Source organism: Malus domestica, chromosome 07, assembly GCF_042453785.1.
Source record: "Malus domestica chromosome 07, GDT2T_hap1".
Classification (NCBI taxonomy): Eukaryota; Viridiplantae; Streptophyta; class Magnoliopsida; order Rosales; family Rosaceae; genus Malus; species Malus domestica.
In genome coordinates, this window is record NC_091667.1 from 20,586,853 (window position 1) to 20,657,298 (window position 70,446).

At 37.6% G+C, this 70,446-nt stretch overlaps 5 protein-coding genes and 1 long non-coding RNA gene across 12 annotated transcripts; 3 read left to right on the top strand and 3 right to left on the bottom strand.

Moving 5' to 3' along the window:
* The first annotated feature begins 1,483 nt into the window (after positions 1-1,483).
* LOC114825867 (proliferating cell nuclear antigen-like) lies at positions 1,484-3,013 on the top strand. The gene is made up of 3 exons (XM_029104897.2): positions 1,484-1,845; positions 2,328-2,398; positions 2,652-3,013. The coding sequence occupies exons 1-3, from the start codon at positions 1,680-1,682 to the stop codon at positions 2,847-2,849; spliced, it is 435 nt and encodes a 144-aa protein (XP_028960730.2). The 5' UTR covers positions 1,484-1,679; the 3' UTR covers positions 2,850-3,013.
* Positions 3,014-6,480: 3,467 nt separating this feature from the next.
* On the bottom strand, positions 6,481-7,542 carry LOC139197860 (uncharacterized). The gene is made up of 4 exons (XR_011583234.1): positions 6,997-7,542; positions 6,779-6,909; positions 6,636-6,711; positions 6,481-6,552 (listed from the first exon to the last, which is right to left on the bottom strand). It is a non-coding gene; the product is annotated as an uncharacterized lncRNA (long non-coding RNA).
* Positions 7,543-31,699: 24,157 nt separating this feature from the next.
* Positions 31,700-41,816, top strand: LOC103439264 (K(+) efflux antiporter 2, chloroplastic-like). 3 transcript variants are annotated; one of them, XM_070824770.1, is made up of 22 exons: positions 31,727-31,978; positions 32,128-32,204; positions 32,318-34,077; positions 34,228-34,399; positions 34,482-34,572; positions 35,087-35,223; positions 35,336-35,395; positions 35,501-35,620; positions 36,451-36,519; positions 37,016-37,081; positions 37,188-37,277; positions 37,625-37,729; positions 37,824-37,952; positions 38,655-38,864; positions 39,191-39,340; positions 39,652-39,705; positions 39,812-39,870; positions 40,182-40,248; positions 40,326-40,502; positions 40,668-40,724; positions 41,130-41,204; positions 41,393-41,816. In XM_070824770.1, exons 3-22 carry the CDS (start codon positions 32,414-32,416, stop codon positions 41,513-41,515), a joined length of 3,675 nt encoding a protein of 1,224 aa, XP_070680871.1. In that variant the 5' UTR covers positions 31,727-31,978; positions 32,128-32,204; positions 32,318-32,413; the 3' UTR covers positions 41,516-41,816. The 3 variants fall into 3 exon arrangements, with proteins under 3 accessions (XP_070680870.1, XP_070680871.1, XP_028961545.2); XM_070824769.1 differs by lacking the exon at positions 32,128-32,204 and having other exon boundaries at positions 31,700-31,978; XM_029105712.2 differs by lacking the exon at positions 32,128-32,204 and having other exon boundaries at positions 31,754-31,992.
* A 377-nt stretch (positions 41,817-42,193) lies between these two features.
* Positions 42,194-44,890, top strand: LOC103439266 (bifunctional protein FolD 4, chloroplastic). Its single transcript, XM_008377808.4, has 5 exons — positions 42,194-42,571; positions 42,756-43,081; positions 43,639-43,875; positions 43,951-44,118; positions 44,390-44,890. The coding sequence occupies exons 1-5, from the start codon at positions 42,382-42,384 to the stop codon at positions 44,558-44,560; spliced, it is 1,092 nt and encodes a 363-aa protein (XP_008376030.3). The 5' UTR covers positions 42,194-42,381; the 3' UTR covers positions 44,561-44,890.
* Positions 44,891-45,025: 135 nt separating this feature from the next.
* Positions 45,026-48,592, bottom strand: LOC103439265 (putative threonine aspartase). Of its 3 annotated transcripts, none has more exons than XR_011582778.1 (11): positions 48,349-48,592; positions 48,123-48,173; positions 47,426-47,546; positions 47,226-47,310; positions 46,942-47,023; positions 46,602-46,731; positions 46,330-46,469; positions 46,070-46,233; positions 45,684-45,807; positions 45,480-45,577; positions 45,026-45,338 (listed from the first exon to the last, which is right to left on the bottom strand). XR_011582778.1 is itself a non-coding variant. In XM_029105714.2 (11 exons), the coding sequence occupies exons 1-11, from the start codon at positions 48,502-48,504 to the stop codon at positions 45,246-45,248; spliced, it is 1,251 nt and encodes a 416-aa protein (XP_028961547.2). In that variant the 5' UTR covers positions 48,505-48,592; the 3' UTR covers positions 45,026-45,245. The 3 variants fall into 3 exon arrangements, 2 of the variants coding, with proteins under 2 accessions (XP_028961547.2, XP_028961548.2); XM_029105714.2 differs by having other exon boundaries at positions 45,480-45,584; XM_029105715.2 differs by lacking the exon at positions 48,123-48,173 and having other exon boundaries at positions 45,480-45,584; positions 48,349-48,577.
* A 14,212-nt stretch (positions 48,593-62,804) lies between these two features.
* On the bottom strand, positions 62,805-68,190 carry LOC103439267 (phosphomannomutase-like). 3 transcript variants are annotated; one of them, XM_070824771.1, is made up of 12 exons: positions 68,055-68,190; positions 67,613-67,701; positions 67,396-67,440; positions 67,238-67,304; positions 66,784-66,860; positions 64,254-64,289; positions 64,046-64,101; positions 63,869-63,968; positions 63,665-63,760; positions 63,434-63,523; positions 63,193-63,244; positions 62,805-63,101 (listed from the first exon to the last, which is right to left on the bottom strand). In XM_070824771.1, exons 2-12 carry the CDS (start codon positions 67,679-67,681, stop codon positions 63,046-63,048), a joined length of 744 nt encoding a protein of 247 aa, XP_070680872.1. In that variant the 5' UTR covers positions 67,682-67,701; positions 68,055-68,190; the 3' UTR covers positions 62,805-63,045. The 3 variants fall into 3 exon arrangements, with proteins under 3 accessions (XP_070680872.1, XP_008376032.3, XP_070680873.1); XM_008377810.4 differs by having other exon boundaries at positions 67,808-68,108; XM_070824772.1 differs by lacking the exon at positions 64,254-64,289 and having other exon boundaries at positions 67,808-68,065.
* Between the last annotated feature and the right edge of the window lie 2,256 nt (positions 68,191-70,446).

The window sequence follows — 70,446 nt, forward strand, 5'->3', positions numbered from 1 at the left end:
CAATAGTGCATACAACAGTAAGTCACAAAAGTATGTGTTGTACTATTTATAATCAAAAGCAAAGTCATACAATTAATTATAGTTTAGTAAAGAACAAGCAGAAGTTAAACTGCCCTACATCGTAGGAAGTTTGCACTACTGCAATGCTATCTCTCGCCTTCTCAACATACACCTTGCACTTGCTAGGACCTGAGGGGGTACAAAACAAAGTGTGAGTGGACCAGTTTTATCACATTCAGGTAAAATCATTTTCAACATGCTAACCCTTGTTTTGTAAAAAAAAAAAAAATTATATATATATATATATATATATATATATATATAGTTGGAAAACTAAATAATAATATTTACTACCATAATAATAAATGAAAATCACAACAATTTCCATGATCAAACATCGTCAATCAAAAGTTCAAAAATCATATCTCATCTTAGTCAATCAATCATACTAGTGTCTACTGGCATAAGTATAACATGCAGGGTGTGCTAGCGTCGACTAGCTAGACACACTTACTGATAATCATCAATAATCCTAGCGCCTACTAGGATAACATATCACCTGCAATTAATCTACGGCCGAAGATAGCTATACCTAATATCACCTCAACGCCTCGACATATTAACACTTCTAACACCTCAATGCAACATAATAACACTTCAACACCTCAATACCATGTGGTGAAAATAAATCACCAATACTTGTCAAAATATCAATAAATATTATCATAAGTCTCATTAAAGACCAACAAGTAATATGCACCCGCATATAACACATCCACACATGTATATAGATATATTGTACTCAACATAGAGGGTATTGTTGCATTTAGAATAACTTTAATGGAAACATATGAAGTTATTGAAACTACAGGGGAGCAAAGGTAAATAAAACCCAAAACCATAACAGAAAAGTGGAAATTGGCGCCCAAACAAAAACAGAAAATGGTAGTCTGCTGACTCTCAAACCACTCAACCGTCCAAAGCTCTGTTACTTTCCCTCCAAGAAACCTCTCTCTCCCCCCCCCCCCCCCCACCAAGAAATCACCATGTTTGGATTCAGCCTAGAAGCAGGTGCTGTTCTTCTGAGGAAGGCCGTGGCTGCCTTCATCATGACAGGCTGCTTCAACGGCGAGATGTTCATCTCGAATGACGACGTCACTCTGGCAGCTACCACATTTCCCATCCCAATGTTCCAAATCCCAAGCCTCCTCGTATCCCTTCGATTGCAACCTCTCATCGGGGAGGACTTATACTGCACCGAAGGCCTCCTCTGGCTTGCCCTCAGCTTTCGTGACTTCTATAACAATCTCAGTCTTTATGAGGACGACGATGATTTTTTCGGCATCTATGGCAGTGCAGACCTTCGTCGCATCAGATTTGTGCTCGTCAATAACAGTCAGTGCCTACGTAACAGATTAATTTAATTAACCCGTTTCGATTTCTTCAGTTCTGATTCGTTTTTTTCTTTTTTTCCAAGGTTTCAAGAATTGGGTTTTGATTATTTGACAGTTCTTCTGCAAGTTTTTGAAAGTTTTCGGATTCAACTGTTCAAGAATCAATCATGTTGATGGGTTCATCAGAAATCCTATTTTCTTGAAAATTCTATTTAAATTTGATAAGTTACCCGCAATTTCGCTTTCTGATTTCGGTTTTTTATTTCCCTATGTTCGGTTTCGAAAATGCTAGGAACTGAGAGGTTTTGGGATCAGCAAATGGACTTGTTTACAATCGAACGTGGTCGGATGATCGCACCTGAGTTCCACTATGAATATGATGTGGTCGTTGGAATACCTTCGGGCATATTTGGAAGTCTCATCATGAATCTAAGCCGTTTCGGGATGACAGGTACTATATCATTGTTTAATTGCTTGCTGAATTTTACTGATTGAGATTCAGAACATGCCCTCTTTTTTTTTCCTTAATTCTTACGAGAACATGTTAATCAACTTCATTTAATTTACCGACAAGTATCAAAATCGGCCTTTACAAGTCTTCCAGAAGAGTTTTATTTTCAGACACTTTCAGAATGTTACAGTAAGTTACTAGCCACAGTTTAATCCGGAAATATTGACAAGTTTGCAGTTTTTAACCAGTTGTGCATTATATCGTTCCCTTATTGTGGTTTCTAAAGGCAGAACTTAGTTTGAATGTTATAAACTTTTAATAGAACCGATCTTGTTGAACGTAATGACCAATCCTAGGCATTCTTAGGCATCTAACGGCATTTCGTTGATGTTTTTTGGTAAGTTGACTTGCTGCTCTTAGCAACTATCTCACAAATAACATCTTGCATATGTCACTAACTCGACTTGTATTTGTCATCTCAGTTTCTGCACTTGTAACAGAAACTCAAGTTACGTTCACTGTGGGAAATGTAAAGATTGTTCTCAGGAAAGAGGTGCGTGTAATTCCAAGCTTGTTACTACGGAGTTTGATGCTCTGCATAAGGCTTACCACAATGTTGTTTTGATGTTCTGGTTTTCGTCCGAAAAAAAACCCGTTCTTTTATTCTATAACGTGCCAAACTGTGATTGAAATTCCAACAAATAGTGTCTAAGCTGCAGTTAGGATCGAATAACCACAAAATCACAAGAATCTCAATTTCCTGATCACAAAATATATAAGCATATCTTTGTTTTCATTTCTTGCAGCTGGAGGAGTGTATTATTGGGGGTGTTGTGGGTGAAAATCCAGTTTCCTTGGTGTTCCATATCCATTACAGTAACACAATGCTGCGCTCTTCATTTCTGTCAAAAAGGGTGTGGTTGCTTGGCCAGTCCAATGGTTCATCTGTCATGCTCAATTGCCCTGTTGGATCACTCGGTAACCTCATGTTCTACGTTGGGTGAAGCATGAAGGTGGTGATGGTGAATTGAGGACTGATGAGAACAATTGATTAAACCAACAGTGAGCAGAATTGATTAACCTCATGTCTGTCTTACTCAAATTAGATATAATGATTCAAATTCTTTTACTCTGTTGTCAAGATAATGAGGTCTGATTTGATCTCAACCGTAAATATACTGAGTTGCATGTTGTACTTGTTTTGACAATTGACATGAATGTTGAAAGATGATAAAATGTGAAGTCATTGTGCTCTGATCCTATTCATCATAACCCTTTGTGAAAAAATGCAGCTTCACATGCAGAATCTAATTGTTAAATAGGGGTAAACATTAAGGTTCTTGTCAACAAAAGTGTGGAAAGACCAATTCCACCACATGCTCTCGATGTTACTTCACTGAATCTCATCGCTGTACTTTGATTAATAATTTCTTGTAAATTTCTCAAGGAAATTTATTGAAAACCATAAAGTGATACACTTAGTAAAAGGGGACAAAAAGGACCTAAAGATAATGTAAATAACATCAATGCAAAAGCAAAGTACTGTTTTAGGTCTATTTGACTGAAGAATTTTAGAGATTGAGAGAGAGGTTGCGGCAAAGTGTAGAGAGAATTGGAATAGTCAGGAAGCTTTTCAATTTATGCGGCCTCACAACCTTCAGACATTACTGAGGCTAGTACATAAATGGGGGGAAAAGAAGACAAAAGAAACTTTGGAGCTTCGGCAATTGGACAAAAATCAAGGCACCTCCATCGGCAATCCTCTTCGGTTGGAAACTTAAAGGGGACTACCACCATGTGCCATTATGCATTAGCACTCAGAAGTTTCGTGATCACTTGTTTACTTGGATTTGGCAAGTTCCCGACTGAGGAGTTCTTCCTCACTTAGGAACTTAGAGGAGCATCGTTTGTACCATATTATATCAACTCCAAACCACCGAGTACCGATCAACTATAACCACTAAAAACTCTCCATTCCTCCAACTTGGAGGTCACTTGCTCAAGAACACGTGGCAACACTAAACAATGTTCCTTGAGTTCTACATTGACCCCAGACAAGGATGGGAGACTCTCCTCACCTATAAAAGGAGACTCATCTCATACAATTAAGGCTTTTGGATCTTAGGATGCCTAACCCAGGCTTAATCCTCTACTTATGCTTAAACCGTCATATTATGTAAACATTAAGTTATTAATGAGAACTTCTTTAACCTCATGGACATAACCCAAATTAGGACGAACCACGTTCATCTCGTGCCTACTTCTCTATCCTTATCTCTTTATATTATCAACATAACTTAACGACCTGAGCACCCCCGCATAGGTCACTTCACCAAACATTACGTTGACTTAAGGTCCACTTGATTATGTGCATCAACAAATTTCACTGAATGTGTGGTCCTCAAATGGATGCCATGTTAGCACATTAATGGAAATTTTAATGAAATTTAATGGCATAGGGAATAGTGAGACTTATAGTAGACACTCAAGGAGTTGAATGACTTTTGAATTTCAAGGCAGAGTGAAAGGATAGTTGAGTTTTAGGGGGTGTTAGAGTAAATAAGTCATTAGACAAAGACAGTTCAAGCAGTTAGGTATTGACTTAACTTATTAATTGACTCATTCATAAAGGTCGTGGTAACGGGACTTCCTTAGGTGCTCCGGAGTATCCAATGTTTTTGGTGTTTTAACCGTTACATTTTTGTTCAAAAATGTAAAAATTAAGATCTAATGGTTAAAACTCATGGAGTATCCAGTACTTCGATCCACCCAAATTTTTTGTAGTGGTGATAACTACAGTGCAACAATGTTGAGCTTTTGTTTTTTTTTTTTTTTAACAAATGATATCATCTATACTAATGAAGTGAGGAAGTGTGCTAAGTCTATTATACAGTGCACATTACCACAAGGCAAAAATATTATTCCAAACCATGACATGTTAGGAAAGAATTAAACAAATCCACGCACATACAAAAAAAGTGATTTTTCACATACTTTTTTTAATTAGCTTTTCACATATTTCTTTAAGGATAAATTACATAAAATTACTTTAATTATAGCTTTTCACACACTTATCATACCCTTTTATTTATGATCTTAGATTGAATCAAATGAAATCAATAGTCAAAATTAAATAAATATAAGAGATTAAAAATAGTAAATGAAAATCGCTTAAAAGCAAGGTATTAAATATCGATAATATCGGAAATATCGGTAATCCGAAAACACGGAAATATCGATATCGGGATAATATCGATATCGATAAAAATAATATGGAAACCACGGAAATTGTAAGAAAAACTTGGAAATTTTTATTGAAACTTTGCAGGATGTTTATTTAGTCAATTATCTATTAGTTTATCACAAAAAAATGGAAGGAAATGCATTGCATGATGGATTTAACATTGTCAAGTTGATTATATAGCGAGCTGGCAAACATTGTGAGTGTAGAAAATATGTAGTAATTAATGAAAGAAGTTTAAACACACCATAATAATTTATATATAATGAATTAGTACAATCTTTTACACTTTATACATTGCATGGTAAGATACATGAGTGACTTAGTACCACATAAAGTTCCTATGAGGTTCAAATTTTTCACTATCTTCATCATCTCTATGTGTAGAGTGAGTGTATTGTGAAGAGTAGTTATCAAATGATAAATCCCCAAAATAGTTTTGCATTTAATTGTTAACATGCCACCCATATGGATCAAAGATTGGTTGACCTTGTCCATAAGCAAAATCATTTGAAGATTGAGTCTCGGATTGTTTCCATTAGTCACTCGATTCCATCCCAACAGGAATCGGATATGAAGGGTAGGGAAATGGTTGGTTATGAGTATAACCATAGTTACTACTTCCCAATCCAACAGAGTCCGAAGTTATAGATAACGAGTCATCTTCTTGACTTGACAAAATCCCCTTGCCTCTTTCTCTACGAGTATAGTCCTTCCCTATGGCACCAATTCCTGGTCCTGCCCGCCTACTGCCATGGTCCTCATCCTGTGTTGCATGCGTGAAGTTTGCCTCACCAGTGAAGGGGCTCATAAATCCGGGAGGTGGTTCAACATAGTTTCCATATCCACCACCACTACCTCCAGCTCTACTATATCCTTCATCATTCCCACCTCCGGTGGTAGGTGAGTCTCCTCCTGATCTTGTACTAGAGCTATCATTAGTATCAGCACAATGTTGTGGTTGTGTAGAATTGGAAGAAGGTGGAATTCCAGTGTTTCTTGGTCTTGGGCGCAAAAGTTCTTCCAAAAAGTCAGCGCTGCTAGATCCCACCTCATCCACTAATACTCTTTCTACATTTATCCCTTCATTACGTGCTTCTTCAGCAACTCTGGGAGCTGGGTTGCCTTCATCATCATCTAAATGAAGAGGTCTAATCCATTGATAAAGTTGGTTACCCTCTGTATCATCATCTTCAGCAACAATATCAAACACATCTAATGCGTCACCACGGTCGACATGATCTATTTCTACTTCCTTATCTCGAATTTGAAGCTTCATGTTGTAGTAGCAATAAACTAATTTTTCCAACCTACTATGAGCCAACCTATTTCTTTGCTTTGTGTGTATGAGTGCAAATGTGCTCCAATTCTTTCACAAGCAGATGAGGAAGTTGTTTGTGATAATACTTTGATTGCTAACTTTCTCATAGTTGGTGCATCGGTCCCATACATGATCCACCATTCAGCTACAATGAAAAACAATGTTGATAAGCCTAATAACTCCAACAAATTCTATTATAAACGTATCGTGAAATATGTTTACACTCACTAGGAGACATTTTTGTTCGAGCAGCAACTGATGTTGGTTCTCCAAAAGTTCTTCTTGCATCTTTAAACCATGTTAGCTGAATTCAATAAATCGTGTTAGTTTAATCCAACAAAGTAATTATTATAATTTAAGTAATTGTGTACCTCATTTCCAAATTGGCCAACTGCTGGTGATGCAGGGTCTAATTTAGAGTATACATTATGTACAACACGTATAAGGGTACCATCATCTCCAACACCGGGTCTGTATTGGTATCAAGGATTCAAATAATATGCTGTTCAAAGAAACACATACTCTAATAAGAGAAATAATACTTATGCAACTAAAGAAATGAATTGCAAATTATGACATAATTTAATACCTGCTGCATGCAAATCGTGGTATAATGTTTTATACCATCGGTCTTCAATTATCTTTATGACCCACCTTGCACCATGTTTTCTTTCCAATTCATCCTTCACTACACGCATCAACTCATATATTGCCCCCATAGTAGGATACACTTCTGTGTCAACGATCCGTAAAACTTTGTAAAGAGGTTCAAACACTTGGCACACATGTTCTGATTGAGTCCAAAAAGCATGATCAAGCACTATACTTTCCACAATACGACCTGCATTTGAGCGGCTGAAATTGTGGTTGGCCCAATCGTCACTAGTGAATAGTTGCTTCAACCCTGCTTTCTTCTTAAGTAGGCTGTCTAATGCAATATAGTTGGTGGCGAATCGAGTGGTAGCTGGACGAATAATTTCTCATTTGCAAAATTCACGCATCTTTGCCAACAACCAACCGTGATTGTAAATATAATTTGTGATCGTTCTAGCTCTTTTTACCACAGTAGCAACATTCTCTCTCTTCCCCATTGCCTCAAACATGAGATCAATACAATGTGCTGCACATGATGTCCAAAACACATTATGATGCTTCATTAACTTTTTTCCAACTTTGACAAATGCAGAACCGTTGTCGGTCACGACTTGGACAACATTATGCTCTCCCATCTCCATAATTACATCCCTCAATAATTTGTAAATATACTTGTAGTTCTTTATATGGTCTGAAGCATCAACAGACTTAAAAAAAATTGTCTTTCCCTTAGAGTATACCATGAAGTTTATGATAGACAATCTGGTCGGCCCAGTCCATCCGTCACACATGATTGTGCAACCATTAGTTTCCCACTTTGACCTCAACTTGTTAACATACTCGCCAATGTCTTTATACTCCATATCCAAATATTTGTTTCTTATCTCATAGGGAGTGGGAGGTTGTACTCCAACACCGGCCTGTTGACATCCCACTACCATATTTTTGAAATGATGTGATGATGCTTTCTCAGCAGGGACATTTTCATAGATAAAGAACTTGCTAATTAGACGCCTCATTCCATCCTTCACATTACCTCCAGTGAAATAACTCCAAACACTCTTTTGACGTGTTTTGGATGACTTATATAAACTTGGGGCTATTGGTGGTGTTGGTTGTGATTCTCTAAGACTGCCTCCCCATCTCATTTGTGCACCACCACTTGTCCCGGAACCTTGTGCTCTATTAGGAATTTTATGAAGGTGTTCTCTTTCCCATACTGACTGTTTGGAGGCACGTAATGCTTGTTTCAAACTACGTCGTTCTTCAGGTCCCATGTCATCATCACTTTCGTCCTCATCGTCATCATCATCATTGTCAACAACTTGGCCAATGACTTCTCCTCGTAGCCCAGCTCGAATATTTTCCATTCCATGTGTTATATTTTCCTTCTGCTGTTTTTTATTTTTTAATAATGTGTTGATGAATGCCTTCACTTCTGGGGGGACATTATCGCATCGTTGGACATTTTTTGCTGGATCTAATCCACTAAGATGGTACTTAAGTTGTGTCACTCCGCCACTCTTCATTACCCGACCACAATATTTGCAAATTGTGCCATGTTTGTTTCCGTCTATTGGGTTTCCATGTTCCCAAGCTGGATCACGTTTAGTAACTCCACTGGACATCTTAAATGTTCCTATATTTATTTTTCATGAAAATTAGACAATTATTTTTTGGCCAAAAAATATAGTAGTGATGACGGTTATTTAAGAGAACCTAAATAATAAAGTTATTCTACAGAAGAATTAAATACGAAGTAAAGAAAATGATTGTAAAACTTTAAGTAATTATAAAAATAATATGGAATAATAAAACCTAATATTAATGAATAATAATCCAATTTGATAAAAAAAATAATCCTAATATAAAACATAGTGATGAATAATAATCCAATTTGATAATAATCCAATTTAATAATAATCCAATTTAATGAATAATCCAATTTAATGAATAATAATCCAATTTGATAATAAAAAAAAACCTAATATTAATGAATAATAATCCAATTTGATAATAAAACCTAATATTAATAAAATAATAAATAACATTAAACATATTAAAATTATCCTAGGGAATAATTATACAACATTACTTAATTACTTAAAAAAATTAACATGTAATTGTTAACATTACTTAATTACTTACAAAAACTAACATGCAAGTATTAATTACTTAAAAAAATTAACATACGAGTCCACACAAATTTTTTTGTTGTTGCATAAATTACAATAATATAAATATAAGTTTGTAAACTTACTTTAAATATGGAACCCTTTGTGTTCAAGCTTTGGAATGGATCTGGAATGGCTTTGAAAGGGGTAAGGGAAGAAGAAGAAACGAAAATGCTCTGAATGGCTCTGGTACTCCACATGTTGAAAGAATATCACAGTGGCACACAGTTTTGAATGAAACCACCATCCATGGTATGAAATTGTACAAGTTATAATTGTAAAAGTTGTCTACGTTTTGAATTATTTAGATTCTTTTCAAAGAAATCACCATTATTTTTGTCCATGGTCTGAAATTGTCAAAATAATTGTAAAGGTTGTCGGAAGTTCCTGAGTGTGTCCTGAGTCCTGACAGGAAGAACCCCACACACACACACAATGCACGCAACCACACACGCACACAACAACGCACGCACACAAACATCACACACGCAGACACATAGAGACCTCTGTCTCTCTCTCTCGATCCTTCTCTATTCTCTCCATTCTCCACTCCCACACACACACACACACAGATCTCTCGATCTTTCTTCTCCCTTCTCCCACACACACTGTTGGAAATATGCCCTGAAAGTCAATCTTTGGAAGAAACCTTTCAGGACAATAAATGGATGTATAGATGACTCTTATACATCAAATGGCAAAGATACTATTTAGGACTATCTCTATAAACGATATATGTCCTAAATGGTGAATCCATGGACAATGAATCGATTGAAGAAGTAATCTAATAATGTTAGACTACAGAGACCTTCTTCACATAACCATCATGTCCAAAAGGTTCCTGGTCATAGGATTGTCGGAGGGATACTGACAATGCATAGACCGGTACATACTATGTCCGCTTCAATTAGAAGGATGGAAAGTCTTATCCCATTCGTGTAGTGATACTAAGACAAGTATGTAGGTGCTCATTAAGGGAATGAGTTCACAGAACACAATCGAACGAGAGTACTTGCATGGAGGTCTACTCACATGTTAAGCAAGTAACTCTAATGGTTGGAATAGTGTAAGTAGTCCTTTGACCTGAGGCATCATCGTTGTCTTGTGGTTAAGTACTTGATCTTTGATTATGTCAAAGTCACTCCATCCGCGGGTGTCCACGGCATAGTTGGGGTTAAGCCACTTAGTCATGAAGGCAAGTGAATGTTCAACAAGGAATCTCTAATCCTCGTTATGAGAGGATGAATACTCTAAGATATGATTCGGGAATCTTCGGCCGAAGTATCGAGCGTAATAAAGGAAAGCGTTCCTATACGACTCAATTGAATCATATAAGAAGGAATAATCACATTAGGGGTTTGACATAATATATCCATACCCTAGTGATGTGATTGAGAGTATTGTTTTAGAGAATGATCGAATTACATTGTAATTCCAACTGAATAGGTTCTCTGAACAACTTCTACATTAGCTTGGGTAGCCATGATATATGGTTAGATGTCACTCATGGCTTGTGAGTTCTTCTAGATGATTAAACGTAATTGTCAAAGAAGAAGGTGAATTAAAAGTAAGTTTTAATTTACTAAGTGATTGGATTAACTATAATCAATTGGATTGGTGCCAATCACCTCACTGCCTTGCTAATTAGAACCTAAAACGATTGTTCACCAATACACTCTTGTAGTAAGTAATTAATGGATGATGGAAATAATTAATTGGATTAATTAAGTGTTGTGATTAATTAGAAAGTCTAAAGAAATCATAAAAGCGATATAAGATCGTTTTGGGCTTAAAGAAACGTTCGGGTTTAATTGGGCCCATTGGGCTTTTATTCAAGCATTGGATGACTTGAAATAAATAAAAGCCCAAAGCCCAAACAACACTAAGGGGGCCGGCCATATAGAGTGAAAGAGGGAGAGAAAGGTCAAATGTTGACTTGTTTCTTTTTTACTATAAAAGGAACTTTATAGAGATATTTTTCATTAGGGTTTTTGGGTGTTCAAAACAACTAAAGAGAAAAAGAAAATATCACTCTCTTCAACACCAAAAGCCGGCCACCATTAAGGGTGATTTAACTAATCATCTTTTCACCCTTTTGGTTATTCCTTCATCCTTCTCACTACACTAGTGGGTGAGGATCTTTAGAGGTTTTCAACTTTGGAAACTTGAAGAGAACCTAGGAGCACTCATTCTAACAAAGTGGAGGAGGCAAGGAAGGAGGCTAGGCTCAAGGACTTCAAGGAGAAAAGGTCTTGGAGGTGGTTCATCCTTGGTCTAAGATCTAGATCAAGAGGTATAAAACTACTCCTAAACTTTGTCCTTATATAAATTTGTTTTTGATGCATCTTACATAAACCTATGAACCTTGAAGGGGATTTACATAACTAGAGCTTTGATATTATTTGATAACATGCTTCCGTTGCTTTCGTATATAAATTTTGAATTGTATATGCATGCTAGTCACTAGAAATCCCACATGAAATCTCTTAATTTTCCCTTCACACACACCATGGCCTTCTGCTCCTGCCTCTCCTTTCTCTCTGCACCGAGACCCACATACACCTCTCCTTTCTCTCTACACCGAGACCCACACGCATACCATCGCACCTGCTCTGGCGATTTTCTTCAATTTCTCTCCATCCTCCACTCCCACACACACACACGGATCTTTCGATCTCTCTTCTCCCTTCTCCCACACACACACCACGGCCTTCTGCTCCTCCCTCTCCTTTCTCTCTGCACCGAGACCCACACGCACACCATCGCACCTGCTCCAGCGAGTTTCTTCAATTTCTCCGGTTAGGTAAGCTTCGAGTTTTTCTTTTTCTGTTCTAGATCGAAGCTTAGATGTGAAATTGAAGCTCTATCTAGTGTTTTTGCAAGGTTTTTGGGATGAAATCGGCTCGGGAATAGGCACACCCATCTTCGGCGAGGCCGTGGGTGTCGACGAACTTTCCGAACACCTCCGACCGTTTCACGGCAAACGGACATTATAAAAACGTTCCTCCCGTCTTCTATTTCATTTTCATACCTAGATCAAAGTCTAGGGGGCTCTTTTACAGTCGGCTGGAGCTGTAGAAGCTCCGGCGTTCTTCTCCGATTTGCACAGTTCTGAAATTTTGTGATAATATCAACAATATCGCGATATTATCGATAATATCGCAATATTTTGACGAAAACCAATTGGATAACCATTAAAATATCGGTCTCGCGAAAAATCGATAATATCGGCGAAATATCGCCGATATTATCGGCATTTAAGACACTGCTTAAAAGAAGGTTATAACGGGACATGAGCTTCTACTGCTAGAGATTACATTAGATTAGACAAGGCCAGGCATCAACTTGACTGACTAATATAATTAAACATGGCATTATTTTATTGCTCAAAACTTAGAAGAATAGTGATAACTACAGTGGCACATCATTTATGTAAATTGAAAAGGAGATGCCAAAGGTGGCAGCGTTCACATCAATCATGTAATGCTACGTAAAAAGCCTAAATCAAGTAGCATTGGGGGAAAATGATCATCGTCGGATTCTTTTTTTGAGGATCCAGGAGATTTCGTTATAGTGTCTATTCATTGTACATCGTGCGATTAAAAATCATTTCAAAATTTAAAATTTAAAATTAAATATAAATAGTACTTAACGAAAATTGACCGCACGATGTACGATATACGATGAACAATCACGGTCACAGGATCCTTTTCCAGCATTGTGTTATTCATCAGGGACACCACAATAATATTTGAAGGGGTGTACGTAAGACTCCTAGGGTGTGTTTGTTGCACCGGACTGTCTCAAACTAGATTAGCTTCAGGGACTAAACTGGACTATCGTAGACTAGACTAAGCTGGACTAACTTAGTGAAACGTTTGGTGCAGTGTCGAACTAAGAAACTGGATCGCAATATTATATTATTTTATATTAATTTAATAAATATTAATTAATATTTTATTATTACTCTATCTTGTTTTTTTTTCTACTTCTAGAATCATCATCTTCTCCATCTTCCTTTCCCTTTTTCCCCTTCTCCTATCTCTGCAAACTTATTTGTCCCTACGCCTCTCCATCCCCATTTCCCTTTGACCCCATTTTTGTCCCTCCGCCTCTCCTTCCTATTTCCCTTTTCTCTATCCCTTTTCCCTTTTTCCCCTTCTCCAATCTCTGTAACCTTATTTTGCCCCACTTTTTTTTTTTGCCAGTGTCTCCCTCCCATCCTTTTTTTTCTCTTGTTTCACCTCTGTTTACTGTCTGCTCTCCCATCGCTCTCTTTGTATTTCTTTTTTCTTTTTTTTTCCTTCAGATTTAGGACCTGTATTTTCTGGGAAAATCAAAGTTGGTCAAGAAAAATCACTCAGAGTCACTGCACCCATGCTAAAGTTTTCAATCTTGCTGTCAGCGGAAAAATTTGGATCACCATGAAACCCTTTTTTTTCGTCGTTCGGGTCGACCTAGATGATAAAAAAAAAACCCTAAATCATCAACCTAGATGCTGAAAGCGCGCTAGGTTTACGTACGGCGACAGCCGTTTCTGGTTTGGTCAGTGAAGAAGGGAGGGCTAATGCTACTCAAGCGGGTTCGCGCGATACTACTTGCAGAAGAGGGAGACGAGACTAGCAATCCCGTAGTTTTTTGGGAGCCTCAGTAAGACCTCGTAGTGAAGCCTTTAGCGTAGGCGAGTCCGGGCTAGTCTCATTAAGACTAGTCCCGCATGATAACAAACACCAAACCGGACTAATAGTTAGTCCAGTCTAGTCCAGTGACAACTAATGAGGGCAAACAAACGCCCCCAAGTCCTTCCCCCAGATAAGGGAGTCATTGCGTTGCCAAAATTAGGCTTGGCAATTCCTGACACGACCCGATAACCCGACACGACACGACATGAAATTAACAGGTGTTCGAGTCGACACGATAATGAATCGGTTTGTTATCGGGTAACCTGATAAGTACCTGTTAAGATAACGGGTTGATTCGGGTATATGTACACATGGGTAACACGATACACGATAAGCAGAATATTAATTTTATAATTTTATAACCCAAAAAAATACTATAATAATTATAATAATTATACGGTAACATCCCACATCGCCTAGGGGAGTGATCCTTAAATGTATATTCCCATCCCTACCTAACACGAGGCTTTTTGGGAGTTCACTGGCTTCGGGTTTCGTAGGAACTCCGAAGTTAAGCGAGAAGGAGGCCAGAGCGCTCCCAAGATAGGTGACCCACTGGGAAGTTGCTCGTGAGTTCCCAAAAACAAAAACCGTGAGGGAATGGTAAGCCCAAAGCGGACAATATCATGCTACAGTGGTGGAACGGGCCTGGGATGTGGTGGACCCGGACTGAGATGTGACAAATGGTATTAGAACCAATCCTTGATCGGAAGTGTGCCGACGAGGGTGTCGGATCCTTAAGGGAGGTGGATTGTAACATCCCACATCGCCCAGGGGAGTGATCCTTAAATGTATATTCTTATCCCTACCTCTCACGAGGCCTTTTGGGAGCTCACTGGCTTCGGGTTTCGTAGGGACTCCGAAGTTAAGCGAGACGGAGGCCAAAGCACTCTCAGAATGGGTGACCCACTGGGAAGTTACTCGTGAGTTCACAAAAATAAAAACCGTGAGGGAATGGTAAGCCCAAAGCGGGCAATATCGTGCTACGGTGGTGGAACGGACCTGAGATGTGGTGGACCCGGGGCGGGATGTGACATATACCCCCAAAATATTAACTATAATAATTATATATATATATGTATTAAATTTTATAAAAACTATAATAATTATTAATTAATATGCATCCATTGATTCCATTATTCCATTCCATTCCTGCCGCACCCTTTGAAGAAAAAGGGAGGGAAAATGAAAATTATAAGAAAAGCTGAAAAGGAAACAAAAAAGAGAGGGAAAGATGGGTAGGTTGCCGCCCTTTGAAGAAAAAGAAGGAAGGGAAAATGAAAATTATAAGAAAAGCTAAAAATGAAACAAAAAGAGACGGAAAAATGAAAATTAATAAAAGTGGTGAGAAATTTTTTTTTTTAAGTAATTAACTTTTTATCACACATATCCCACTATTTTTTATAATGATACGTGATGTACTACTCCGTGTACTGGTCAATTACACGTACAAAATAAATAGATTTAAATCTACTTAATAAATAAATAAATAAATATATATATATATATATATATATATATATATATCATTGAACTTGATGAGATACGAATTATATGAAACTAATTTCAACGATCCAACCGTCAAACTTGTTTGTATATGCTTCTAGATCGTATCAGCAAAAAATAAACATTCAGATATCAAGTAACCAAACAAAACTTTTCGATGGTTATAAAACGAAAAATCACGATTTAACGGTTATTTTAACTCCGATTTTGATTATTTTTTATAGCTACACTCCTTAATCCTATATGAATACAATGAATAAATTCGATCTTCAATTTAAAATATTTACACTAGTGGATACCACAAAATCTTATGTTATACGTAATGAAAGTATGAATAAACTCTTAAGTATTAGTAAATCTATTGTTTTGATGGGATACTCATTCTACGAAACTAGTTTCAATGATCCAACCGTCAAACATGTTTGTATATACTTCGAGATCGCATACACTAAAAATTGCAAAAAACAAACATTCAGAGATCAAGTAACGGGACAAAATTTTTCCAACGGTTATAAACAAAAAATCACGATTTAACGGTTATTTTAACTCCGATTTTGATGATTTTTAACAGCTACACTCCTTGACCCTATATGAATACAATGAATGAATTCGATCTTCAATTTAAAATATTTACACCTAGTGGATACCACAAAATCTTATGTTATACTTAATGAAAGTATGAATAAACTCTTAATTATTAGTGAATCTATTGTTTTGATGGGATACTCATTCAACGAAATTAGTTTCAATGATCCAACCGTCAAACATGTTTGTATATACTTCGAGATCGCATACGCCAAAAATTGCAAAAAACAAACATTCAGAGATCAAGTAACGGGACAAAACTTTTCGACGGTTATAAGAAGAAAAATCACTATTTAATGTTCATTTTAACTCCGATTTTGATGATTTTTTGCAGCTACATTCCTTGACCCTACATGAATACAATGATTGAATTTGATCTTCAATTTAAGATATTTACACTAGTGGATATCACAAAATATTATGTTATACTTAATGAAAGTGTGAATAAACTTTTAAGTGATAGTGAATCTATTGTTTTGATGAGATACATGCATTCTACGAAACTAGTTTTAACGATCCAACCGTCAAACATGTTTGTATATACTTCGAGATCGCATATGCCAAAAATTGCAAAAAACAAACATTCAGAGATCAAGTAAAGGGACAAAAAATTTCGACGGTTATAAAACGAAAAATCACGATTTAACGGTTATTTTAACTCCGATTTTGATGATTTTTTACAACTACACTCCTTGACCCTATATGAATACAAAGAATGAATTCGATCTTCAATTTAAGATATTTACACTAGTGGATATCACAAAATTTATGTTATACTTAATAAAAGTATGAATAAACTATAATAATTATATATATTAATTTAACAATTTTATACCCCTAAAAACTATAATAATTATATAATATAATTATATATATATATATATATATTAAATTAAATTTAAAAAATTGATGATCATTGGATCGGCTAAGATTTAATCTCAGTCGTCCATTTCATAATTATATATATATAATTAAATTTAAAAAAAATTGATGACCATTGAATGATCTTTTTGGTGTGTACTTGGAAAAACTTCTGCATCTTGATAATTCAAATACTGCAGTGAATTCAGTGCCTATTCATCAAACATAATCTGTAGATGTTCTCTTTGAGGTAACCTAAGTTTGTTTTTATTTACTTTATATATTTGTAGATTGTAGTATTAGTACTATAAAAAGTGTTGATATTATATTTGAAATTGACATGATGCATGATTTTTTATGTTGTAGGATTTTGATAATAATTACAATGGTTCAAGTTCGATTGAAAAAAATGAATTGCAGAAGTATTTGGAGGATAAAAGAATAGATAGAAAAGTAGACATAGATGTTCTTTCTTGGTGGCAAATGGAGCATTTTCATTATCTGATACTTTCTCAGTTAGCACGAGATGTGTTAACAATCCTCATTTCAACTGTTGCATCAGAATCTGCATTTATTATTAGGGGTAGAGTACTAGATCAGTATAGTAGTTCATTGTTACCAGAAACAGTTCAAGCTTTGTTGTGCACATGAGATTGGCTATTTAGAAAATGAGGTAATATATTTTTATATGATATAGTGCTATAGGTTTATTTCTTTTCATAATTATTTTGGTAAACTTCTCATAATTTGAATGATTTTTAATGTTTGGTTTTTCTATACTTAGTTTATGCAGAAGAGAGTTATGATGTGGAAAACCTTACTGAAAACATCATCAAAATAACTCTTGAAGGCAATAGATCAAGCCAAAGTTCCAATACAATTTCATGATGATCGATGTAAATCGAGGATTTTGTAAATTGAGGTTTAAACTTTTGAGAAAGACTTCACAACCTTGAAAACAAAAACTCTTTCATTTTGTATATCCTTGCACATTTCATATTTGTAATAGATTAGTAGTGTATGTATTATTTTTTTATTAGACTCTTATTTTCGAGTGTAAATGTAGTACTTAAACGACAAATGTGTTTTAATGTTTTGAAGTAATATTTATGTGGCAATGTGTGGTATGTGCAAATTTAAGAAAAAAAATATTTTTCTTAACGGGTCATAATGGGTCGGGTCACTTTACTTATTGGGTAAAGTGACCCGACCTGTTAAGGACCCGTTAAGATAACGGGTGTGACACGACACGACTCGTTAAGATAACAGGTGTTACACGAAAACAACACGAACACGACAGACACGACCCGTTTGCCAGGCCTAGCCAAAATTAGGATCCGGATCTCTCCTGAGCTAAGGGCGAGGATCCTCCTGACCAAGTCCATCAGGCCATTGAAATTTTATCCAATGGTTACAATTATTATAACTTTTAGACGGGCCCTCTATTTGTAACCGTTGGATAAAATTTCATCGGCCCGATGAGTTTAGTCAGGGGCATCCTCACCCTTAGCTCAAGAGAGGATCCCGATCCCCAAAATTAGTGGACCAATTTAGTACTTGGTACCCTAGCTTTCACTCCCAATAACTTTTCTTCTAGCATTCGAATCGTATGCAACTTGCAACAAAGTTAATAATCAAGCTACAGAAAGAAGAAGACACATAATTCAACCATTATCGGATACATTTTGTGAAACCCTGTTAATTGTTCAGGTGTTTGATCTAATTAATGAAATTTGCCTTTGATGTTTTTCGAGATTTTGGAGACAATTCAAGGAACTAAACAGTGAATTGGGATTGGAAAAATCAAATATTTCAGTTTGAAAGGTAAAGTGATGGTGTGTGAAGATTGCATGAGAAAATGAAGGATTAAACTATGAGTTGAGCATACTATAACTCCAAGGCCAAGGTTATATATCACTAAAGGGCGACCCCAAGTTAACAAGGCTCCCTGCTTTGCGAGGGTCAGAAGAGGAATGTTTATTGTACATAGTCTTACTCTTGTTTGTCTTGTTTGCAAAGAGGTTGTTTCCACAACTTGAACCAGTGACCTTTTGGTCACAAAGAAGCAACATTTCCATTGTGCTAAGGCTTGTTGTCCAAGGTTATATATCACTACGAGAAAAAAAGTTCGATAATGAGATTTTAAGGTGGTGACCTAAACCAACTGCTAGAAGAGAAACTTACATACAACTGGACACTAGCTAGGGTGACAGTATCTTAAACGTATCACGATATACTTATTAGGGAAATTGATGCATGAGAAGATTTGTTGAAATTTAGCATTGGAAGAATCAAAGGATCATCACAAATCCATAGCACAAGTTTTTTTTAAGATTCAACTCAGCATAAGATCCTTCAATTACCTTCACAAACATACGTTACACATCTTGAGAAACCCCTAGTAGCAGTCTCGTGATGATATCGGTCATAGTTTACATAATTAGGCAGGGATATGGATCCTCTGAACTAAAACTAAAGAGGAGTTAAATGAACACGAGATGCCGTCCATTTAAAGCATGCAAGAGCTTCAAGTATCACAATTAGCACTACAATTAAAGCATAAAACAGTTTTAACCATCTTCCGTCACCTTGCATCTTAATTAACAAGTACTAGCCTCTGTGAAACCAGCGTAAGGACAGCGAATAAATCGAAGATTGAAGAAGCACAACTATTTAGGGTTTGTTAATGAAATTTAACTTGGAAGAAGATTGGATGACAACATAAGCATGAAATAGTCGTTCACACAAGGCGTAAGAAACAAGGCAAAGGAAGCAGAAAATTCGGCTAAACGCATACCAATCGGACTAGCACCTAGCTTCTCAGTCAATATCATTACCACTAGATGTGTAGAAGAAACAGGTAAAAGCGAACACAATGTTTGTGACTTGACTTCACACAACACAAGTGGCCAGCATCTAAGTTAAGAATTAAGCTTGAAATTCCAAACTTCGAAATAACTAAGGTTATAACAAGGAATGATAAACACATACTCCTGTTTAATTATGTCTGTTGTCTTTGCCTAATTTATTCAATCAAACTGGCTTAGTGTTTGAGAAGCCAAAAAGGGTGTTAAAATCACCACCCTGTAAAAAGGCTTCGGAAGTTGCAATCTCATTCGGAGTTTCTCGTGTTTACTTACCTTTTCAGGCATGAGAATGATACCTAGTTGTTCATGTAAGAGATAAACAACTGCTTCCTTGGTAGAGATACCTCGTTAAAATCAGGTATGACATAGCAAAACGTGAGATTCACATACTTTTTCATACTTTGGGGGTAAATAAATTCATGACAAATTAGGAACGAATGATAACCCATGTCATGTTTTGCATAACCAATTCTGATAACTAAACATGCCATAAAGGATTTGCGCAGGGTGAAACTCTAATCACCAACATACGAGAAGTATGTTGAAAGCATCAAAAGGCGTAACTAGATGAGTCTTTGCTAAGGATAATTGCATCCCCCTCATATGGGGATGCAGATATCCCATTATATATTTAGCTTAATTATATCTCTAAAAATTAAGAGAAAAAAAACTTGTGACATCTTCATCTTCCTCGCTAACAAGCATCTACAAATCGGCACATCTGAAGATCTCCATTATGAAGATCTATGAAGATCTACGTAGTCACATTCTGATGAACAGTGAGTTACATTCCTTCTCAAGTGTATGTGCCATTATTCAATGTGAAGAAACTTGAAGGAAAGTGATGAATCTTGAAACCACAAATAGCTTGCCTGAGTCTAGGGCATATTTTTCAAACCACAAGTTCTCGGATGATAAAAGAGACAAGGGTAGAAGGTTTGACCTAAAGTGCAAACAATGCAACTATGGTAGACACACCATTGACAAATGTTGGATTCTACATCCTGAGCTCAAGCCAAACTTCCAGAAGAATAAGGGGTTCCAGAGAAACTCACAACCACCCTTGTACAAAGCTAATCATGCAGCTTCAGCTGTTCCTCATTCCTCAAGTGAAAGTTTGCTTAACTTCACTTCCAATCCAATGAACTTGATCAACGAGTTTGTTATCTATTTGCAAGGAAGACAAAGAATGAGATTTAGAGAACACAACTGGAACTGAAATTGAAAACCCTACTGCCTTGCTGAGCAAATTTGATGGGTTCCTTGCTGATTCTGATCATGCAGGCACAAGTAAACAGATTCTAGGTATATTGAAAGCTTTCTCCACTACTTTAAATACTAGTCATGTGCATGATTATTAGATAATAGACTCAGGAGCCACATACCATATGACAAACAAATCTTCACATTTATAAGACTTTGAACAAATGAAATTGTCAACAACCTTGTATGTTCCTTCCTTTCCATTTCACCTTTTATCAGTAGGAAAAATCACAAGACAACTAAATTGTCATGTTGTTTTTTCTTCTAATCAGGTCATCTTTCAGGATATAGTCACCAAGAGGAAGATTGGTAAGGGTTTCTTCCTAAATGGATTGTATTATCTTTCAAAGGATTTTCCAAAACCTAAGAGTCTTCAAGTCAGCTCAAGCCCTTCTCAGGAACAACTACTTTGGCATCATCATCTGGCTCATCCTTCAAACCATGTTTTGCCCATTTTGTTTCCCATAATGTGTAACAGTAGTTTAGAGTGTGATACTTGTCACTTCTCCAAATCTACTAGGTTACCTTTCAATTCCTCAGTGTCTAGAGCTAGTAAATTGTTTGAACTTGTTCATTCAGATATCTGGGGACCTACAATTGAATCTTTTGATGGTTATAAATACTTTGTAACATTTGTGGATGACTATTCAAGGATTACTTGGTTATACCTTTTAAAGTGCAAGAGTGAAGTCATGAATGTGTTTAAAGATTTTCATAAACTTGTAACAACTTATTTTGGTTGTCATATTCACACCTTAAGGTCTGACAATGGCACTGAGAACATGTCAAATAACATGTCTCAATACTTTCCCTTGGGATATTTCATCAACAAGTTGTGTTAGCACTCCTCAACAAAATGGAGTGGCCGAGAGGTAAACTAGGGATTTGCTTGAGAAAACTATAGCCTTAATGATACATATGAATGTTCCCAAGAAGTTTTGGTCTCAAATGATGCTTTCTGCTACCTATTTGATCAATAGACTGCCTAGTAGGGTGTTGGATCAAAAATCACCCTACGAAGTCATGAAAGGAAGAAAGATTGACTTGTCTCATTTGAAATTTTTTTTTTGTACTTGTTATGTTCATGTTGCTTTAATACACCGTGACAAGCTTGATCCAAAAGCTAGGAAATGTGTTTTCTTGGGATATTCTTCAACACAAAAAGGTTACAAGTGTTACAATCCTTCTTCAAGGAAAATCATTGTCTTAAGGGAAGTAAAGTTTGATGAAACCACACCTTTCTTTAAACAATCAGTGGAAGGTTCAAGTCAAGGGGAGAATGCCTTCGAAATCTTCCCTTTACCAAGTCCAACAACCAGTGAGGAAAATATATCCATATCCACTGACAGAGAAATTGAGAATTCTCTAAGTCATGAAGAGGAAACATTGCTAGAACCATCAATTCAGTCACCTATATCTCACTCATATCTTGAGAAACCATAACCATCACTTGTCTTGCCTCAAGTAAGAAAAAACCCTTCTCATGATCGTCACCATCCTTCAAGGCTGCTGGACTATGTGACTTACAATGCAAGGTATCCTGTTGCTGAGTACCTTTCATACCAAAGGGTGACACTAAAGCATGCAGCTTTTCTCAATTCCATATCAAATGCTTTTGAACCAAGAAGTTTTCAGGAGGCAATGCAATAAGATGAGTGGAAGAAAGCTATGAAGGAAGAGTTGAAAGCCTTGGATGACAATAAGACTTTGAGTGTTATCAAGCTACCACCGGGAAAAAAGGCAGTGAGAAGTAGATGGGTGTACAAAACCAAGTTCCACTCTGATGGCACCTTGGAAAAAGACAAGGCTAGACTGGTAGCTCATGGTTTTACTCAAACTTTTAGGATATATTACAAGGAGACTTTTGCTCTTGTAGCTAAGAAGGAGACTTTTGCTTCTGTAGCTAAGATGAACACAATTCGAGTGTTGTTATCTGTTGCAATTAACCATGCATGACCTCTATATCAAATGGATGTCAAAAATGACCATGGATGACCTCTACAACCCTTAACTGCAAACACAAAATGACCATGGATAGAGAAACACTCACTTATATCAGTTACTACCAAAGGTTAGTTGGGAGACTTATTTATCTTACAATAACATGGTCGGACATTGCCTTTGTTGTCAGTCTTGTGAGTCAATTTATGCATTCTCCAACAATGGATCATTTGCAAGTTGTTAAGAGAATATTGCGGTACTTGAAAGGTTCTATGGGATGTGGTCTTTTGATGCAAAACAATGCTCACACTCACATCATTGGTTACACTGATGTGGACTGGGCAGGTAACTCCTTGGATAACAAGTCAACTACTGGTTTTTATATTTTTGTTTGAGGTAATTTGGTAAGTTGGAAAAGCAAGAAGCAAAGTGTGATTGCTCAATCCAGTGCTGAGGACGAGTATAGGGCTATGGCAACTACTGTTTGTGACTTAATCTGGCTCAAGAGCCTTCTTTCTGATTTAGGGTTTCTTAGCTCTCAACCAATGACTCTCATGTGTGATAACCAAGCAGCCATGCATATAGCTTCTAATCCTGTTTTCCATGAGAGGACCAAGCATATCGAGGTTGACGCCATTACATCCATGAAAAGGTTCAATCAAAGATCATACAAACTCATTACACCCTGAGTTCTCGTCAATTTACTGATCTTTTCACCAAGCCATTAGCGACTGCCATGTTTCAATGTCTTTTGTCCAAGCTTGGATCAATCAATCTCCTCGATCCAACCTTGAGGTTGAGTGTTGAAATAGATCAAAATCACAAGTATGGGTTGTAATTATCACTATAGCTAAGTTATGGGTTAAAATGATGGCTACAACCTTCCAACTTGTCATCTCACTTCTTGTCCAACCATACTTCTCTTTTTGTCAATGTTTCTCCCTAAAATCTAGGATTTCCTTACTTGTATATTATTATTTGTTTAGCCCTTGTTGTGTCCGGTTTCTTAGGGCAGAAACCATGTGGTAGGTAGTGGTTGATGTCCACTATTTTTGTAATCTATTCTTCGGCTCTTTATAAGAGCTTTGTTCTCTCTCTCTTGTAAACTTTATGATCAATATACAAACCTTGAAATTCAATACTCTATTTAAATTTGACAAGTTATTTGCAATTTCGCTTTCTGATTTCGGTTTTTTGTTTTCCTATGTTTGGTTTCGAATATGCTAGGAATTGAGAAGTTTGAAGTAGAGCAAATGGACTTGTTTACAATCGAACGTGGTCGGATGATCGGACCTGAGTTCCAACATGAATATGATGTGATCGTTGGGATACCTTTAGGCATATTTGGAGGTGTCATCGGGAATATAATCTGTTTCGGGAGGACATGTACTATGTCGTTGTTTAATTGCTTGCTGAATTTTACTGATTGAGATTCAAAACATGCCCTCTTTTTTATTTTCTTAATGCTTATGAGAACGTGTTAATCAACTTCATTTCACTATACCAACAAGTAGCGAAATGGCATTTACAAGTCTCCCAGAAGATGGAGTTATTCTCATTGACTTTGGTTCATACTCACTAGTTTTGAATAGATTGTGATAAACTTTAGGGTGGCGTATGAATGCCGAAACACTTTCAAATGTTATACTAAGTTACTAGCCATAGAATACTTAAATCCTAAAATGTTGACAAGTGTGCAGTTTTTAACCGAGTGTGAAGTATATCGTTCCTTTATTGTGGTTTTGAAAGCCACAACTTGGTTTGAATGTTATAAAATTTTAATATAATCGATCTTGTCAAACATAATGACCGATCCTAGACATTCATAGGTATCTAATGGCATTTCGTTGATTTTTTTATAAGTTGACTTGCTGCTTTTTGTATGTTGTACTTGTTTTGACAATTGACATGAATGTTGAAAGATCATAAAATGTGAAGTCATTTTGCTCTGATCATGTTCATCATAATCCTTTGTGAAAAATGCAGCTTCACATGAAGAATCTAACTATTAAATAGGAGTAAACATTAAGGTTTTTGTCAATAAAAGCATGGGAAGACCGATTCCACCACACGCTCTCGATTTTAACGTTTATGATCTTGGTTGAATTCTGTCTTCATTTCTCTGTACTTTGATTATAACTTCTTTTGAATTTCTCAAGGAAGTTAATTGAAAACCATAAAATGATACACTTAAGGGGATAAAAGGACCTAACAAATCAAAGATAATGTAAATAACTCATTGCAAAAACAAAGTACAAATTGCACTATTCAATTTCTTTCTTCTCCTACTGAAGGGGAGCATCGCATACCAAAGATTGATGCACGAGCTAAAAAGATTTAGAAAAACTAGAACATATATTAGTTAGAAAATTAAAGACAAATGGAGAGACCAAAACACTCAAAACGGTAGATATTACAATATTATTCATATGTGGAATCTTACAATTTACCCATCAATCATTCTCCATCGCCTGATCAATGCCACCCTCACATAAAGCCAATCGGATATACAGTTCAAGAACTTGTAGTGTGTGTATATCCATGACTTGATGTGGCTGTGCCCGTAGCCCACCAATGCGCTTATTACGGCTCGAGTCTCTCAAGCTGCTAACCGAACACTACATAGTGGGCTAAAAGAGACTCATCTGATAGTGTTACTTTAACTTTTTAGACCTGCAGTCATGTGAAGTTTCAAAGTTGTGCTTTGCTCAAGCGATTGAGGTATTCCCTGCATCACTGAAAAAATAAAGAAAACACAGACATTGATCATAAGATAAACAAACTTCAAAATTTCTTTATTGAAAAAGGAAATGGGGTTGTTAACAAGGGGTGTGATTGAATCTGGGAAGGACTGCCTACATATCTTCGGAAAGGAGAATCAAATTACTGGTCTAAGAAAAGATAATATAATATAAATATTACATTAAGGATTATTTTTTATCAATAGCCTATGGTGCTGGGTGTTAAGTAGATGAGTTCTCCCTGGACTTGTTTTGCGTGGACATCGGTGTGGGATTGAGTCCAGAATGAACGACCTACATATCCCGGGGATAGGAATTACATCGTGTGTAGTTCAGATGGTGCTTGCCTAAGTGATTTGAAAGCATCTATATAGAGTCTGCCTCTCACTGGTGGGGGCTCCTTTACTGACGTCAATCCTCCAACTTTCATGCCTTCTTTGACGTTCCACTTTTTGTAAATTTCGATTAGGGCTGGATAACAAATAAGTTGAAGGGATGCTTCCCATATTGTGCAATCAATTCCGGCCGAAATGACATTGTAAAGAGTTGGGTTGTCCATGACATGGAAAGTCACCAGATGGTTATATGGTTTTGATTGAATTGGAAGTTTAATCGTTCCCAAGGTTTGCATTGGGGCCCATTGAGGGTTTGGAAGGTAGCCCTCTTCTTATTGACGTCATTGAGAATGCCCATTTCTTCGGTTGCACACTTGAAGAGAATACTTACTTCTGATCCATTATCTATAAAGACTCGACTAACCATAGCATTTGAGATCTACAGTTTGATAACAAGAACACCTTCGCAGGGGAGGGGTTAACAGGTTCTAGACCACGGACGGAAAACCTAAGGGTGTTAGGGTCGATAGGTGGTGACTTTTTGATTGGAGCCACCATTCGAGGCTTCCTACATGCTGCCTTTTTCTCATTTCACGTCATTCTTAAGTGTTCCTACTTTCCACCTATGCGATTGATAATGAAGAATGGTCATTACCCGAGTATTGGATCGGGAGAAGGTTTTGAGCTTTTTAAGGCTTCTTACGTTGCATTGAGTGGGCGCTGCTTGGACCATGGGACCCTCAAAACGGTAGACAGTGTCATTGATGTTTTTCACTTAAGTCTTAAGTTTAGTGAGTCTTGCCTGCTTTTTGGCTTATGTACTTCTTCGAAGATCCTTTACAAATGCATGTATCTTTAACATGCTTTCCCACACTTGGTCCATAAAGAAAGTATTCTCGTCGAACAAGGTGATGACGCAGTTGCATTGTGATTGTTTGAGAAGAGCTTCCATAGAGGTAGAGTGATCTAGTTGAGAGGAATATGATTTTACTCCTAACAAGAGCACCAATTGTTGGAACCAAATTCAAGTACTACTGTGGATGGTGGAGGCACAAATCCAAATACCCAATAAAACATGAAACAACCATGAGCAAGCCTAAGACCATGCAAGTGGATGTGGTGGGTGTGTGCTGGCCAAATGCTCGCTGATAGTCAAGTTAGTAAGCAAGTATAAGACTCAAGCAATGGGCAAGAAAATTAGAGTGCAATGATTGTGTTACTAGACGCATGCTCTAAAATGATGTATTTATATCGGGGAAGATACCTTTTTAGGATATAATTCTTGTTCTAAGCCGGAAGAATCCTAGAAGATATCTAGAAGTAGATATTGCATCCTCTTTAGGAGTGTGATTACTTACGACGCATGTCAATTCCTAGATTGTAGGAACTCCAAGACATATAGAGGATCTAGCTAGTTCTGCATCGAATCATATCCTCGCATCTTGCGGAACAAGCATGGTCTTTCTCAATGAAGTCCCTCAAATGCTTGGGAATAGAATGATGATGGCACCACTGCTCCGTTAATCCAGCTTTGCTTGGAGTTGTTAAGTCCATGACCAGACTTCTAAGGTAACTGTATTCACATCCAATTACTCCAACCCTAGAAAATCATAGTCCTGCACGAGGAATTGAAATATTCTAGCAAAAAAAGTACTGCAATTAAATCATGAAAGAGCTTTAAGCACCTGATTTTGTCACCTTCCATCTTAATAACAACCAAGAAGAAAAATTGTTTATCCTTCGTTAACGAAAAGTAATTTGGAAGAAGATCAAAGCACAATGAAAGCATAAAACACAGCAAGTATATCCAAATTAAGAATAAAACATTAAAGAGATCTTCCCATTATTTGAGGGTGATTCTCTTCGTTCGTGTGAGTGGTTCCAAATTGCGTTCAATTCCTGTGCCGCCGATCCTAGCTGCGGTTAGGGCCCGTGGGGGTTCTTTCCTTTCTTTCTTTGTCTCCTCTTTTCCTCCCTTCCATTCATTTTTCCCACTGCTCTTCAGTCAGATTTGCCATTTTCTCACCCTATCAGTCTCTCTCCTTTTTATTCATCCAAGATCTGATCTTCAATCAAGCTTCACCACAATTTGTTGTGGTTCATCGAGTTGGTGAATAGAGATTCGGTGCTTCCACTGACTAGGGTGTTCTTAACACCACCAAATTTTCTTTGTTGGCAATATTGCTCGTAGAATCACACATGCTTCTTTCGCTTGGTCGCTGCGATAATTGGGGTTGGATGACGAGATTTGACGAGGTGATGCTTGATTGGGGGTGAGGATTTGTGCGGATCGACGAACACTGTTGTGGCGTTGGTTGTAGTGGAGTTCTCGGTTGGTTTTAGATTTCTTTTTGTTTTAGGCCTCAACTTTTGGTTGGACTTCATTTGGTTTGTTTGGCTGGCCAAATTTTGCTTGTTTGAGCCTTTGTCTTGAAAGTTCTTTTTTTTGGTAATAAATTTCATCTTTGTACCAAAAAATGAAAAAGAATAAAACATTAAATTAGATTAGCCGATACGCAACTTTGAACCAATAAGAAAAATCTAATTTCAGACAAAAAGGAATACATAGACGACGACCATGGTTCTGCTATTTTTGGACCTTGGTTCCAACGATGAAGAAAGAGAAAATGACTCTCACTCCATTTCCCACATGACCAACTCTCCATTTTTCTTTTTCTTTTTTTAATTGTTGTCCAATCAGGTTGTGAGCATTTTAATTAATAAAGAGATGGTATATTACCCAACCAATACTTTTTATACCATGTTTGACACCGTTATTTCTTTTAAAATTCACTATGAATTCATACTTCTGAAAATATTTCGTTAAATACTACTAAAGTGCTATAACTTGAACTTTCATGTCAAACCATCAAATTCACTAAAGTACTATCCAACCAACTCACCATGCCCACTCCTACCTGATTGTTTATTAATCCATAATCAGAATGAAATGAATTGAATTGAAGAAGCCGTTGGGTTAAAATATAAAAATTTTAACCCAAAAAATTTAGGTTTTAATTCAAAACAGTTTTTTTGCTCCAACTTTTTTGATTAAATTTTTAGCCCAAGATTACTAAAGAATTAATTTAGGATAATTTTGTTTCTTAAAGTAACTTTTAAAAAAATTATGTAGACTGTCATAATTTAATTTTATGAACATTTTAATTGAAAATATTTGGATTCAGATAAATATTGAAAAACCAATAAACTGGCACAATGAAACTTGTAGAACACTATAAAAGAATATGAAACAAGTGAAATTTTTTTTTCTTAATTATTTTAGCCGTATGATTTAAATTTGGACCGTTAGATATATATTTTTTTACTTGGATTTAATCATATTAGATTTTAGCCGTTGGATTCAATGAATTTATAAATATAAAACTAAAAAAAACACATATATGGTGGCTAGCCCACTAACAAGAAGGAGAATTTTGGGTTAAATTTGCCCCAAAAAAGAGTTTGGGGTTAAAACTCATACTTTATCCTAGGGATGGTTCGGTATGGGATCCCATACCGAAACCCTTGTCCCGATTCCCAAACCAAAAATTTTGGGAATCCCAATTTCAATACTGATCCCAAACCAAATTTTCGGGAATCCCGAAATAGTTTTGGGATTTCGGGACAAATCGGGAATCCCGAAATGATTTTGGGCTTTTGGGCTTTTGGACTAAAATATTATGTTTTTGGGCTAAAATTGAACCTTTTAACACTTTTGGGTTGCAATATGCTAAGAACCCCGTTGCAATATGTGCCAATTGCAAGACTATGTCAATTTAAATGTAGATGCTACAATTGCAAGACTCTGTCGATTTAAATCATTCGTACAAAAGTATGTGCAACTATTGAAGCCTTCATTTTCTATGGACTCTGTCGATCTAAATATATATTTAAAAATTAAATAATATATATATATTTTTTTTTTGGTTCGGTTTGGGAATACCGAAATCCCAAAAACTTGAGACCGATTCCCGTACCGAAATTTCGGGATCGGTTCGGTATTGGGTACCGAAATTTTCGGGAATTTTGGTATGGGATTTTTTCGGTTTGGTTTCGGGAATTTTTTGGTTTGGTTTGGGATTTTTGGGATTTTTTTCCAGCCCTACTTTATCCCAGGGTTGAAGCAAGTTAAGGTAGATTTAGAACCTAAAATTTGAATTTTCCTTCGGTTGGAATAGGTTTTAGAAAGCCGAATTCTCTATTTTAAGGATTCAATTTCCAAAGTGTAGGGAGTTTGATTCCTATTTTAAGTGGGTCTCACGTATATTTTCATTCTCAAAATATTAATAAACACTTGAATCGGAGGGCAATTTCCATTCCCTATATTCAAATTCAATCATATGTACTCACGCCACGGAAATAGCAAATGACATGCACCAGATTGATTTGTTACACGGGGCCCACCTGATAAGCTCAAATCTGTATCCTCCGTCGTTGAAGGCCCGGAGATTTTGCTGAGTTCGCAAACTTGTGAGTATAAGTGGCTAAAATCCAAATATATTAAGAGAGTTTTAACGAAAAGCTCACGGTACTGTTCACTCATTTATCATTCAATCGTATTTGCATAAGATAATTACTATTAAAGACAAAAGGAAAATTTTACTCGCACTTTTTTAGAGTGAGTTTAACTTTATAATAACTTAGTAATAATACGGTTTAAATTCATTTTTTACGAGAATTGAACCTAAAACTTCTCATTTATAAGTGAAGAAGAATACCACTAAACCGTATTACTAAATGACTTTAGTTCACATTTAAAAAATTAAACTCCTACTTACCCAAATTACTTTATATACACTAGACAGTCGTATAGAAGTACATAGATGTGTATTTGCATCTTACTAATATTGCAAGTTGTTAATTTCGCTCTTTTGCTTCTTTCTTTTCCTTTCTTATAATTCTAAGAGAAAATTTGAATTGGCCCAAATAGAGCTTTGGTTCGTGAAATAATAATCCGTTAGCATACAATCAATGAACTTGTCACAATATAAAGCAATATTCATTTTTGGTCACTCCTTCAAAATTTTCAATTCAATTCAATACCTATTTGATCATTGGGTACCATATTATATAATCTATGTTTGAAATATAGATTTTGAGGCAACTAATATTAATGTTAACTATGATATACCAGTTGGTGGATTTTCAATATAATCTATGTTTGCAAAATTAATTGGAACTTAACGAATGTGACATTTCCATAAATTGGATACTTATTTAGAATGTTGAAAAATGTTGAAACCAATTTAAAATGATACGAAAGAGTTGAAGAGTTTTAAGTACTTAATCCAAAAGATTAACATAGTAACTTTAAAAAGACTATTACTCTCCGTTATTAAAAATTTAACACCGGGCTCAAAGATTTTGAATTCATGAACCAACCGATACAATTACCTCAAATTTAGAAAATTTATTTATTAAAAAAAAAAATTAACGAAACACTTCAATACTGTTCACTTTTAATGAAAATGATATTTTTACTCTAAAAAGTCATTATTATTCACTTACAATACATTTTTGTCATTTTGATTAAACTCAAAGTTTTCTAGCTATTTTCATTAGTTTTCCTAAAAAATACCCCTCTTTGAATGGGTTCGTAAGGGTAAAATTATAATTTAACTTTAAATATCGACAAATTTAAGCATTATTTTTTATTTTTTAGCGAGGATGTGGTAGGTGTACGTGTGTGCATACATGGAGACAAAACGAAGTTGTATTTTCCTCATAGAAAAAAACAAATGTATTTGTTTGATTATTTATAATTATTTGCTTGATTATTTATTTATTTTTTATTTCGTTGCGAGGACGGAGGAGGCATTTTGACATTTCCGACCTTCCAAAGAGAGAAGAGGCAGTTAGACCACTGGACTGGAAGCTGAGTTTCCATTTCCTTCTCCAGTGCAGACTGAGCGAGCCGAACCAGTACCAAAACGACGCCGTCGATTGCTTCTCGCACTTCTCACTTCCACTATTTTCCTCCCGAACTCCGCCTTTGGATTTCCCAGCTGTTTCCTCCATTCCGGCTCTTCCTGATCGGTAAGTCCGCCGCATGCACGCACGCACTTGCATTTACATATACGTATTCGTATACGGTTGGCTGCGTCTGTTTGTAGTTATTGGAACTAAATCGTGTTCCGATTATTCTGTGTGTATGTGTATTTGTGTGATTAGGTACGTGTGGATTTGTTTGGGATTTTGTGAATGTGAATGAACTGGCGTGTGTGTGAATTTATGCATGTTGTGCGAAGGTGCGAGTTTACGGATTTTTGGTGGTTTTAGGGTATAGAGCTATTGATTTTTATGAATTTATGAGTTGATTTGATGTTATTTTATTTATAGTAGATTGGATTTGTTTGGCCAGGTATTTTTTGAAAATCGAGCGAGGAATGAGAGTGTCAATGTGATGCTGATTGCGGTTATTGGCGTTTGACTGGTTTTTTTAGGCTGCTGTTCGAATATGGATCTTGCGTGTAATTTCCGGCAGCCAAATGTGTTATATGGCAGTGAAGGGACTAGTTATAAGAGGTTGAATTGCTTTAGTAGTTCACCGATTATCTTTGGGAGTAAAGATGTTAGTTGTAACTTTCTGGGTAATTCGAGAATTGTTGTGAAAGCATGTTCAGGTAAGAAGTTGAAGAGAACTGTATGTATAAGTGGTTGTAGGATTTCACGTTTGACCTATAGACAAAAAGCTGATGATTGTTTGTGGAATTCGAATCCGAAAGTGCGTTTATCTTGTAACATTGGTAGTGTATTCAAAGGGTCAAGAGCAGTTTGGTGGTCGCCATGTCAAAGTAATGACTCATTAGCGTATGTTAATGGAAATGGTCAGAATGTTGAATACCTAGAAGGTCATAATGAGAGCTCAGGAGTTGGGTCCGTTCATGATGCTGAGTTGAGTGATTCCAGAGAAGAGGATGGACATGAAGAACAAAAAGAAGAACCAGAGGCACCTACATTGGATGAATTGAAAGAATTGCTGCAAAATGCCATGAAAGAACTTGAAGCTGCACGACTTAATAGTACCATGTTTGAAGAAAAGGCTCAAAGAATATCAGAAGCCGCAATATCCCTACAGGATGAAGCAGCAAATGCTTGGAATAATGTTAACTCAACCCTTGATACTGTTCAAGAGATAGTTCATGAAGAGAGTATTGCTAAAGAAGGTGTTCAGAAAGCAAAAATGGCACTTTCATTAGCAGAGGCAAGGATTCATGTGGCAGTAGAATCTTTACAGGGTGCAAAAGGAGAGACCAATTCTTCTGAAATTTCACAAGAGAATGATGGGGAACATGATTGCAAAGAAGAAGAAAAAGCGCTTTTGGTTGCCCAGGAAGATATTAAGGAATGCCAGGCGAATTTGGCCAACTGTGAGGCAGAGCTAATGCACTTGCATGGTAAAAAAGAGGAGTTGCAGAAGGAAGTGGACAGGTTGACTGAGGTTGCAGAGAAAGCACAGCTCAGTGCTTTGAAAGCAGAAGAGGATGTAACCAACATAATGCTTTTAGCAGAGCAAGCTGTTGCCTTCGAACTTGAAGCAGCAAAGTGTGTCAACGATGCAGAAATTGCATTACAAAGAGCAGAGAAATCTATCTCCAACGCAATTGTTGACACCACAGAAAACAACCAAGGACAGGTGTTGAGTGATGATAATGCTGTTCTTGAGGAGGAGGAGACGGTAGTCCTAGGAAGTTCTGCTGATATCAGTGTTGAAAGGGACAGAGACGTGGCAATTGATGGTGATTTGTTGGCTGTCAAGCCTTTGGCAGACAGCCCTTCTGACAAAATCAGCCAGAGTTTGGAAGACGCAAATCAATTTGTTGATTTGAGTGATCATGAGAATGGAAAGTTTTTGGATTCTCTAAAAGATGCTGACATAGAAGCTGAAAAGTCAAAGAATGTGGTTCAAGCTAAAAAGCAGGAAACTCAGAAGGACTTGAGTAGGGAGAGTTCACCGTTAAATTCTCCAAAGACATTATTGAAGAAATCTTCTCGTTTCTTTTCTGCATCTTTCTTCTCTTCTGCAGATGGGACTCCGACATCAGTTTTCCAAGGTCTGATGGAGTATGCAAGGAAGCAATGGCCAAAGCTGGTTGTCGGGATGTTCCTATTTGGAGTAGGGTGTGTAGTGTTTTTTCTACTTGTTATTTTCGTTTATTACTGTGCCTTGTTTTCCCCTCTTCAAAAGGGTTTTCTTTTAAAAATTTCCTGCTCTTATAATGGTTATAGCCTTGTCTTGCTTTGACCTCAAGATGTTGAAATTGATCACAGGCTCACCTTTTATGCTAATCGAGTGGAAAGGGCCACACAACTGTTACAACAGCCAGACGTCATCACCACTAGTATTGAAGAAGTTTCCTCAAGTGCGAAGCCTCTAGTTCGAGAATTACAGAAACTTCCTAGAAGAATTAAAAAACTAATTGATATGATTCCTCATCAAGAGGTCTGTTGCCTAACAAAATTTTTATTTTGGTCTAACGTCTATCATAATTTCAACTTTCTGATCTGTTCTATCTTTTTCTCAGGTGAATGCGGAGGAAGCTTCTCTTTTTGACATGTTATGGTTATTGTTAGCAAGTGTGATATTTGTGCCTGTATTTCAAAGAATTCCTGGAGGTAACTGAATCTCTATAGCTTTAATTTCTATTTCACACTTGTTGGGTTTTTTTTGTCATTTCAAATGTAGGCGAGTAGTATTTCTAGTTGGTTTGGTTACAGAATTGCATTACTTTTTAAGCTTTAGAATATAAATCGTAAAGTTTGGAGTTCCACCAACCAAACACTGGACTTTTAATGTATGGATTAGCCATATGTCTTTCTACTGTTTCTTTTTCATTTCCTTGTCATATGCCTTTCACTTTCTTGTCATATACCTTTTTATAATCTAGACTTACACTTAGCCAACCTCTGTACTGCATCACCCTCCCCTATTACACTTTCTTGAACTTAGCTAAAGTAGGTTTCATTAAGAGGATAATTCTATGGATTTGATCACAAGTTGACAAAATACGTTTTGGTGCTTTTCTACATCACACCATCATATCATAACTGCCTGGGCTTAAATTTTAAGTATCTGAGATTTATAATGCCATTTCACTGATGGGTATCATCTGTCTTTTGCTATCTTTAGGCAGTCCTGTTCTTGGGTACTTAGCTGCTGGCATCTTGATTGGGCCTTATGGCCTCTCTATTATTCGTCATGTACATGGGACAAAGGCAATTGCTGAATTTGGGGTTGTTTTCTTGCTGTTCAACATTGGCCTTGAGGTGGAGTGGACAAATTGGACATATTGCTATTTCAATTTGATCAAAAAGAATATTATGCTTAATTTGAATTACAATGAGGAAAATTAACAAGACTCTGGTTTGCATTTTTTAGCTTTCTGTTGAAAGGTTGAGTTCAATGAAGAAATATGTATTTGGATTAGGCTCTGCTCAGGTGATTCACTCATATTCCTTTTGGCCTGGCCATTAGCAAGATTTTCTATATTGGTAGTGAGAAACAAGTTTTCTATCAGTTTGTTAATATGCATAACCAATGCAGGTTTTGGTGACAGCTGTTGTGATTGGTGTGGTTGCTCATTATGTTTGTGGGCTGCCTGGCCCTGCTGCAATAGTAATTGGCAATGGTCTGGCTTTATCATCCACTGCAGTTGTTCTGCAGGTAATTGTTGGTTTTGTTTATTTGCTCATTCAAAGTGCAATTATATGGGTAGATACATGATGAAATGCAATATTGAGTATCTGGATATGTTCAATACAGATATATTAAGTTACTAAGTGGTTTTTGGACCTTATGATAAATACAAAATTCATGATGACTATGATGAAGTGGGTAACTACTTTGGAAATTTTCCTTCTTTGAGAAAAAAGAAGCCTTGTTCTCTTGGAAAGGGGTCTGGGGTGTGAATGTTCCAGTAAAAGCAGCCTTCTTCGTGTGAGAACTGAGAAGCAGCTCACCATAACAGTTTAATTATTGATAGTTTGTGGGTTAGAGGCAGAATATTGGTGAGTAGGTATTGTTTGTGTCCAAGGCAGCAGGCCAGCACAAAAAATGATTTAATTCTTCTGCATTGTTCAGTGGCTTCAAAATACAGGTTTTTATCCTATATTCGTTTAGTATTTCTCGTAGTTCAGTTTCCGGTTCTCTATTGGGTTGACATGTTCAGTTCGTTAGAAGCACAATAGAGCAGTGTGTATATTGTTCATCATGTGTGAATACATAAGAGCTTTTTAAGAAGAGGAATCCTATGATTGTTGAAGGATGTTTGAATGGATGAAAAAGACATTGAATTCTATTTTTATTTTTTTTTTGTTCTTCCTAGATTTCTTGTTTTAGTCTATCCATGTTATTTATGGTTTCTGTACATGGGTTGCACTTCTCTGCATTTTTTTTCCCAATAATTTATTTTTTTATAAGAAAAGACTGCAAGAACCTTCTAATGAATATTCTTTTGACAGGCAAGTAATTAATATGATTCAACTTATTTTCAGGTCTTGCAAGAGCGGGGTGAGAGCACTTCACGTCATGGCCGTGCTACGTTTTCTGTTCTACTTTTCCAGGTCACTTTGAATTTAAAAAAATATGTCAAGGGTCCATTGGTTTCAAAATAATTCATTAATGACTCAGTACATTTGTTAATATTCTAATGGCATATTTGGTTGAATTGAATGTCAAACTTAAAGTTTGTGGTCTAGTTGAATCAACTAAACATCTTGACTCATGCTGACACATAGATCCATGATTTTAGAGTCCTTATATTTGCATCTTTACAGAGAGCAATTATGGTAGGGTGATCTGATTCAGCAATGCATACAGCATAGTTTGATATTACTGTCCTCCATACAGCAAATACCCGTCAGAGTTTTAAATTTAGTGCATGGTTAAGTGACGTTATGATTACGTACTATGTGTTGATTCTTGGCAGTTAGATTGCAACCCGTTCCATCATTAATTTAGGCTTTTCTTTGCACCTTTGTTACTTCATATCATCTAGGTTTGTTTCACAAATCATTGAACTAAATTAGTTACATTACTCACTTTTTGGTTAATTTTCAGGATTTGGCTGTTGTGGTTTTGCTAATTCTTATACCTCTGATTTCACCAAATTCATCCAAAGGAGGGGTAATACTACTTATCCTCTCCTCTTGCTGTATCATTGTTCAGAACTTCAGAGCCGAACATGCTACTTATTTTAATCCTACTAAGTAACTTCATCTGCTACTTGTAGATTGGTTTTCAAGCCATTGCTGAAGCTCTTGGACTTGCTGCTGTAAAGGCAGCAGTTGCCATCACGGCTATTATTGCTGGTGGGCGCTTGGTAAGTCTTTGTACATCCAAAACTTTTGAGAATTATGTCAATGAAATGGGTGAATTCCTAGGAAAAGTAACTGCACGGTTTGTTTAGGCATTTACAGTTGAAGCTCCAAATGGTTCAACAGACTACTAAGTCTCCATTGTTGCAATCTTGATTGAAAGTAATGCTAAACCATGTTCTCTTAGAGTAAAGGACTGGGAGGAGGGGAAACCTATATTTCATATTGCTTGAGAAAACAAGTTTGGAACGTTTTCCAATTTTTTTACAAGTTCTGTTGTTTTATCTCGTCAAGTTCTTCTAAGAGTTAAGTTTGTGCATTGAACCTAATGTTTCTTTTTGTGGTTTTGCAGCTGCTTCGACCAATTTATAGGCAAATTGCAGAAAATCAAAATGCAGAAATATTTTCTGCCAATACATTGCTTGTTATTCTAGGAACAAGTCTTCTCACTGCCAGGGTAGATAGTGCATTCTATGTCTTTTAGTTAATTTATTTTTGGGTCATTCCTGAGAGTTAGAAAGTTTTGTGCTTTTCTTTTGTCTTTTGAATAGGCTGGACTATCCATGGCACTGGGAGCATTTTTGGCTGGTTTGCTTCTTGCAGAAACTGAATTTTCTTTACAGGTTGAGTCAGATATTGCTCCATATCGTGGTCTTCTACTGGGCCTCTTCTTTATGACGGTATGTGGTTTCTGGTGGCAATTGTTTGAGGTTGAATTGAGAGAATAATTGAGAAATGGAGAGGGAAGACCTGCCCCCAAAACTACTTTTTGTTTAAAAAAAGAAAAGAAACCCCTGACAAATTCAGTCCACTCCGGGGTAGAGCGTACATGTCTTTAATTGGTTGGGATGTCAATCCATGATTTCCTAGCCTTTCTTTCCATACCACCTCAAGAATTTTGAACAAATATTACATACCGTAATCTAAAAATGAGTCTTAAAGTGTCACTCTTTCTGTAATGTTAGATGATACTGCTTGTAAGAAAAGTTCTCTGTGCTTGCTTGAAATGGATTTTCTTCTGGATTATATGATATCAAGGAAACTTAGCGGATTGTTTAAAGGGAACTTTAACGAAAAGCTCCTGGTACTGTTCACTTTAACGAAAAACTACATTTTAACACTAAAAAGTCAATCTTGGTACTATTCACTTTACCCTTTATTTTGTCCTTATCGTTAAAACTCAAAGTTTTCAAGCCCTTTTCATTAGTTTTCTTTTGTTTAAAACGAAATGATGTCAATTTTTAATTTAGAGAAGGATATTACTTGAGTTCTTGACTTTGAAATTGTTTTTAATTTTAGTCAAATGATCCTGTTAGTCTATTGTCAGTACAATGTCGCTCTTATATCTGCAATTTGTAACAACTATTTTTATGGGTTTTCAGGTTGGAATGTCTATTGATCCAAAACTTCTTCTTTCAAACTTCCCGGTTATAGCTGGATCATTAGGACTTCTGATTGGTGGCAAATCCTTATTGGTTGCTTTGATTGGCAAACTGTTTGGCGTTTCAATAATATCTGCAATAAGAGTTGGTCTTCTTCTTGCTCCTGGTGGAGAGTTTGCATTTGTTGCTTTTGGTGAAGCTGTCAATCAGGTTGCTTCCATTAGCCATTGATACTGCTTCTGAGAATTGCTGCTTTGCATTTTAGCAGCTGTACTAATTTACTAAATTTTATACGGTCTTTTTGGTGTTTATTTCCTACAAGTAATGTAGTTGCGGATAGTACCCTTTTGACGCATCAAATGGGTTTTAACCAATATTACGAATCAAGATTGATAATGTTAAGTTGACAGGGTAAAAGAAATACTGAACATTTTTATTAATTTGCTTGAAAATTGATTAACTACTTGCTAGTTGGTGTTATATGCTGCTTAATGTCTTCTAAACCCTAAGTATCGTGCTAACTGTGTCGTCTGCAGGGAATAATGACTCCTCAGTTATCATCTTTGCTCTTCCTTGTCGTGGGAATTTCAATGGCCATTACACCATGGCTAGCTGCTGGAGGGCAGTTAATTGCTTCTCGTTTTGAGGTGCATGACGTTCGAAGTTTACTACCTGTTGAGAGTGAGGTAAAATGCCTGACGAAGATTTACTATTGTCACTTTTGATGCTCTAGCTAGACTAATCGTTAAGAAGCATTGTCTCCCACCCAGAAAATCCTTTTAATTAGAGTTTGCAACAGTATATTTCCCTGTTTATTTTAGGAACTTCATTAGCATATAATAACTGCAACCATCCACATGGTATTTGCTAATACTTATTCTCTTGTTATTTAGGTTGTGTTGGAAATGAGACAAATATATTTCGCATTAATCCTCGATTTTTTTGGTAATTAATATTTACTGATAGTTGGTGTCTCTTGGATTGCTTATATTTTCAGACAGATGATTTACAAGGTCATATAATCCTCTGTGGATTTGGGCGAGTTGGCCAGGTTGTAAAAAATTGCAGCTATCATACAATTAATTCTAAATCTTTCAAGCTTGTATATGTATTTGTTACATTTGTAATTTGTTTTTTCCCTCCCTTTTTCTTTTCAGATAATTGCACAGCTTCTTTCTGAGAGTCTAATTCCATTTGTAGCTCTTGATGTGAGGAGGTAACCTTGAGGATATTTCAGAATTTTCTTTGTAATTGATATTTCTAGAATTACTATTTTGGATGTTTACATGTTAGTTTCATGTGTAATTTAACTTCATGTTAGTCTGGTTTGTATGTACGCCTCAACGGATGGTTTTTGGAGTTTATTTATGTTCTTTGCCAGTACCAAGGACAAGATAACAATAAAAAAAGTATATTTCAAGGCCTGAAAATCTTTGGAATGGTTGTTTTTCCAGAATTGTTTAGGGTTATAATTCTGCAAAACACTGCAACTCATAGTATCTCATTATTTTGTTCTTTGTTGTTCAGTGATAGAGTGGCAGTTGGACGCTCGCTGGACCTTCCAGTCTACTTTGGAGATGCCGGTAGCCGAGAGGTATGTACAATAAGTTGAAATTATAGTTATTTCATATGCAGGTTTATGATATAAAATGCTTTCTACCCAATGTGTAGGTGCTCCACAAAGTTGGTGCTGAAAGAGCATGCGCTGCAGCAATCACTTTAGATTCTCCTGGTGCAAACTATAGAACTGTTTGGGCTCTGAGCAAGTATTTCCCTAACGTGAAAACTTTTGTTCGTGCTCATGATGTTGATCATGGTCTTAATTTGGAGAAGGCTGGGGCTACAGCGGTAATATTTTTATGCCTGTTCTTAATATGCTCTCTGTTGCCTGCACCTGTCCAAAGTTATTTTATTCTCAAGCAAGATTTTCTGTAATGACGAATGAGTGGCAACTTATAGGTTATCTATCATGCGTCGCATTCATGAGTTGACTAATTCTCGCGAAACTTGCAGGTTGTCCCAGAGACCTTGGAACCTAGTCTACAGTTGGCAGCTGCTGTTCTAGCTCAGGTAAATTAGTTGATTGTCGATATTTCTTTTGACTTCCATCTAGATGTAAGGATCTAACAATTGGACTCTAGTGATCTCCAATAGAACCTCTTTTTAAGCATCATAAGCCAATGCCGTTGGGAGAAAAGACATTAGCCCACATAGTATATCATCAAGCAGAGATTGGTTGAATGGGTCATGTAAATGGCGTGAGCTTGGTTTTATTTCCATAAATTTGTACATTTCATCATTAGATGGCCATCGTGGTGGATTCTTTTTGCTGTATTGTCTTCAAATGTTCAACAGCTTTGCCCACATTCTGCTTTTCTTGTTTTTAAACTTGACATTGCAGTTTTATGATCGTAACATTGTTTTCGCTGGAAGTGTCTAACATCATCGTCTCCTCTTATTTTATCTCCTCCTCAGGCTAAGCTACCCATGTCAGAGATCGCATCAACAATCAATGAGTATAGGTCCCGTCACCTTGCTGAGCTAACTGAGGTACTCCACGTTTAATTTATCTCATCGTCTTCTCCTTTTGTTTTTTATTTTTTTTTATTTTTTAAGCCAACAATTTTACCGCAACCTCAGTTTTGGCTTTGACCATTAAGTATGAACCAAGTTCCAGCACTTTTGGTTCTCTTCATCCCGATACTTGAGATATACGTATTTATGTTTTTCTTCTACAGTTATGTGAAACAAGCGGAAGTTCTCTTGGCTACGGGTTTTCTCGAATGATGAGTAAACCCAAAACTCCGACTCCGGATTCCACAGATGAGAACCAGTTCACTGAAGGAACGCTGGCAATCTAGATGGTGGCAAACACGGTAAATGATAAAAGGAAAATGTAGAAACAGCTCGAGAACTGTATAGCAGATTACTTCTTCGATTTTGGACCCGAAACAGAAATGATTCATCTTCCAATGGGTATTAAATTGTACAGAAATTACACCGAAGAGGCAATCAATAGCAAACAGTCGGCTGACAAACTTTTGTTCCATAAACTTTGTTGAACAAACCTATATTCTTGATGCATCCTTCTGTCTCAAGGCACCACCTTTTTGTATTGGGCTGTGTCGGGGTCCAAATTATAGAAAACCGTAAATTTCCCAACCTTTTGTTGGTTTTTATATTACTTTATGTTTCTTTATTGCTTGACGAAAATACGGTGCTACGCGGTTTATGGCTTTGCGGGCTGTAGAGCGAAAATTATGTATCATTTATGGTTCAAACGATTTATCCTTAAAATGGGTTAGCAATAATATTGTTCAAATTTATCGATAAGAATCAAACATAAAACCTTTTAATTACAAGTGAATAATTTGTTCATGCTATAGCATAATTTGTTCAATTTTTAGAATGAGATGTGATATTCATACTTTTTTTTACTTCTCGTACATTCTTTATTAATTAATAATTTTTTAATTTTTTTAATTTATTCGACGGCTAAAATTAAAAAGTAAAAATGTATGAGACGAAAAAAGGGGGTGTGGGTGGACAACCCTTTCGAATTTCACCGCACTGTTTTCCTACTGTCACTGCTGGCCACTGAACCAGTGTCTCTCCCTCTCTCCGACACAGAGCTAAAACCCTAAAACCCCAAAAGGGTTTTTGAAGTTTGATCATAACGTACCGAAAACCCCTATATTCTTCTTCTCGTTGTCTGATAAAACATCAGATGGCTTCGATGGTGTTCACGGACTGCTGCTCCACCACCACGCCTCGCCTCCTCCCCTTTCGGCGGAACCCCCTCTTCCACCGCAACCACGGCGCCGTTTTCCTTCGCCCCCTCATAAATCCTAGCTCCCCTAGACGCCTCTCCCTTCACTCCTCCTCCGCTTCTGCTTCGCCGTCTCCGTCGCCCACCGGTACGCCTCTCTTCCCTCTCGTACATAACAAATTAGAGTTTTGTTGAAAGAGTGTGATTAGCTGTTTGAGAGTGTTTTTGTTCTCTGACGCATTTCATCGAACATGTGGAGGGCTATGAATAAAACCTTGGCAGAATTCTAAAAGCAGTTTCTGTAATTTGTTTATTGAATTTCCATTTTACAGCTTCATTGGCCGCTGAAGAATCGGCAAAAGTGATCGATGGGAAAGCCGTTGCGAAGCAAATCAGAGATGAGATCAATGCAGAAGTGTCGAAGATGAAGGATGCAATTGGCATTGTTCCGGGTTTGGCAGTTATTCTTGTTGGGGACAGGAAGGACTCTGCCACTTATGTGCGCAACAAGAAGAAAGCTTGTGAGTCCGTGGGGATTAATTCTTTTGAAGTGCGCTTGCCCGAGGGTTCCCCGGAACAAGAAGTGCTCAACTCCATTGCGGGATTCAATGATGATCCTTCAGTTCATGGCATCCTTGTGCAGCTACCCCTGCCTTGTGTATGCTTCTAAATTCCAATTTTGCTTTCCCCTTGTGAAATCATGTTTCAATCATAATATAAATAACAAGTTATTCAAATGTTTTAAAGTTCAGTCACTAATTTTACATAATTTCAAGCTCTTTAGTATATTCAATTTCGTCAATATCCTCGTTTCGAAAATAGAGAACTGCTGGTCATGGAGGTTGGTGTTTTAGTTTCGTGAGAATGATTGACTCTGTTGACTGTTGTCGATGGAACTCTAGGTTGTTTTGCTTTGTGGCTTCAGGGCCTATTCATTTTAATATTTCCTTGGGGATTTCATCATATACATGTTTTGTGTACTTAGCTATGAAATGAATTAGATAAGGACATGTTGGTTCCCCATTGATTTACCTCCCTTCTGCCCTCATTTTGTCATTAAAACATGAGTCATATGGGATGTATGTGGAGTTCTGTATAACTTTTCACGACCATGGAAATGTAGATGAATTTGCAAACTTATTATAACTGCATTTGTTCCATCATGTTTTGCGATTGACTAACCGGTCTAATTGTTTTTCATGTGTATGTTTCCAGCATATGAATGAGCAAAACATCTTAAATGCTGTTAGCATTGAGAAGGACGTGGATGGGTTTCACCCGCTAAATATTGGCCGTCTTGCCATGCGTGGTAGGGACCCCTTGTTTGTTCCTTGCACGCCAAAAGGATGCATAGAGTTGTTGCATAGATATGGCATCCCTATCAAGGGAAAGAGAGCTGTTGTAATTGGCCGGAGCAATATTGTTGGGATGCCAGCTGCTTTATTGTTGCAGGTGACATTTCAGTTGACTTAGTTATAAGTTATTTGTTTCACTTCTTGAGCTAACGTAATATGCATGTGCTGGTAGAGGGAAGATGCTACAATCAGTATAGTCCATTCCCGAACCAAGAATCCTGAGGAGATCACAAGACAAGCGGATATTATAATCTCTGCCGTGGGGCAACCAAATATGGTGAGGGGCAGCTGGATCAAACCCGGTGCAGTAATTATTGATGTCGGAATCAATCCAGTTGAGGTGAGGAATGCTTTGTTGATACTCCCTTCTATCGTGCATTGACAATTAGTCCTTAAGTACATCTCTCCCTTTCTCTACTTCAACTTTGTTAAATTTGTTGTTGATTTTCCTCAAGATTTGTGAACGAAATGAAGCACTGACTTTGTTATTAGAGAATTTTCAATATCCGTGTTCTGAAAAATTGAGATGAGATGATTCGGTCATGCCATGTTGATGTTTGTCTCTGATTCAAGGTAGTAGGTTTTGAGTTCATTGTGTGCATTTTTTACAGGATGAAAAGAGTCCTCGAGGTTATCGGCTGGTTGGAGATGTGTGTTACGAGGAGGCCAGCCAGATTGCTTCAGCAATTACTCCAGTTCCCGGGGGAGTGGGTCCAATGACAATAGCAATGCTTCTCTCTAATACTCTCGTATCAGCAAAAAGAATACACAGCTTCCAGTAAGATGTTCAGAATTACTGTTGTGAGTCCAATTCAGTTGGAGAAGCCATCTTAACCTAGATCCAAGCAACTGTTGTTTTTATATCGGGAGAACGTTTCCTTTGTGCGCTTATCGGTTGTGAGAGCTGGTTTTTCATTTTCCCAGTCAAACGAGCGAAGGCTTCTTGGCCGGGACGTATTAATGTATTTAGGTTAGGAGGTTTGTGTAAGACCAGGAACTGCTGTGCGTCATATGATAAAAATCCTGTTAAGGCATCCTCTCTACGCATTAGTAGAGATGAGGTTTGCAGACTGAATGTAATGAGTGCAATCTTATTAGCTTTCGAGTTTGAATCTTTGCAAGTGCCGCATTCAACGAAGTATAGCTGAGTTTGTTATATGCAAGTGCAATTTCATCGAATTGGCGACGGGCGAGGTGAAACCTAATATGTTGTTTATCAAATGTTTACATGCACCTGCTGGGACAAGTTACGGAAGAGCGTACTTTTCTTTTTCTTTTGGTACAAGGAAAACCTCACATTAGAGAAAATTGCTAACATCCAAATGTAGTTTTCGCAATGAAATAAGGAATAACCAACACCAACGGAAAAATTTAGAATACAGCTAGTAACCATTTGCGACCGATGATCTTCTAAATCGAAGCTCACTGCATAGGTGGGTAAAATAAAACACAACTGCAGGTTTGCAGTCACGACAGCTTTCCACCCGAAAGATCAATTCGTGCTTCAAAATGGTCCACTCCAGTTTTGCTTTGCAATTTTGTACTCCTAAGAATTGAAACCTGAAAGATGGGAAATAAATTTAGTCAAAAATTACGGATTGGATCCCCAGTTCACCACAATCTTTGCTAGAAGTCAGATCTGGAAGGCAGAAGATGAAGCCAGTTAATGATAAAACGATCACAAAAGACTACGAAACATACCTTGGGCCGCCCCATAGCGCTCCCAAAATATCCTATTCCAAAGGATAAAGACGTGTAAGCAGCTGCAATCTCTACAGCTTTCAACTTTGGAGAACTTCCTGCAACCTAAAAAGCAACATAAGAACATACACTTCCAGACAAATAAAACAAAACAAAAATTCATTCAGACAACTAACACGAAAAAGGTTCTAGCTTGGAACTCACCAGTATAGGAGCATCAGCTTGCACAAGTAGAATTCCGGCACTTCTATCAGTACAATTGTTATTACTCTCTTGAACAACAGAACGTAAAACTTTCATGCAAGCAGAGGCAGGGCCTGCCTGTGAACTAACCAATGAATATGACTGTCAAGTTCACATAATGGTGTATAAACTACGCAATTGAATAGGGATTGTAGGTCAGCCAACTCTACAGTTCTAATTATAACTTTGAAGAATCATGATCGCTTCAAACGTTGGCCACTTCAATGTGCATTGAAGCAGGCTTGTTGGTGTGTGCGTCAGTGAGTGAGAGGAGGCGGCTATCTTCAATTTCAACATTCACGTCAAGGGTAACATCTAAGAAAAAATTATATAGTAATAAGACATACACTGACAAAGAGACGCAGGACTCACGAGCTGCAAATCCTTTCATTAGATATTCTCCAGCACCACTTACACAACAGCCAACTATACATGGAGCCCCAAAAACACCTTTGGAGGATGCCCAACAGCCTGCACCGTGCATAGCTGCTAATCCCACACGCCCACCAACCTGTATTTTTTTCATACAAAAAACCTGTTAGATTTTCATTCACTAGTCACTCCAAAGAGATGACAAAGAGTGCAAATTCTTATAACCATCTGTCACCTTCAGTGCAATTCCCCCACTTGAGGCGCCAGATGCTATTTGTCCTTCAGCATCCACACAAATAACTCCAACAGTATCCATGATGCAATCCTCTTCAGCTCCATTATGCTTCAAATAATCGCATGGTTGAGCTTCTGGTTCTACACACAGATACAAAGATAGTGTTGATACTCGGAAATTAGGAAATGAAGATGGTAAGTTGCACTATCAGCTTTGAAAGGAGAGGAACAGATTTTTTATTTATTTTTTAATAGCAAAAAGCAATGAAATACCTGACATTCCAGCGGTCTCTTGAGGACTACAAGAAAGTCTAGAATCAGAATTTTCTGTCTTTGCTTTTGCATCATCAACCATTGCTTTGTACTTTCTCCATTGTGCTTTTGCTCTTTCTGTCACCAGCCACTGTTTTGAAATACATAAGATTTATTCATCTTTTATAAGAATAAATTCACAGTAGAACTTTAGAGCCACTAAATGGAAAATTAGATATGTATCTTTCGCGTTGTTTATTTCACGGAGAACATAAGCATATAAAAAATAAAGATTAGTGATTGAGATGAAAATGATTTAAAGGTTTAAAACATCATGGTAATAAAAACTAAAATATATTACCTCATCATCAGCTGTGGTACTTGCTGCCAAAACAAGGCCCTTGGACTTTGCCCATGAACGGGCACCTTCACCAACCAGGAAGCTACACAATGACACATTCGCTCCATTATTAAAGGAAAAGAAAATAAGGTAAAAGGAAATAAGAACAGGAGGATCAGAAAAAAATGCTATTACAGTTTACAAATATTGAAGGAATGAAATAATAAAAAGAAAATATTGCTGAGCTGAACACAATGATTAGAATGGAAGCTATAACTGTATGATTAAGAGAGATGAATTAGTACGTGGGAGGTATTCGGCCCAACAGAGGGGATCCCATCATTTGCTCCTTGGCCAATAAAGCAGCGACCTGGACGGGGTTTCTGACACCTGGTCTACAACATACGCAAGGGGATATTCAGTGACGCAAGGGACAACGTATAGTATAAATCGGTATGGAAACGGTAATATGTAAGCAGAATCAGATAAACAAAGCATCTTAAACCTGGAATTGCTCCAACAGCTCCAAATACTCCAGAATTTCCATCCATAATACTGGCATCGCATTCTACATGACCATCTTCGGTCAAATTGGAGCCTCTGCCTGCATTCGTGCTTGGATCATCCTTTAAGACAATAATGTGATTAAAAACACAATCAATAAACAATACATTATATAGTAGGGATTGAAGAGTGCTCTTGCAGAAAGGAAAGAAACATCTACTGACAACCTCTTCGTAATTGCATATAAAGCAAATAAGAGGCACAATTCTAATCTTCTTTTGAACCTGAATCTTCTCTACTAAGTTGTTCTACATACACATTGGTGCTTTCGTGAAGCACTCTGTCCTAGCTACTTGAACTTAATTCAACTGAATTCTCCAAAAAATCTATGTGACTCCAAAAGTACGCGTCAAAGTACCAAAGTTAAACCAGTTGAACCACGATTTTATACAAAACATGAGCTAAAATCCTCCGTAAATTTCCACGGATAACTCCTTCCACACGCACACATAGCCATTGCACTTGCACAAGAGAAGAAACAAATTTTAAATATCACAAATACTAGATACAGACATGCATTCCCCATGGCTAACATTTCGAATACACAGACAGCGCCATATTACGAATTTCTGCTTCCCAATATACAGTCTTCTAAGAATACACACACACACACACGCACACACACAGAGAAAATGTACCTCTAAAACCCGAATAGCTGCAGTAACAGCATCTATGCATCTACCAGAACCCTGGAGCAAGAATAACAAACAAAACAAAAGCATTCAAATTACAAAAATGCCACTACCAATTTTTTCAAGTTTCAATCTTTCCTTCTCTAATCACCCTCAGGCTTTCTGGGGATCCAAACAGTAGCTGGAACGACACAAATAAGAAAAAGAAAAACGGTGCGTGAGAGAGAGGAACCTTGCGGAGGATTGAACCGGCGGCTAGACAAGCGCGTTTGACGGCGGACTTGAGGGCTTTCTCGTTAGATGGCGCGTGGTATCCGGCGCCGACGTGAACCGCCACGAAGAACGTGGCGTTTTCGTCTTCTTCTTGCATTTGGTTCGCGGCAGCCATGGACTGGACTGGCTGATGGACCTAAACACTGCGTTTTAGTGTCTCAATTGATTACTTCGGTTTCTTATGGCTTACTTTTATTAAAAAAACTAACCAAAAACCCTAAAATACTTTCATTTAATTACCAGGATATGCGGCAATTTAGTGTTATGGATCTTAGGTTTGATTTTCTCCAATGACGAATTTAAATTACATTATTGTTAGCTCATTATGAGATTAAGTTCACCCTCATCCCCTTAGATTTGTACATTTTCAATTGTTTCATACTTCAATTTCAAAGAAAAAAAAAACATTATAATTATCAAGTTACGAGACAAAAGTATAAAATTAAAATTATCCTCACATTAAAGAAGACAAATGAAAAAAAAAAAACTAATAAAAATGGTTTGAAAACTTTGAGTTTAACGATAAGGACAAAATAAAGGGTAAAGTGAATAACACCATGATTGACTTTTTAGTGTAAAAATATAATTTTTCGTTAAAGTGAACAGTACCAAAATCTTTTGATTAAAGTTCCCATAAAAAAAAGCACACGCATCAATAAGTGATCCAGGAAAAAGCAGAAGGCACCAGAAAAAATTTCACATCTAAATACAGTTTGCAGAAACGTCCAAAATAGTGCAATTCAGAAACAGTTCATATTTTCAAGGGAGTTTTAACGAAACACTTCCGGTACTGTTCACTTTTAATGAAAATGACATTTACTTTAAAAAGTCACTCATGTTACTATTCACTTACAACACATTTTTGTCATTTTAATTAAAACTCAAAGTTTTCAAGCATTTTTTATTAGTTTTTTTTATTTCCAATAGCAATGACAGCAGAAAAGAAAAAGAAGATAATTAAAAATAATTGTACATCACTTTTGAAAGGTTTCCTTGTAACGTAGCACCTCATTCTTGTATGTAAAAAGGGTTTTCCTTCATTGTAAACACACGTTATACAACTCAGGCTCACAAGCAAAGAAACACAAAGCCTTCCTAACATTCTTTCCATCCTTGTAAACATCCTTTGTAATCATCTTTTGTACATCAATAAAGGAGCAAGTGTACATATTCAAGCAATTCTTCAGTCTAAAGGAAATTTTCTTTCTTTCTTTCTTTTAGTGTGTTCGTTGAATTAGACTTCAAGTCCAAAGTAAGGAAACACTATTTTAGTTATATTATTAGCTTGCTAAACTAATGATAATACTTTGTTCGAGGACTCTGTTATAATTGAATGTTTGTTATACAAATAACTAAACTTTAACTATGATATCTTTGAGTTCAGACTTTGTAATCTTATACCAGTATTGTGAATGGGCGTCATGTTGAAACATGTTGAGTTCTATGTGCAAAGGTTTATGTCTAGTTGTTGTAATGGTTACTAGGCCATTTAACTATGTCTTTGCTCTCGAATTTGGTATCAGAGCCTAGTTTTGATCTAGGGGCTTGTGGGCCCATCGTAATGATGAACATGTATTTAAACTATTTTGTAAGTATCATCTAATGGTAGTGTTAATGGTTTAAGTTTAGTAGTTTCTCGTAATGACCATTATAACAACTAAGTATAAAACATTGCACATAGAACTTGACATGTTTAGCATGATGGTCACTCAAAATGCAGTTATAAGCCCACAAAGGCTTAACTCAGAGATACTGAGAATTCAAAGGTACCATAGCTAATGTCCAGTTGTTTGTATGGCAAACATTCAACTATAGCAAAGTGCTTAAACAAAGTATGATTGTTAGTTTAACAAGCTAATTGTCACAACCCGATCCCTACATATGTCTAAGATCGACGTGTGACGTCACCAAATACATTTTCTTCTATCATACCCCACCTCCAGAATACAACCATACACACTCTCACGATCCAATTGCGTAGCAATTTTTCGTATACATTATGTCTGCATCTAACCTCCTTGTTAAACTGCCTACATATCCTAAATAGGGATCAAGCCATTCGTAGTTCATCATTCACTACACTCGAATATTCATCATATAAACCATTATGTCTCAACATAATACCACGATTCAGGGCATCCAGCACCTCAAGGAACATTCGACAAAGCACAATAATATTCTCTAGTCACAATGGTCAACGAGTCTAATCATAATTACAACAATCATAACCAACATCATTCCAAAATCACATCAATCAATAATGCATACCATACACTGAAATGCAGGGCTAGAGCAACACAGTTTGGCCGAATCCTACTGTGAACACGAAATTTTCCTGAAATGAAAGAGACAAGAACAACGTGCACAAAATAATATTTGTGTTTGATGATTTTGGGTTACAATCTCTCTCAAATTTGATCCTCTGATTCGATCTCCGTAAGGTGTTGATTTGTGGATGTTTCGTTGATCCAAGGGCCGTCGAGGCTTGATCTTGGATGAACTGTTGGAAGTTTCTTCAATGGGCCGTGGGCTTGATCTTTGAAGGTGGATTTGAGCGAATCTTCAAGGAGCCGTTGGGGCTTGATCTTGAGGATGAGTGTTTCTTCAAGGGCCGTTGAGGCTTAATCTTGAATAACGGTGATGAGCGGATCTTCAAGGGCTTTTGGGCTTAATCTTGAAGAACAGTGATGAACGGATCTTCAAGGGCTTTTGGGCTTGATCTTGAAGAACGGTGATGAACGGATCTTCAAGGGCAGTCGGGGCTTGATCTTGGGATGAACAATTGTGTGGATTTATTGATGTTGTTGATCCAAAAGGCCGTTGGGGCTTGATCTTAGGATGAACAGTTGTGTGGATTTGTTGATGTTGTTGATCCAAAGGGCCGTTGGGGCTTGATCTTAGGATGAACAGTTATGTGGATTTGGTGATGTTGTTGATCCAAAAGGGCCGTCGGGGCTTGATCTTAGGATGAACAGTTGTGTGGATTTGTTGATGTTATTGATCCAAAGAGCCGTTGGGGCTTGATCTTAGGATGAACAATTTTGTGGATTTGTTGATGTTGTTGATCCAAAGGGCCGTTGGGGCTTGATCTTAGGATGAACAGTTATGTGGATTTGGTGATGTTATTGATCCAAAAGGGTCGTCGAGGCTTGATCTTAAGATGAACGGTTGTGTGGATTTGTTGAACACTTTCTTCAAGGCCCGTCGAGGCTTGATCTTGAATTGGTGGAAGTTCTTCAAAGGCCGTTGGGGCTTGATCTTGAAGGAGGAATTTCTTCAAGGGCCGTTGGGGCTTGATCTTGAAGGAGGATTTGACGAAGAACGAAGAGGGCTTTCTTGATCCTTCGGGATTTGCTTGAATTTGGGAGGTTGGATGCTTGAAAGCTTTAGAGTTTCAAAGCTTCAAGGATTTTGGATGTGTGGGGAGTATTCTCTTCCATTTTGGGAGTAGAGAAATGTATTTGTGAATTGGTTCATGATACCTTGATGTAGAAGCCTATTTATAGGCTTTGAGAATGAATCACCACCACAAAATATTTTTTTCTTTTCCAAGCACCATTGCCTAATTTCCCACTTAATACAATTTTAAACTTGAAGTGGTAATTTTATGGCCTAATTTTCCATTTAATATCATTTTAAACTTGATATGTGCATGCTTTGTCATTGCCCAAAATGAGAAGAAAACCTTGTTTTGATCTTCAATGGATTGAAATGTGCTTGCCTTGTCATTGCCCAAAATGAGAAGAAAAACTTGTGTAATCCTCCAAGGGTATTTCTTTTTATTTTGTTGAGTCACACACCATGTGTACAATTTGTATGACACGTGGCATATGCCATGTATGCTTTGACACGTCAAAATTTTAATGCGTTGGTGAACATTTATTTCACCGCAATTTCAATGTCTACAAATGCCCCCACTTCAAGGTGCGTTGTATACATGTGCTTGTCACGTGTAGGAGATGCGTTTTGAAGTCCCTTACTGTAGATGTCAATCCAACGGCCATCGAGGCTTGATCTTGAATTGGGCTGGAGATTTCTTCAAGGGCCGTTGAGGCTTGTTCTTGGACTTTGTTTGAAATTTCTTCAAGGGCCGTCGAGGCTTGATCTTGAAGGTTGAAATTGGACCACAAGGAGCTTTATGTGGTAGATGATCTTTGGCTTTGGTAGTGGATGAATCGGCACGTATTTGTTTTTGCGCTTTGTTGACTTTCCACAGCTTTGATCTTGAACTGGGTTGGAGGATTTTTTTGGATTTCCTCCAATTGTTGATTTTCCACAGCTTATTCTTGAACTGGATTTGATTCAAATATGGTGGACGCTTGATCTTGAATCGGACTTGTGATTTCCTCAAGGGCCGTCGATGCTTGATCTTGAATTTGGCCGGAAACTTCTTCAAGGGCCGTTGAGGCTTGATTCTTGAAGGTTGACTCGAACACATGGCAAGCAGGCACGAGGTGAAGGTGACGACTTGTTGCTTTGTTCAATCTTTCTAATTCACACCTGAGCAGTTTGGTCAACGGTATGATCTTCAAGATTGATGGGCTCTTCTTCCAGTTGGTGACTTGATCTTTATGGATTTGATTCAAGGGTGGTGAAACGGCACATGCAGCCCACAACGCCTAGCAAGTCGACCCAAGAATTTGATGGTCAAAACGAGTCCTCCACCCAAAGTGATTGCAAACCTGATGATATGAGATACTTTTGATTTTGAAGAAGTAGCGGATGAATCGGCACGTGCTTTGTTGTGCTTGTCTCCACATGCTTCAATGTATCATTTTCCCTTGTCTTATCTATTCTTATAGCAGAATGTAGCATCTTCTCGAGTTCTTCAGCTCAGACTCCTTCTGCTGAGCTGACTATGCAGGCTGCATTATTCTCTGCTTGTTTCTTTAGGCAGATGTGGCAGCTTCTTGAGTTCCTCAGCTCGGACTCCTTCTGTTGAGCTGACTGTGAAGACTGTATTCTTCTCTGCTTGTTTCTTCTGCACGTTGTCTCCACATGTTGCAAGGTATCATTTTCACTTGCCTTATCTGTTCTCCAGGCAAATGTGGCATCTGAGTTTAAGTGGAGGTTCCGGCATATTGTTTTCTTTATCCTTGTCTTTGTAGGTAAGAACAAGGACAAAGGAAAGGACAGGGAGAATGCATGATATGAGATACTCTTGCTTTCTACCCTGGTGATATGAGATACTTTTGCTTTGGTGTCATTTGTTTGCAGAGGTACCCCAAGGAATAAGAAACACTGAGTGACTCGAGAGGCTTCGTTGGGAAGGCATTCTCAGAGATGAAGAAAGGTTCTCGGAGATGAAGAAAGGTTATGTATATCTGCCTTGCTATAGAGGGTGAAGGTGGACAGTTATAGGAAATTCTTTAGTACCTGTAGAGGTACTATTCTTTTACTCGTGTCGGCAACCAATGCGTGATTGATCAGTATGGCTTCACGTGCTTTCTTCTTTATCAGAAATCTTCGACAAATTGTCCGTAATTTTCGTCAAGCTGAGTGTGCATGTGATAGGTGTTGACGAGGCTGAAAAAGACTGGCGCCTCTTCGATATCTGGGATCGGCGCTTCGACAAATTGCCCGTGATTTCCGCAAAGCTGAGTTTGCTCGTGACGGGTGCTGACGAGGCTGAAAAAGACTGGCGCCTCTTCGATATCTAGGATTGGCGCTTTAACAAATTACCCGTGATTTCCGCAAAGCTGAGTTTGCGCGTGACGGGTGCTAACGCGTCTGGAAAAGCAAGATGTTTCTCCAATTTCTGAGCTTGCCTATTTGATTTTTGAATTGGCCTCTTCGAATTCTGAGCTCGCCTCTTCGATCTTTGAAATCCCGTCGAGTGTTGATCTTTATAGAGGCACGCAGTTCGTTTCAAAGCACACTTGAATTTTCACTTGTAGAAACTCCTTTCTTGCACTTCTAAGATCTTGATTTGTCCGACCTCTTCTTTCTTCAACATCTTTGAAAATGTCTGGACCCTCCGACCGTCGTTTTGATTTGAACCTTGGTGAAGAGGTAGTCCCGTCTTCTCCAGATAACATATGGCGCCCATCATTCATATCCCCTACTGGTCCTCTTACCGTTGGGGATTTGGTGGTGAAGAATGATATGACCACTGCGGTGGTGGCCCGAAACCTTGTCACTCCCAGAGATAACAAACTACTTTCCAAACGGTCTGATGAGTTGGTTGTTAAGGATTCTCTGGCTCTCAGTGTGCAGTGTGCAGGTTCTGTGTCTAATATGGCCCAACGCCTATTTGCTCGAACCCGTCAAGTTGAATCATTGGCGGCTAAAGTGATGAGTCTCAAACAGGAGATTAGAGGGCTCAAGCAGGAGAATAAACAATTGCATAAGCTCGCACATAGCTATGCGACAAACATGAAGAGGAAGATTAACCAGATGTAGGAATCTGATGGTCAGATTTTACTTGATCATCAGAGGTTTGTGGGTTTGTTCCAGCAGCATTTGCCTTCGTCTTCTGGGGCTGTACCGCGTAATGAAGCTCCAAATGATCAACCTTTGGCTCCTCTTCTTCCTGGAGTTCCGCCGAATGGTGTGGCTTCAAACAGTTAACCTCCGGCGCCTCTCATTTCTGGAGCTCTGCTGAGTGGTGAGGCGGCACCTGATCGTCCTTGAAGATCCCCTTGATTTTTTTTTTTAAGTATGTATAATGCAAATTTATGTAAAATTTCTAGAAAAAATAAATAAAAACGGACTTTATTTCTCTCAATGCATTTGTTTTGTTTTTTTTTTTTTTTGTAAATACATAATAACATATGTATTTATTTATTTATTCTTTTGTAATAAAATTGACTTTCTTTAATAAAACTTTTATATTTTTGTTTTATTTTTTTTTTATTTTGATATGACTGAACTTGAAATTGAATGTTCGAGCCGCCTACGTACCCTTCCAAAGAAGAGATCAAGCCATAACGTAGTTCAAATGAGTGATGAATTTAACAGTGATTTTGATGATGATTTTGCCGTACACAGTTTATGCTCTTGCAGGCCAGGAGCTTTGGTTCGTGCAGTTTAGGCTCGTACGAACAAGGAGCATTGGTTCGTGCAGTTTAGGCTCGTGCGAACAAGGAGCATTGGTGTTGCCTTTTATGCTCGTGCAAACCAGGAGCTTTGTGCCATGCAGTTTAGACTCGTGCGGGCGAGGAGAATTTGTGAATTTTGTCAAGCAATTTTGGAGAGGCGTTCCTCACAATCTTCATAGCAAGGAGCCTTGACCGAGTGATTGAATAAGTCTTTGGGAAAGAAATCGCGCATCGTGATGGGGATGGACAATCTATGTGTCGAAATTTCATCATCTTCAACACGTTCACGTTGCTTTGAAGGTTGACAAGAGCTGCTTTGCCCCCTTTCCGATTGGCGGACTTGTGGAGGAGACGTATGCTTCTTGTGCAATTTCTTAGGAGTGACTTGAGTCCATCCTTCAACTTTGCTTGTCTTGGAGGATGCCCCTAGCGGTTGAGGTGAAAACTTTGAGTTGGAAGAGCCAAAAGTGATGGTGGTATAGTTTGACTTCACCACATCGTCAAGATCTAGCTCGATGATTCCTTTTTGAGCCAGGTTCATGATGAGATCTTTCAGCACGAAGCAATTTTCTGTCGGATGACTGATGAAGCGGTGGAATTTACAGTATCTTGGACTGTCGGTGCGATTCATCTCTTTTGGCCGTCTGCACTCAGGCAAGCCAATCACCTTCTTTTCCAGCAAGTCTTCTAACATGGCAACCACATCAGAGTCGGGGAATGGATAAGTTTTCTCTTCAAGCTCCTTCAAAGTGCGTCTACGCATCTCTTGATCACGAAAAGCTTCAGCTTGAATCGCCTTGCCTCGTGTAGGGATTTTGACGAGAGATGTGTTGACTGTCATTGCTTCCTTGGTGGATTTCCACGTAGCCTTCTCCATCTTTGTCTCAAGGACTTTGTCGTTCTTGTAGTCGGCGATCAGTTTCTTCTTCCCATGATGGGCGATGCTCAACTCCATGTCATGGGCGCGGGTGGCCAATTCCTCGAAGGTCCGTGGTTTAATGCCTTGAATGATGTATTGCAAACCCCATTGCATGCCTTGGATGCACATCTCGATTGAAGAGGTCTCCGAGAGCCTATCTTTGCAGTCGAGGCTTAGAGTGCGCCATCTGTTGATGTAGTTAATGACCGGCTCGTCCTTCCACTGTTTTGTGCTCGTTAGCTCTAGCATGCTCACAGTGCAGCGGGTGCTGTAGAAGCGGTTGAGGAATTCCCGCTCCAATTGCTCCCAGCTGTTGATGGACTCAGGCTCTAGGTCCGTGTACCACTCAAAGGCGTTTCCTTTCAGCGAGCGCACAAACTGCTTGGCGAGGTAGTCCCCTTCGGTCCCTACGTTGTTGCAAGTTTCAACAAAGTGGGCAACGTGCTGTTTCGGGTGTCCCTTTCCATCAAATTGCATGAACTTTGGCGGTTGATAACCCTTCGGCATCCTTAAGGCGTCGATCTTCTTTGAATACGGCTTCTAGTACAACCCGGATGTATTTGAGCTCCCTTCGTACTGTGCCTTGATGGTGTTGGTGATCATCTCTTACAGCTGCTGGATAGAAAGAGATCCCATGAGTGCCGCTTCTTAGTCTGGCTCCGGCTTCACATCGATTCTCTCCACCGTAGGCTCATCTTCTGGGTTAGGGTTCTCGCCGTCCTGTGGCTCCAGTCGACTGACGAGTGCAGCGATTTGCAAGTCTTTTTCTTCCACAGTTCGGGTTAGCCTTGCGATTGCTTCATTCATTTGAGCCAGTTGTTATTCGATGGAGGTAACGCCGATGGTCATGACTTGTGCAACCAATAGACGTGACTTTCCTTTAGACATCCAAGATGCTGACGAAGAACGTCGTTGGTTGTTTTGGGATGTCATCTTGTGTGCCTCAACAGCATACTTCGGTGCCCTCAGCGAGGTCAGGTTGATGACAGACTCACACCTTTGATGCTCCATTTGCTCTTTTAGCGGCACCAACTTTGAAGTGGCATGTTGATGAGTGGTTGTGGCGCCAATGGATTGTCCATTTGCGGCAGAAGTGCTTAGGATCCTTCCCTCAGTGATTGCGAGAACGGCTTGTCCCTTGCCTGATGCCATTGACTTTGAGGTGTGTTTGGATTCCTTGAACGGAGAAAGAGATGAGAGGTAGAGATTGTCCCACTGGGCGTGCCAATTTGTGAACATGAAATTTTCCTGAAACGAAAGAGACAAGAACAACGTGCGCAAAATAATATTTGTGTTTGATGATTTTGGGTTACAATCTCTCTCAAATTTGATCCTTTGATTCGATCTCCGTAAGGTGTTGATTTGTGGATGTTTCGTTGATCCAAGGGCCGTCGAGGCTTGATCTTGGATGAACTGTTGGAAGTTTCTTCAAGGGGCCGTGGGCTTGATCTTTGAAAGTGGATTTGAGCGGATCTTCAAGGAGCCGTTGGGGCTTGATCTTGAGGATGAGTGTTTCTTGAAGGGCCGTTTGAGGCTTGATCTTGAATAATGGTGATGAGCAGATCTTCAAGGGCTTTTGGGCTTGATCTTGAAGAATAGTGATGAACGGATCTTCAAGGGCTTTTGGGCTTGATCTTGAAGAATAGTGATGAACGGATATTCAAGGGCTTTTGAGCTTGATCTTGAAGATGGATGATTGTTGATCTAAGGGCCGTCAGGGCTTGATCTTGGAAGAACGATGAACGAAGGGCCGTCGGGGCTTGATCTTGAATTGACGGAAGTTCTTCAATGGCCTTTGGGGCTTGATCTAAGGATGAACGTTCTTCAAGGGCCGTGGGCTTGATCTTGAAAGTGGATTTGAGCGGATCTTCAAGGAGCTGTTGGGGCTTGATCTTGAGGATGAGCGTTTCTTCAAGAGCTGTTGAGCCTTGATCTTGAATAACGGTGATAAACGGATCTTCAAGAGCTTTTGGGCTTGATCTTGAAGAACAGTGATGAACGGATCTTTAAGGACTTTTGGGCTTGATCTTGAAGATGGATGATTGTTGATCCAAAGGCCGTCGGGGCTTGATCTTGGAAGAACGATGAACGAAGAACGAAGAACGAAGAGAGCTTTCTTGATTCTTCGGGAACCTTGAGAGCTTTAGAGTTTCAAAGCTTCAAAGATTTGGGGGATTCTCTTCCAATTTGGGAGTAGAGAAATGTAATTGTGAATTGGTTCATGATACCTTGATGTAGAAGCCTATTTATAGGTTTTGAGAATGAATCACCACCACAAAATATTTTTTTCTTTTCCAAGCACCATTGCCTAATTTCCCACTTAATACAATTTTAAACTTGAAGTGGTAATTTTATGGCCTAATTTTCCACTTAATATCATTTTAAACTTGATATGTGCATGCTTTGTCATTGCCCAAAATGAGAAGAAAACCTTGTTTTGATCTTCAATGGATTGAAATGTGCTTGCCTTGTCATTGCCCAAAATGAGAAGAAAAACTTGTGTAATCCTCCAAGGGTATTTCTTTTTATTTTGTTGAGTCACACACCATGTGTACAATTTGTATGACACGTGGCATATGCCATGTATGCTTTGACACGTCAAAATTTTAATGCGTTGGTGAACATTTATTTCACCGCAATTTCGATGTCTACACCTACATCTCTGAAACTAAAATCAAATCCAAGAAACCAACAAGTCAAATGATGCGATTTCAGACCACTTAACGAAATCCATCAACAATAGGTTCCAAACCACTCAATGGAACCAAAACACCAAGTGGGATTTCGGACCACTCAACGGAATCCAAAACAGGATAAAATTTCGGACCACTCAACAAAATTGCGGAGTAGAAAGGATTTCGGACCTCTTAACGGAATCTGAGTGGATACGATTCCGGACCACTCAACGGAATCCCAGAGTACAATGAATATCGAACCACTCAATGAAATCCAAGATGGATACGATTCCGGACCACTCAACGAAATTACGGATCACGAGGAATTCCGGACCACTCAACGTAATCCAGACGGAGCAAGGAACCGGACCACTCAACGGAACCCCAACGGAAACCCAGTTCCGAATCACTTAACGGAATCGAGCGGAAGTCCAAGGAATATAGCAACACTCAAAGAAGAAGACATGAAACAAGTACTCAAAATACAAAAGCTCAACGAAGCAAGAAATGGTACAAAGCACAAGGTAAACAATTAGAACGGGTCAACGAAATGAGAAATAAAATAATGATATGATATGTGAAACAAGTCTCGAAGCAACAACCCCATGACAATGGGTTCCACTACTAGCCCTCGTATTTCATGACATCATGCCAAACATACAAATCAACCACACTCTACAACAAGTTCAATACACAAGTTAAATCACATAAAACAAACAAGCATAACACAATGTGATGCCATTAGTACGTAAATCGAGGTCCACATCAATCGAGGAAGACACATCATCATGCTGAGCCCAACAAGCTCCATGGAATCTCAACAACACTCTAAGATCAGCAACACGCTAGAAGAACTCGGGCTAGTTGACTATAAAGCCAACTGTCGAATAAGGTCAGGAGTAGGGTCCATAACCCTAGAAATCCAAACCAGAAGATCCACCTATTAGATTTATGATCCGTAACTTCCCAAAAGTCTCACTACTTTTATAGAACAATATACTAAAATTTCATTACAATCCATTGGTTGGATCTCCGCCAATCACTAAGATTAAGTGGCGATCAACATTTGATTTTACAAACTCAGAAATCTAATTCGGGAAGATCCATAAGTTCCTATTGTCAAATATTACATATTAAAATTCTGTGTCGATCCAACGGTCGGATCGTCAATTCATATTATTATCAAGTGACGGCCAACTAAGCGGTCAACTGCAAAACTATATTAAAACATCGGAATTTCACTAAATGGATGTCAAATATGGAATCGGGGAATCAAATTTAGCCTAGGATGGGTAAGTCGAGTCTCGACTCCTGCGTCTCCGCCATACGTCACCGCAAGCGGAAACCGGGCGCCCCAACGTGCCGGAAAAATTCATCTACTCTAAAAAGTATCAAATTTTACAAAAATGTAGATCTCAGCAATGAGAACAACTTTCATACATGGGCCGAGGTCCAATTCGGTCGAGAAACACTTGAAAACCTCTTTGATCAGTCGAAACCTTAGAAATTGGGTGCAGTTCAATTTGACGTCAAACCCAACTCTGCTATCTCCAATGTAGATTGGGCTTTGTTCCTGGACTCCAAATACACCTAAGGGTGGTGATGGTTGATGGAAAACCCTTTGGAAATGGGCGGATCGTCGCCTTACACTTATCGAATTCCTTGGTTCGATTTCCACGAATTGGAGCCAAATTAGCTCGGGTTTTTTGTGGAAATAAAAGAGGGGAGGTCGGGTAGGTGTTTGGTCGGGGTAGAAGGTCATAAATTGCCAAAAAATGGATGGAAAACCGTCGGGAAAAGTCACTGGAATAGGGTCGGGTCGCAGGTGTAACAGGTTAGAGTGATTCCATGCTTCTCACCTCTCTCCTCTCTCCCTTCCCCTCCTTTCTTCTCTCCCCCATTGGTCACTTCTCTTTCCTCTCTCTTCCTCCCTTTTCTAATTGGCCGCATCCTCTTTTTCTCTCATTTCCTTTCCATCATAGCCACACACGTGGCTTCACAGATCTTTGCTCCAGAAAATTTGGAGCCTTCTAGATAATGGTCAAATGACCATTTCACCATTTCCTTTGCTCGTTTATAACTTCTTCGTTATAATTCCAAACTATATTATGTTTGCACCCACGCGTTTGTATCGATGAGTACTATCCAAATATGTAAAGAAATCTAAAAAATCATGAAAGGATCAAATACGTCCACAAAGAATTCCGTTTAATACAATAGGGGCAAATATATACGCTGTAAATATGAAAGTGTCAAAACTACGATTATGAATACGAAATACGAGATACATAATTTTAAATAGTGGAATCTTGGGACGGGATTTCACACTAATAATATAACTACAATATCGTTTCCTATTTTGAATTAGAAGTCTAATTAACGAACACACCCAAAAAAAAAAAAAAAAAGCTTACTTAAGGCTAGAGAATTGCTTGGATATGTACATTTGCCTTTTTATTGCTACAAAAAATGATTACAAATGAAGTTTACAAGGATGGAAAGAATGCTAGGAAGGCTCTGTGTTTCCCTGCTTGTGAGTTGAGTTGTGTTCCGCGTGTTTATAATGAAGGAAAGCTCTTCTTATATACATCAATGAGGGTGCTATGTTACAAAAAAACTTTTGCAAAATATCTTCTTTTTATTTGGTGCTGTCACTATTTCTAAAAAAATTGGATGTTTTTAAATTGCACTTTTTTTCTTCTTGTGCCTTTTGTTTTTTCATGGGCCGCTTATTGTTGCATGTTCTTTTTTTTATTTGTCTTTTTAGACCACTTTTTTTAGTGTGGGAAAAATTTTAACTTTATACTTATGTCTGGTAATTTGATAATTCTAATGGTATTTTGGAAATTATAAAAATTTCATGTCTTGATAATTAAATGAAAGTTTTTTAGGGTATTTGGTTTGTTTTCCCAAGTTTTTATTGCACTTTATTTTTTTTATTCAAAGTATATTTTAATTAATTTGATTTACATAATTAGAGGAAGATTCGATCTAAAGTAAGTATAGTATTTTAGTCGTTTCGATGTGCCTCATTGTGGCACTTATTTTAATACTTTTCTAGGTAATAGAAATTTGTTACAAAAGGGTATGAGGAAGGTGAAGCATAAAATCTCAATGGATACACATATGTTCTTAACCACTTGAGCTATAAATTGTTTGTTAAAATTTATGCTTGACATGTTACAATGTTGGTACCGTTTGTATTGTTAGTCCAACTTCAAATTTTCCCACAAATCAGAAATAAATTCAAGCTCCAAATTGTCTCTGCATCAACACCTATATAGGCTCCCTCCTGATAATCTAAGTGTATTTATTGAAAACCATATTACTAATATATTTTAAATTAAAGGGAAGGGGAGGATTTAGACCCAACAATATTACTAATCTAAATCTAGATTAAGGGCTTTGACTAAAAAAAAAATCTAGATTAAGGGCAATGGGTATGGTTTGAACCCAACACGCAATGAATTGAAGAGAAATGCCTAATTACTAAGACAATCGTATGTAAGTTAATTAACTAGTAATGTGCAATGTATAACTTTAACTTGAATGTCACTTAGTTCTCTTTACTTGTAAGTAAAAGGTCTTAGGTTCGATTCTCGCTAAATGCGAATTTGAACCACAGTATTGCTAGCCCATTGTGAGGTTGCCCACCTCCCTCCCCTTTAGTATAGATAATATCGTTTGTTCAAAAAGAAAAAAAAAACTATAAATTGAATAATTTAATAACTTGTTGCTCCACCAACTATTATAGAACACAAGTAGCAGAAGCAATGTGAAAAGGAAGTGAAGGATGCCTTTCAGTATATAAATTTATATTTGTAGGAATCAGTGTGATTACAAAAAATACAATGCGAATATGAAATTTCTCAACCAAGACATTTGCGTCTATAAATAGTGTTACAAATTACAGATTTCTGCTTAGCATTTATTCTCAAATATAGAATTACACATGGAATTTAACTTTTCTTTCTTGTTCGAAAAATGGCATATAACCGGAAATTCATGGGGATGGTTCGAACTCAAGGGTTCAGGAAGAGAGCAGTGCACTGCTTGATTGTATCTTCAGGGTTCGTAACTGCAAAAGGGTCGAGCATCAGATATACATATTCCATAAATATGTCCGAAATATGGCCATAAGTAACTTTAAACCTGAGACGACGGCTTACCTGTATGACCTACGGTTCTTTCAGATTCATAGATTTCATGGTCATTTCCTCCCTGCGGAAAACGATATTCACAAGTCTTAGGGCCCGAATATGAGAAGGTTAAAATGTAAAACAGAAAACTTCATCGAATACAATAAACGTAAAACATAAAACATAAAACATGAACAGACTACTACTCATGAATTCATAGAAAAGGAAGTTGTAGGAAGAAGAGGGTTAAGCAATCAAATTATGGACAAACCTTGTAAGTTTTGTCACCAAAGAAATGGATTTCTTGAAAATCATCTAGGTATCTCAAGCAGTATGTCTTGTCCCAACCTTGCGGGAAAACCTGGTTCAAGCAGTGTAAACCATCAGCGTTCAATTTCAAAAGTCCTAGTCACTTTTACTCGACTATTCCAAGAATGGGCAGGCAAAAAGTAAATAAATGTAATAAGCATTAAAGCAAATATAAGTATCAACTATCGCTTACATCAAAGCTTATCTGCCCTCCTATGGAAAACGTCAAGTTAAGGTGACCAAACTTTTCACGGAGGACAGAAACCATTTTTGGGCGTATGTTCTGAACCTGCAAATGAAATTGTCTTTCAATTTATACACAAGCAAAAAAGAAAATTGATATCATTTATAATAAATATAAACTCACAATTTAATTTTATGGTGTAAGGTATCTAACCTTGTTATATCTTTCAAATTCATCCCTTTCTTCTTGGCTACAGTTTCGCCCAATTGGTGATACATTAAGCATCCCACTCCGGAACTCTATAAATGTACCCCTGCAGTTCAGTTAAAATGAAAGTATAAGTTTACAGTCAATAGCTTAAGATTTAACAAAGGCTTCCACTCCACTAACCTCTTTATCGGTATGTCCAAGTCTGCGATATAATGAAGCGTAAAATTGATAAATTCCTGCACAATTGTATGCCAATCATCTCAGATCAATCTCAAGAACAACGTAATTAAGTTTCTGGGTGCTTTGTGTATGTTTAGCTTAACTGCCTAAGATATCTTCCAAATAAGGAATTTGAGAGTCATAGCATACAACAGAGCATGGGCTTTACCTTGAGTTTGTCTTCTCCAAGATATGTCTTCAAGCTCTACAGAATACAACAACAACAACAACAACAACAAAGCCTTTTCCCACTAAGTGGGGTCGGCTATATGAATCCTAGAACGCCATTGCGCTCGGTTTTGTGTCATGTCCTCCGTTAGGTCCAAGTACTCTAAGTCTTTTCTTAGAGTCTCTTCCAAAGTTTTCCTAGGTCTTCCTCTACCCCTTCGGCCCTGAACCTCTGTCCCGTAGTCACATCTTCGAACCGGAGCGTCAGTCGGCCTTCTTTGCACATGTCCAAATCACCGGAGCCGATTTTCTCTCATCTTTCCTACAATTTCGGCTACTCCTACTTTACCTCGGATATCCTCATTCCCAATCTTATCCTTTCTCGTGTGCCCACACATCCCACGAAGCATCCTCATCTCCGCTACACCCATTTTGTGTACGTGTTGATGCTTCACCGCCCAACATTCTGTGCCATAAAACATCGATGGCCTTATTGCCGTCCTATAAAATTTTCTCTTGAGCTTCAGTGGCCTACGACGGTCACACAACACGCCGGATGCACTCTTACACTTCATCCATCCAGCTCGTATTCTATGGTTGAGATCTCCATCTAATTCTCCGTTCTCTTGCAAGATAGATCCTAGGTAGCGAAAACGGTCGCTTTTTGTGATATTCACTAGATTGCTCCGGTCATTAGTGTGGATAAGTATATAAATGGATAGAGATAGGAAAGCAAACACAAGATGTACGTGGTTCACCCAGATTGGCTACGTCCACGGAATAGAAGAGTTCTCATTAATTGTGAAGGGTTTACACAAGTACATAGGTTCAAGCTCTCCTTTAGTGAGTACAAGTGAATGATTTAGTACAAATGACATTAGGAAATATTGTGGGAGAATGATCTCGTAATCACGAAACTTCTAAGTATCGGAGTGTGGTGTCGTCTTGACTTGCCTTATCTGTCTCATAGGTAGATGTGGCATCTTCTCTGGAAGTACTCTTCCTCCATCCAGGGGTGGTATCTTTAACTGGTGGAGATGCACAAGGTAATGTATCAATTTCACTTGAAGCTTACTTGTAGTTTCAGGCTTGGTCAAGCGCGATACAAACCATGTAGTAGGAGTCCCCCAAGTCGCCGAGCTAGGGGGTCTGCTGAAAGAGGTGACAGACAAGGTAAGCAATCAGAGCTCCGACTGATTGTTCACCTTCTCCCCATCTTGCAGCAGCATGAAGGATAAAGAGAAGAAAAATGAGAAGAGATGATATGAGATACTTTTGCTTTTGAAGAAGTAACTTTCCACAGGCTTATTCTTGAACTGAGCTGGAGGGTTTTCTGGTTTCCTCCAGAGTATAAGGCCGACTGAAGAATTTGAGGGTCAAAACAAGTCCATCAAATCTAGAGTACGTTCCACCCTGCTGATATGGGATACTTTTGCTTTTGACAGAGTAATGGATGTATCGGCACGTGTGCTGTTACGCTTGTCTCCACATGCTTCCTTGTATCCTTCGCACTTGCCCTATCTGTTCCTCAAGCAGATGCGGAATCTTCCCTGGAAACATAACATGTTGAAGATGAGTACTCGAGAGCAATGCCAGGTAAGTAATTAGGTAAGGGGTTCCAGGCAGTCAATTCCTGGCTGGAAGCTTGATTCCAAGTGCTGACTGATTGCTCTCTTTCTCCTTGTCTTGCAGGTAAAAACAAGGCCAAAGGAAAAGACAGGGAAAAAGCATGATATGGGATACTCTTGCTTTTAACCCTGATGATATGAGATATTCTTGCTCTAGTATAGCTTGTTTGCAGAGGTATTATCGGGGGGAAAGAAAGCTGAATATTTCGAAAGGCTTCGTTGGGAGTGCCCTCTCAGATATGATGAAGGGTATTGGGCACCAGTTTGGAGTTATTATTGAAAGAAATAAATGTACGCAGGAAAAAAGGACAAGAAATGCAACTCTGTCACAAATCCTATCAGAAACAAATGATGGCTATTGGGCACCTACACTACGACCCAGAAAAAGCGATTTTAACTCAGGTATAGTGTGTTCAAGACGTTCGAACTGTAATAGAGGACAATGAGGTGAAACATTTATATGCATCAGAAGAAATCTAAGGGCAGAGAACTACTTCGTTCTAAGATGAAAGTACTTTCTTTAGCCACAAATAATTTCTTAAAAAAATAAAAGAAGAACGATCCGCCTAAAAGATACCACAAAACAAGATTGTAACATGGAAATATTCATCTTGATTATCCAGTTTTTCTTTGTTCTTCAGGAGAAGATTTATATCTTTACTGATATATATACCTTGCTCAAATTCTGGGTATCAGATCATTAGAAATTTAGCTTCGCTTATTATTTCAGCCAAACACTAGGCCAGAAAAGGAACATAAATTTACTTGCACAGAACATCACTTTGACTTAATTAATTCAAACATCACTTTCACACAATCGATTCAAACCTAACTTTTAGTCAGGACACTATGACATTTTGAATGTGAAAACTTGTTTCATTATCACGCTAAGCTGTATAATACCTGGGTGCCAATCAGCGTCCTATCTTTGTGAGCAACAAGACCATTCTCAGTAAATACATAATCATAGTCATCAATAACTGCAAAGACAAAGACACATTTAATAAGCATGGTCAAGAAAAGATTTTCAAAAATAGTAAAATAGACAGCTATAAATGTGTCCACAATGTCCCCTTGAGAACTAACATTGGAGGATAAGAGTTGGAAGGAAAAGGAACAAGGTGCCAACCAAGCATATTGTGGTACTTAGACAATCTAAACGGCCTATAACAGATCAACAAAACAGTTTCAATTGCATCCTAGGAACAAATATTAATTAACGATATATACGATGAGTAAATATCCAAACTTGAGCTCCAACAACTGAAGCTTGGAATTGATGTGTCATATGCAGAATTAAATGTTCAATACATTTCGAGTTTAATTTTTATACTATCTACAAGGAAAAAATATACGCCTGTTTTGCCAAGCTGCTCCGTTATCTTTGTAAGGTCAGATCCTCCCACAATGCCTACTGTAACAACCTGCACTTCAGTAAGGCAATTGATCATTCACAAGAAACTAACAAACCATCCTCAATACAGATGTACACTTTTGGGCTGATGGGTTGCATACCTTCCTAAGTTCTCTCATACACTCCGACATTTCTGGAGTAACAACCTGGGATTCAAGCGAAACACATTCAATCAGAAAATTTTATGCACATAAGCCGATTAAGAAATCTAAAACATCTTGTCCTTCAAATCGGTAACCCATATGATCAACTAGTCCATAATCTAACTGAAAAATAAACAGTGATTTAAGAGGAAAAGTATAAATCAGAGATTCATACCTTTCTTGGAGCTGTGAGAGTATCATCAACATCAAACAAGGCAATCACACCAGGCCTCCTAACAGCCATTTACACTCAATCTAGTTTTCCTGCCAACAATCACACAATAACACAATGCTCATTTAACAATTTAATCTCCTGAATTTCTGTGACCTGAAGTAAATCCAGCAAGCAAACAGCAAATACAGAGATTACCCAGATGTTAAAAAGGATTAAGATCCAAAACCCAATAATTATTTACTTAAAAGTGCAATAATTAAAAAAAAAAATTGACTGGATGGCCGAGATTGTAAGCAACAGAACCAAAAGGTGATTAGGAACTGAAAATGGGGTCAAAATTATGTGCACCCAAGAAAGAAGAAAACTTCAAGATCTAAGGGCAATGAAGTTTTCAGATGAAGAGCACTAATCAACGGAAAATGGCAAAAGAAAAGTAAATTACCAAATGAGAAGAAAACGGAATAAGAGGAAGATTACTTCCATAGTTTGAGTCAAATTTTGTGGCAGCAGTAGATTTGACATTTTAGACCCAAACGCCAAACTTGTAAACCCAACTCAATTCACCTTTTAAAATTAACAGTTGGGTTGACTAATTAACTAATCATATGTAGTTAACGAATGAATTCGTTAATTATTTGTTAAAATAACGGGTCATTTGGGGTCTACCTACAAAACCAGTTACAACCGTTAATGAATTAGGTTTAGATAACTTATTAGCTTAACGGGTTGGATTTAGATAACCTATTAGCTTAATGGGTTGGGTTTGCGTGTCCTGTTAGTTTAACGAGTTAGGTTGAAACTGATTCAAACCTAAAAAAATCAACTCATTTACAGGTCTACTTGCAAATAATATGTTTCAAGTTCGACTCACATAGATGTGTTGAGGTCAACACCTAATATGTGACTGACTTATTATGTGGCCCTCAATCCTTCATCCCCTTAATTATAAATATAATCATATCAAAACATTTCGCTTCAGTTGTCACTAATATTATGGTTTTATCACTTATTATAAGCTAGTAGCCTTAAATCATAAGTTTAATACTCATAAAGAATGACTCTGCAAATTTGATATCAAATTATTAATTGTGTGATTTAACTTAGTAGAAAACTTTTGTAGGAGTTGTATTTTGTATTTATACTTAGACATAACGTTTCCCCAACCTTATGGCTGTGTGGAGTAACGGTAGGTCGTGGATCTAGTGATGCGTGCAAAAGGTGTAGAAATGAATGCAAATTATTGTAGAGTTGGAATATGCTTTTGGTATCTAATGGCTTCTATTTATGGTATGATTGTGACTGTCATTTCTCTATGGTATGATTGTGAGTAGAAGATGAAAGAGAGAATGCAAAAAGAGAGAAACTCTTAACTTTTAGGGTATTAATCCATGGCAACGCTATCTGGATTTGTGATCCAATTCAACGTTCTGATGACTAAAGGAAGAAGAAGAAGAAACAGAAAAACTCAGATGGGAAGAGTGTTCCACTTTCCAATGGGTGTGATAATGATATGGGCTTTGGAAATCTTGGGTGACGTGACAGAGTTAGGGTGGAGGGGTCAAAAACACAAATAAGATGTGATATTATTTGGTTTTAAATCTTTAATAAACACACACTACCTCTACGTGGGGTTTATTGGAAATCTTGGGTGGCATAACAGAGTTGGGGTGTAGGGGTCAAAAACACAGATGGGATGATTTTATTTTTATTTTTATTTTTTTTGAAGAAGGGATGAGATGTTATTTGGTTTTTAATAATAACCACCCACTACTTCTACATGGAGTTTTTATCATTTCAAACAGCTTGGAATATACATGCATTATATATACATATATATGTGTGTGTTATATATTTATATAAATTATTGGGATAATGTTTTATTATTTTTTTTACTTAATAGAATATACACACACACATAATTTTCAATAAATTGTGTGTTTTTTTATTTTTTAGTTTTATAGTGGTATACTTATGAAAATGGTGTACCTAATTTGTAAATGATGGATTGACTACAAGTTCATCCAATTGTGAAATGATTGGAGAACTTTTAAGGGGATACATATAAGTATAGTTTTTTTTTTAGTGTAAATAAGCATTTATTTACAAGATATATAATAAATTTACATAAATCCGCCTAGACGCCTGCCTAGAGCCCGCCTAACCGCCTAGGCGCTAGGCCCATGTCTACTGCCCGACTAGCGCCTAACGTTTTTTAGAACCTTGGTTTTATTATCATTATCTGCTCACTTATTACTGGTATATATTGTCCTCTTTTTGCTATGTTTTCTTTGTCCAATTGGGAGGTAACTTCTCAGCACCAGGCCTCATACTTCACTGTTTTTGGTTCATTCTGGCCTTACTTGCCTTTGGAAACTTCCAACTCCAATTATTTGAATTTTTAATAAGAACGGTATTGATTTTCACTTTCACAGTTTTGCCTTCTGTACTCCTCTCGCGTTGTTTTTGTCTATCGATTCTTCTTTATTTTTTTTCAATTCTAATTAAGGTTAGTAAAAGTGGAAAAAGTTCAAAAGAAGAAAACGGGAGTCCGAAAAGTAGTTCCCTTACTCAATCATAAGTTGCTGTGCAAATCACTTACGTGAGATGCAAGAGAGTTGATCACCTAAATCTTAAACTTGCAGCTTTTACATTGACCTGCGGTTAACAAGTAATAAATCTCTAAGAAAGAATATTTATTCTTTTTGTAGAAGAGTCATCACTCAAATTCCCTTACAACGCAAGTCCCTCGAATTCGTATTCAACACTGCGAACCCTTGTCTTTCCGTTATTCAATTAGTCTTACAACATCTTAAAAAGGTGTCACTTCTTTCCGG

What these genes read in the sequence shown, in the direction of transcription:
- LOC103439266 (XM_008377808.4), top strand. Translation starts at nt 42,382, where the DNA reads ATGGCTTCGATGGTGTTCACGGACTGCTGCTCCACCACCACGCCTCGC. An exon ending in TGCAGCTACCCCTGCCTTGT is followed by an intron (nt 43,082 to 43,638) that starts GTATGCTTCTAA and finishes GTATGTTTCCAG; the next exon opens with CATATGAATGAGCAAAACAT. An exon ending in TCGGAATCAATCCAGTTGAG is followed by an intron (nt 44,119 to 44,389) that starts GTGAGGAATGCT and finishes CATTTTTTACAG; the next exon opens with GATGAAAAGAGTCCTCGAGG.
- LOC103439265 (XM_029105714.2), bottom strand. Translation starts at nt 48,504, where the DNA reads ATGGCTGCCGCGAACCAAATGCAAGAAGAAGACGAAAACGCCACGTTC. An exon ending in TTGGGCCGAATACCTCCCAC is followed by an intron (nt 47,024 to 47,225) that starts GTACTAATTCAT and finishes GTCATTGTGTAG; the next exon opens with CTTCCTGGTTGGTGAAGGTG. An exon ending in AGAGACCGCTGGAATGTCAG is followed by an intron (nt 46,470 to 46,601) that starts GTATTTCATTGC and finishes ATCTGTGTGTAG; the next exon opens with AACCAGAAGCTCAACCATGC.
- LOC103439267 (XM_070824771.1), bottom strand. Translation starts at nt 67,681, where the DNA reads ATGGCTGTTAGGAGGCCTGGTGTGATTGCCTTGTTTGATGTTGATGAT. An exon ending in CTCTCACAGCTCCAAGAAAG is followed by an intron (nt 67,441 to 67,612) that starts GTATGAATCTCT and finishes CTTGAATCCCAG; the next exon opens with GTTGTTACTCCAGAAATGTC. An exon ending in TTGGACATACCGATAAAGAG is followed by an intron (nt 63,969 to 64,045) that starts GTTAGTGGAGTG and finishes ACTGAACTGCAG; the next exon opens with GGGTACATTTATAGAGTTCC.
- LOC103439264 (XM_070824769.1), top strand. Translation starts at nt 32,414, where the DNA reads ATGGATCTTGCGTGTAATTTCCGGCAGCCAAATGTGTTATATGGCAGT. An exon ending in CAAGTCTTCTCACTGCCAGG is followed by an intron (nt 37,730 to 37,823) that starts GTAGATAGTGCA and finishes TCTTTTGAATAG; the next exon opens with GCTGGACTATCCATGGCACT. An exon ending in TGGGCCTCTTCTTTATGACG is followed by an intron (nt 37,953 to 38,654) that starts GTATGTGGTTTC and finishes ATGGGTTTTCAG; the next exon opens with GTTGGAATGTCTATTGATCC.
- LOC114825867 (XM_029104897.2), top strand. Translation starts at nt 1,680, where the DNA reads ATGCTAGGAACTGAGAGGTTTTGGGATCAGCAAATGGACTTGTTTACA. An exon ending in AAGCCGTTTCGGGATGACAG is followed by an intron (nt 1,846 to 2,327) that starts GTACTATATCAT and finishes TTGTCATCTCAG; the next exon opens with TTTCTGCACTTGTAACAGAA. An exon ending in AGATTGTTCTCAGGAAAGAG is followed by an intron (nt 2,399 to 2,651) that starts GTGCGTGTAATT and finishes CATTTCTTGCAG; the next exon opens with CTGGAGGAGTGTATTATTGG.